The 72,089-nt window shown below is 46.1% G+C and overlaps 1 protein-coding gene across 1 annotated transcript; it reads right to left on the bottom strand.

Annotated features, from left to right (window-relative positions):
- Positions 1–14,870: 14,870 nt before the first annotated feature.
- On the bottom strand, positions 14,871–58,836 carry LOC147668687 (uncharacterized). Its single transcript, XM_086948513.1, is given in 6 exon segments — positions 14,871–15,637; positions 15,806–17,295; positions 18,043–18,137; positions 43,087–43,173; positions 57,678–57,785; positions 57,788–58,836. Coding segments are annotated over 6 exon segments (3,300 nt in total). The 5' UTR covers positions 58,773–58,836; the 3' UTR covers positions 14,871–15,102.
- Positions 58,837–72,089: the final 13,253 nt, after the last annotated feature.

The following is a 72,089-nucleotide window of genomic DNA, read 5'->3' as shown; positions in this document are numbered from 1 at the left end:
CTTCCCAGAACGGAATCAAGCATCCGAGGACCGGACCGGTTTCGAGGTAACACCTCTCATCAGCCCGGCTAGCTTGACTCCAGTGGTGTGGAGTGCCTGGGACCCACTTCTGAGCATCCCCAGCGCACTTATGGCGGCAATTGCAAACAATACAGGTGATGGACAGAATGTGGATCAATGTCACACATTCACCCCAGTCCAAAGATCTGTGCCCAAATCCATCGTTTTTTTGCACTCCACACCACCCTGGGTTAGACAATGGCGATATGCAAATCAGCTCTGACCCTGTGCCCCATGGGAACAGTCCAGTCCGAACTACAAAAGCCATGTCCTTCCCAGAACGGAATCAAGCATCTGAGGACCGGACCGGTTTCGAGGTAACACCTCTCATCAGCCCGGCTAGCTTGACTCCAGTGGTGTGGAGTGCCTGGGACCCACGTCTGAGAATCCCCAGCGCACTTATGGCGGCAATTGCAAACAAAACAGGTGATGGACAGAATGTGGATCAATGTCACACATTCACCCCAGTCCAAAGATCTGGGCCCAAATCCATCGTTTTTTTGCACTCCACACCACCCTGGGTTAGACATTGGCGATATGCAAATCAGCTCTGACCCTGTGCCCCATGGGAACAGTCCAGTCTGAACTACAAACGCCATGTCCTTCCCAGAACGGAATCAAGCATCCGAGGACCGGACCGGTTTCGAGGTAACACCTCTCATCAGCCCGGCTAGCTTGACTCCAGTGGTGTGGAGTGCCTGGGACCCACGTCTGAGCATCCCCAGCGCACTTATGGCGGCAATTGCAAACAAAACAGGTGATGGACAGAATGTGGATCAATGTCACACATTCACCCCAGTCCAAAGATCTGGGCCCAAATCCATCGTTTTTTTGCACTCCACACCACCCTGGGTTAGACAATGGTGATATGCAAATCAGCTCTGACCCTGTGCCCCATGGGAACAGTCCAGTCCGAACTACAAAAGCCATGTCCTTCCCAGAACGGAATCAAGCATCCGAGGACCGGACCGGTTTCGAGGTAACACCTCTCATCAGCCCGGCTAGCTTGACTCCAGTGGTGTGGAGTGCCTGGGACCCACTTCTGAGCATCCCCAGCGCACTTATGGCGGCAATTGCAAACAATACAGGTGATGGACAGAATGTGGATCAATGTCACACATTCACCCCAGTCCAAAGATCTGGGCCCAAATCCATCGTTTTTTTGCACTCCACACCACCCTGGGTTAGACAATGGCGATATGCAAATCAGCTCTGACCCTGTGCCCCATGGGAACAGTCCAATCCGAACTACAAAAGCCATGTCCTTCCCAGAACGGAATCAAGCATCCGAGGACCGGACCGGTTTCGAGGTAACACCTCTCATCAGCCCGGCTAGCTTGACTCCAGTGGTGTGGAGTGCCTGGGACCCACGTCTGAGCATCCCCAGCGCACTTATGGCGGCAATTGCAAACAAAACAGGTGATGGACAGAATGTGGATCAATGTCACACATTCACCCCAGTCCAAAGATCTGGGCCCAAATCCATCGTTTTTTTGCACTCCACACCACCCTGGGGTAGACAATGGCGATATGCAAATCAGCTCTGACCCTGTGCCCCATGGGAACAGTCCAGTCCGAACTACAAAAGCCATGTCCTTCCCAGAACGGAATCAAGCATCCGAGGACCGGACCGGTTTCGAGGTAACACCTCTCATCAGCCCGGCTAGCTTGACTCCAGTGGTGTGGAGTGCCTGGGACCCACGTCTGAGCATCCCCAGCGCACTTATGGCGGCAATTGCAAACAAAACAGGTGATGGACAGAATGTGGATCAATGTCACACATTCACCTCAGTCCAAAGATCTGGGCCCAAATCCATCGTTTTTTTGCACTCCACACCACCCTGGGTTAGACAATGGCGATATGCAAATCAGCTCTGACCCTGTGCCCCATGGGAACAGTCCAGTCCGAACTACAAAAGCCATGTCCTTCCCAGAACGGAATCAAGCATCCGAGGACCGGACCGGTTTCGAGGTAACACCTCTCATCAGCCCGGCTAGCTTGACTCCAGTGGTGTGGAGTGCCTGGGACCCATGTCTGAGCATCCCCAGCGCACTTATGGCGGCAATTGCAAACAAAACAGGTGATGGACAGAGTGTGGATCAATGTCACACATTCACCCCAGTCCAAAGATCTGGGCCCAAATCCATCGTTTTTTTGCACTCCACACCACCCTGGGTTAGACAATGGCGATATGCAAATCAGCTCTGACCCTGTGCCCCATGGGAACTGTCCAGTCCGAACTACAAAAGCCATGTCCTTCCCAGAACGGAATCAAGCATCCAAGGACCGGACCGGTTTCGAGGTAACACCTCTCATCAGCCCGGCTAGCTTGACTCCAGTGGTGTGGAGTGCCTGGGACCCACGTCTGAGCATCCCCAGCGCACTTATGGCGGCAATTGCAAACAAAACAGGTGATGGACAGAATGTGGATCAATGTCACACATTCACCCCAGTCCAAAGATCTGGGCCCAAATCCATCGTTTTTTTGCACTCCACACCACCCTGGGTTAGACAATGGCGATATGCAAATCAGCTCTGACCCTGTGCCCCATGGGAACAGTCCAGTCCAGTCCGAACTACAAAAGCCATGTCCTTCCCAGAACGGAATCAAGCATCCGAGGACCGGACCGGTTTCGAGGTAACACCTCTCATCAGCCCGGCTAGCTTGACTCCAGTGGTGTGGAGTGCCTGGGACCCACTTCTGAGCATCCCCAGCGCACTTATGGCGGCAATTGCAAACAATACAGGTGATGGACAGAATGTGGATCAATGTCACACATTCACCCCAGTCCAAAGATCTGTGCCCAAATCCATCGTTTTTTTGCACTCCACACCACCCTGGGTTAGACAATGGCGATATGCAAATCAGCTCTGACCCTGTGCCCCATGGGAACAGTCCAGTCCGAACTACAAAAGCCATGTCCTTCCCAGAACGGAATCAAGCATCTGAGGACCGGACCGGTTTCGAGGTAACACCTCTCATCAGCCCGGCTAGCTTGACTCCAGTGGTGTGGAGTGCCTGGGACCCACGTCTGAGAATCCCCAGCGCACTTATGGCGGCAATTGCAAACAAAACAGGTGATGGACAGAATGTGGATCAATGTCACACATTCACCCCAGTCCAAAGATCTGGGCCCAAATCCATCGTTTTTTTGCACTCCACACCACCCTGGGTTAGACATTGGCGATATGCAAATCAGCTCTGACCCTGTGCCCCATGGGAACAGTCCAGTCTGAACTACAAACGCCATGTCCTTCCCAGAACGGAATCAAGCATCCGAGGACCGGACCGGTTTCGAGGTAACACCTCTCATCAGCCCGGCTAGCTTGACTCCAGTGGTGTGGAGTGCCTGGGACCCACGTCTGAGCATCCCCAGCGCACTTATGGCGGCAATTGCAAACAAAACAGGTGATGGACAGAATGTGGATCAATGTCACACATTCACCCCAGTCCAAAGATCTGGGCCCAAATCCATCGTTTTTTTGCACTCCACACCACCCTGGGTTAGACAATGGTGATATGCAAATCAGCTCTGACCCTGTGCCCCATGGGAACAGTCCAGTCCGAACTACAAAAGCCATGTCCTTCCCAGAACGGAATCAAGCATCCGAGGACCGGACCGGTTTCGAGGTAACACCTCTCATCAGCCCGGCTAGCTTGACTCCAGTGGTGTGGAGTGCCTGGGACCCACTTCTGAGCATCCCCAGCGCACTTATGGCGGCAATTGCAAACAATACAGGTGATGGACAGAATGTGGATCAATGTCACACATTCACCCCAGTCCAAAGATCTGGGCCCAAATCCATCGTTTTTTTGCACTCCACACCACCCTGGGTTAGACAATGGCGATATGCAAATCAGCTCTGACCCTGTGCCCCATGGGAACAGTCCAATCCGAACTACAAAAGCCATGTCCTTCCCAGAACGGAATCAAGCATCCGAGGACCGGACCGGTTTCGAGGTAACACCTCTCATCAGCCCGGCTAGCTTGACTCCAGTGGTGTGGAGTGCCTGGGACCCACGTCTGAGCATCCCCAGCGCACTTATGGCGGCAATTGCAAACAAAACAGGTGATGGACAGAATGTGGATCAATGTCACACATTCACCCCAGTCCAAAGATCTGGGCCCAAATCCATCGTTTTTTTGCACTCCACACCACCCTGGGGTAGACAATGGCGATATGCAAATCAGCTCTGACCCTGTGCCCCATGGGAACAGTCCAGTCCGAACTACAAAAGCCATGTCCTTCCCAGAACGGAATCAAGCATCCGAGGACCGGACCGGTTTCGAGGTAACACCTCTCATCAGCCCGGCTAGCTTGACTCCAGTGGTGTGGAGTGCCTGGGACCCACGTCTGAGCATCCCCAGCGCACTTATGGCGGCAATTGCAAACAAAACAGGTGATGGACAGAATGTGGATCAATGTCACACATTCACCTCAGTCCAAAGATCTGGGCCCAAATCCATCGTTTTTTTGCACTCCACACCACCCTGGGTTAGACAATGGCGATATGCAAATCAGCTCTGACCCTGTGCCCCATGGGAACAGTCCAGTCCGAACTACAAAAGCCATGTCCTTCCCAGAACGGAATCAAGCATCCGAGGACCGGACCGGTTTCGAGGTAACACCTCTCATCAGCCCGGCTAGCTTGACTCCAGTGGTGTGGAGTGCCTGGGACCCATGTCTGAGCATCCCCAGCGCACTTATGGCGGCAATTGCAAACAAAACAGGTGATGGACAGAGTGTGGATCAATGTCACACATTCACCCCAGTCCAAAGATCTGGGCCCAAATCCATCGTTTTTTTGCACTCCACACCACCCTGGGTTAGACAATGGCGATATGCAAATCAGCTCTGACCCTGTGCCCCATGGGAACTGTCCAGTCCGAACTACAAAAGCCATGTCCTTCCCAGAACGGAATCAAGCATCCAAGGACCGGACCGGTTTCGAGGTAACACCTCTCATCAGCCCGGCTAGCTTGACTCCAGTGGTGTGGAGTGCCTGGGACCCACGTCTGAGCATCCCCAGCGCACTTATGGCGGCAATTGCAAACAAAACAGGTGATGGACAGAATGTGGATCAATGTCACACATTCACCCCAGTCCAAAGATCTGGGCCCAAATCCATCGTTTTTTTGCACTCCACACCACCCTGGGTTAGACAATGGTGATATGCAAATCAGCTCTGACCCTGTGCCCCATGGGAACAGTCCAGTCCGAACTACAAAAGCCATGTCCTTCCCAGAACGGAATCAAGCATCCGAGGACCGGACCGGTTTCGAGGTAACACCTCTCATCAGCCCGGCTAGCTTGACTCCAGTGGTGTGGAGTGCCTGGGACCCACGTCTGAGCATCCCCAGCGCACTTATGGCGGCAATTGCAAACAAAACAGGTGATGGACAGAATGTGGCTCAATGTTACAAATTCACCCCAGTCCAAAGATCTGGGCCCAAATCCATCGTTTTTTTGCACTCCACACCACCCTGGGTTAGACAATGGTGATATGCAAATCAGCTCTGACCCTGTGCCCCATGGGAACAGTCCAGTCCGAACTACAAAAGCCATGTCCTTCCCAGAACGGAATCAAGCATCCGAGGACCGGACCAGTTTCGAGGTAACACCTCTCATCAGCAGGGCTAGCTTGACTCCAGTGGTGTGGAGTGCCTGGGACCCACGTCTGAGCATCCCCAGCGCACTTATGGCGGCAATTGCAAACAAAACAGGTGATGGACAGAATGTGGATCAATGTCACACATTCACCCCAGTCCATAGATCTGGGCCCAAATCCATCGTTTTTTTGCACTCCACACCACCCTGGGTTAGACAATGGCGATATGCAAATCAGCTCTGACCCTGTGCCCCATGGGAACAGTCCAGTCCGAACTACAAAAGCCATGTCCTTCCCAGAACGGAATCAAGCATCTGAGGACCGGACCGGTTTCGAGGTAACACCTCTCATCAGCCCGGCTAGCTTGACTCCAGTGGTGTGGAGTGCCTGGGACCCACGTCTGAGAATCCCCAGCGCACTTATGGCGGCAATTGCAAACAAAACAGGTGATGGACAGAATGTGGATCAATGTCACACATTCACCCCAGTCCAAAGATCTGGGCCCAAATCCATCGTTTTTTTGCACTCCACACCACCCTGGGTTAGACATTGGCGATATGCAAATCAGCTCTGACCCTGTGCCCCATGGGAACAGTCCAGTCCGAACTACAAACGCCATGTCCTTCCCAGAACGGAATCAAGCATCCGAGGACCGGACCGGTTTCGAGGTAACACCTCTCATCAGCCCGGCTAGCTTGACTCCAGTGGTGTGGAGTGCCTGGGACCCACGTCTGAGCATCCCCAGCGCACTTATGGCGGCAATTGCAAACAAAACAGGTGATGGACAGAATGTGGATCAATGTCACACATTCACCCCAGTCCAAAGATCTGGGCCCAAATCCATCGTTTTTTTGCACTCCACACCACCCTGGGTTAGACAATGGTGATAAGCAAATCAGCTCTGACCCTGTGCCCCATGGGAACAGTCCAGTCCGAACTACAAAAGCCATGTCCTTCCCAGAACGGAATCAAGCATCCGAGGACCGGACCGGTTTCGAGGTAACACCTCTCATCAGCCCGGCTAGCTTGACTCCAGTGGTGTGGAGTGCCTGGGACCCACGTCTGAGCATCCCCAGCGCACTTATGGCGGCAATTGCAAACAAAACAGGTGATGGACAGAATGTGGATCAATGTCACACATTCACCCCAGTCCAAAGATCTGGGCCCAAATCCATCGTTTTTTTGCACTCCACACCACCCTGGGGTAGACAATGGCGATATGCAAATCAGCTCTGACCCTGTGCCCCAAGGGAACAGTCCAGTCCGAACTACAAAAGCCATGTCCTTCCCAGAACGGAATCAAGCATCCGAGGACCGGACCGGTTTCGAGGTAACACCTCTCATCAGCCCGGCTAGCTTGACTCCAGTGGTGTGGAGTGCCTGGGACCCACGTCTGAGCATCCCCAGCGCACTTATGGCGGCAATTGCAAACAAAACAGGTGATGGACAGAATGTGGATCAATGTCACACATTCACCCCAGTCCAAAGATCTGGGCCCAAATCCATCGTTTTTTTGCACTCCACACCACCCTGGGTTAGACAATGGCGATATGCAAATCAGCTCTGACCCTGTGCCCCATGGGAACAGTCCAGTCCGAACTACAAAAGCCATGTCCTTCCCAGAACGGAATCAAGCATCCGAGGACCGGACCGGTTTCGAGGTAACACCTCTCATCAGCCCGGCTAGCTTGACTCCAGTGGTGTGGAGTGCCTGGGACCCATGTCTGAGCATCCCCAGCGCACTTATGGCGGCAATTGCAAACAAAACAGGTGATGGACAGAATGTGGATCAATGTCACACATTCACCCCAGTCCAAAGATCTGGGCCCAAATCCATCGTTTTTTTGCACTCCACACCACCCTGGGTTAGACAATGGCGATATGCAAATCAGCTCTGACCCTGTGCCCCATGGGAACAGTCCAGTCCGAACTACAAAAGCCATGTCCTTCCCAGAACGGAATCAAGCATCCAAGGACCGGACCGGTTTCGAGGTAACACCTCTCATCAGCCCGGCTAGCTTGACTCCAGTGGTGTGGAGTGCCTGGGACCCACGTCTGAGCATCCCCAGCGCACTTATGGCGGCAATTGCAAACAAAATAGGTGATGGACAGAATGTGGATCAATGTCACACATTCACCCCAGTCCAAAGATCTGGGCCCAAATCCATCGTTTTTTTGCACTCCACACCACCCTGGGTTAGACAATGGCGATATGCAAATCAGCTCTGACCCTGTGCCCCATGGGAACAGTCCAGTCCGAACTACAAAAGCCATGTCCTTCCCAGAACGGAATCAAGCATCCGAGGACCGGACCGGTTTCGAGGTAACACCTCTCATCAGCCCGGCTAGCTTGACTCCAGTGGTGTGGAGTGCCTGGGACCCACGTCTGAGCATCCCCAGCGCACTTATGGCGGCAATTGCAAACAAAACAGGTGATGGACAGAATGTGGCTCAATGTTACAAATTCACCCCAGTCCAAAGATCTGGGCCCAAATCCATCGTTTTTTTGCACTCCACACCACCCTGGGTTAGACAATGGTGATATGCAAATCAGCTCTGACCCTGTGCCCCATGGGAACAGTCCAGTCCGAACTACAAAAGCCATGTCCTTCCCAGAACGGAATCAAGCATCTGAGGACCGGACCCGTTTCGAGGTAACACCTCTCATCAGCCCGGCTAGCTTGACTCCAGTGGTGTGGAGTGCCTGGGACCCACGTCTGAGCATCCCCAGCGCACTTATGGCGGCAATTGCAAACAAAACAGGTGATGGACAGAATGTGGATCAATGTCACACATTCACCCCAGTCCAAAGATCTGGGCCCAAATCCATCGTTTTTTTGCACTCCACACCACCCTGGGTTAGACAATGGCGATATGCAAATCAGCTCTGACACTGTGCCCCATGGGAACAGTCCAGTCCGAACTACAAAAGCCATGTCCTTCCCAGAACGGAATCAAGCATCCGAGGACCGGACCGGTTTCGAGGTAACACCTCTCATCAGCCCGGCTAGCTTGATTCCAGTGGTGTGGAGTGCCTGGGACCCACGTCTGAGCATCCCCAGCGCACTTATGGCGGCAATTGCAAACAAAACAGGTGATGGACAGAATGTGGATCAATGTCACACATTCACCCCAGTCCAAAGATCTGGGCCCAAATCCATCGTTTTTTTTGCACTCCACACCACCCTGGGTTAGACAATGGCGATATGCAAATCAGTTCTGACCCTGTGCCCCATTGGAACAGTCCAGTCTGAACTACAAAAGCCATGTCCTTCCCAGAACGGAATCAAGCATCCGAGGACCGGACCGGTTTCGAGGTAACACCTCTCATCAGCCCGGCTAGCTTGACTCCAGTGGTGTGGAGTGCCTGGGACCCACGTCTGAGTATCCCCAGCGCACGTATGGCGGCAATTGCAAACAAAACAGGTGATAGACAGAATGTGGATCAATGTCACACATTCACCCCAGTCCAAAGATCTGGGCCCAAATCCATCGTTTTTTTGCACTCCACACCACCCTGGGTTAGACAATGGCGATATGCAAATCAGCTCTGACCCTGTGCCCCATGGGAACAGTCCAGTCCGAACTACAAAAGCCGTGTCCTTCCCAGAACGGAATCAAGCATCCGAGGACCGGACCGGTTTCGAGGTAACACCTCTCATCAGCCCGGCTAGCTTGACTCCAGTGGTGTGGAGTGCCTGGGACCCACGTCTGAGCATCCCCAGCGCACTTATGGCGGCAATTGCAAACAAAACAGGTGATGGACAGAATGTGGATCAATGTCACACATTCACCCCAGTCCAAAGATCTGGGCCCAAATCCATCGTTTTTTGCACTCCACACCACCCTGGGTTAGACAATGGCGATATGCTAATCAGCTCTGACCCTGTGCCCCATGGGAACAGTCCAGTCCGAACTACAAAAGCCATGTCCTTCCCAGAACGGAATCAAGCATCCGAGGACCGGACCGGTTTCGAGGTAACACCTCTCATCAGCCCGGCTAGCTTGACTCCAGTGGTGTGGAGTGCCTGGCACCCACGTCTGAGCATCCCCAGCGCACTTATGGCGGCAATTGCAAACAAAACAGGTGATGGACAGAATGTGGATCAATGTCACACATTCACCCCAGTCCAAAGATCTGGGCCCAAATCCATTGTTTTTTTGCACTCCACACCACCCTGGGTTAGACAATGGCGATATGCAAATCAGCTCTGACCCTGTGCCCCATGGGAACAGTCCAGTCCGAACTACAAAAGCCATGTCCTTCCCAGAACGGAATCAAGCCTCCGAGGACCGGACCGGTTTCGAGGTAACGCCTCTCATCAGCCCGGCTAGCTTGACTCCAGTGGTGTGGAGTGCCTGGGACCCACGTCTGAGCATCTCCAGCGAACTTAGGGCGGAATATGCAAACACAACAGGTGATGGACCAAATGTGGATCAATACTTAAAACATGCACTGATATGTTAAGTACATTAAAACACATGCAAATCACAGTATAAATCAATTAAAGGTGAGAGAAGGTGTGCGTGTCACCGTAGACAAGCAGAAAAAATGGCCCACTCTGTTAGATTCACTAACAGCACGGCAAGGAAATGCATCTTTGAAAAACAAACAGTCACTCAACAGTACCTCTACGAAAGTCCCAAGTCCCTGCGCCAAGCTGAAATGTTAATGTGCCACAAAACCACAAGATGGCACTGTTGATCGGTTTTGAAAATATCCAAAGTTGCTCCAAATAAACTCCGAATGGGTTCAGAGTTCTGCCAAGGAAAGGTTTGCATGAAGAAATGTTGTCGTTATCGTTCCGGTTGTAATGGTCATCTCTATGGTAACAAAGATGGTGGCAAGTTCAAGAACGTCATGCCGGGTGGTTACCGGCTTCAGCGTGCTCTCAAACATGAACAAAAAACAGGACGTCACAAAAGCTTTGCCAGCTGTGCTGCAAGGAGTGGTGAGTAACGCGTGATAGCGCAAGCTGATTACATTTGAATATTTGAACGTTACGCAAAGAGCACAGCCACATGACAGTTGCTTAACGAAAAAAACCTCACCAGTGCTTAAATGTAAAAGAAAACCACACATCTCTTCCTCAAAGTGCGATGAAACGTGGCATACTTCAGAGCATTTAATTACGTGTTATTCCTGTGCTTCTCACTCCTCTCCGCTTCTCTCTGCCACATCGCACTTCATTAGCACAGTTCCAGTTTAAACACGAGCAGGTAACTTTGCCGTTTATTTTTTTAAGACAGCCAAGACCTCCAACACTGCTGCTATATTTCCCCGATCCTGAAACTCCAAATCCCTCGAGCTTCACAGTAGATAGTCATTCATCAAGACTAAATTAACATCGTGTGAGCAGGGTGTTAATTTCCGCTCCGTTTGCAGAAACAGAGCACAGCTCTCAGACAATAAATCTGCTTTCAGTTTTCACACGCCGGGCAGCATACTGTTACAAACATAAACTGCGGTCAAAAATTCACGAGCATTACATTAGTAAGCATTTTGAAATGGCTTTGTTGATTTATAGGCTGTTAACCAAACATGTAAAGCACAGCAAACCAAACGCTTGACTCATTTGACATATTTCTTCCGATTCGAACAGAGTGACAAAGAGTCGATTGTGCCATCCCACAACACCAAGACTTGTTGATGTTTTCTCCTCACCAGATTTGTACAGAGTCAAATACCGGACATGAAAAGCTTGCAGATCCTAAATAGTGAGGCAGGCCAGAAATGAAAACCACACGTTTTTCCCTAATGAGTACGGGGCTCAAATTTCCATGTCATTCTCTTTTTTTTGAGCAGCAGGGAGCACACTCTAAGCATTAAACACAGTACCCTCTATCCAAACAGCTTGTAGTAAATTACAGCAGACCAATGTTGTTAAGTAAAGTCAGTGAAACAGAAACTGGCACTATCATGAAAGGGCGACCGATGATGTGGTCACTGGTGGGGCCTTTGCAGTGCCAGGTTTCTTCAAATCCAAATGTGCTTGAGGTTCCCTTAGTCCAAAGTCCATAAAAATACACGCAGGTTCATAAATCTCGTCGCCAGTGTTAAAATAAGGATGATCTGTAGTCCATAGATGTATCCAGGATCATAGCTTTATTGTTCACTTAAGATCCTTAGTACAGGATGTTATGTAGACACAAGAAACAGACCCCACCAGGAGCAGTTCCACTGCTCAGCCCCTCATACCAACTCACATCTCCTTACTGTTCAACCCTCCCAACATTCCGATGACATCATCAAGGGCCAAACAGTAGAGCAGGGGCAAGCATAGGGAGGATGCACAAGCTACATTACAACAGACTCCTCCTTCTAGGACCTCCTTTCTGCCAACCCTCTGAATTTGTCACGCTAAAGCTAGCCCATCCTCTTCTCATTTTTTGACTTTTGATATAATTGGAATTCTACCCCCTTGCATCATGACTTATGCACATCGTCACTTCACTCCAGTGCAGAATCCCCTTCCTAGACCAACTTAGCTCTGCAACCCAGACGGCCTAAACTATAATGTGGTGCTGTCGGCATCAAGCATGGTATCCTCCGTTAAGTGGGAGAAGTAGAGAAATGAGCAGGAAGGAGGAATGGGCAGAATGCAGATTCAAAGCATATCAGTTTGTATGTCAATGTTGGGAGAAAATATGTACCAGATAGGGACTCATACATGCATTTGTGAAATAAACATTCGTCCAATGGTTTTTTGGCGCTGTATTACAAATGCACAGTACCCAACTCAGTGGTACACATACTCTGGTGCTTTATTTGCCGTAGGGGTCTTATTTTTAATAACAGCTTAGATTTACTTCTGCTCCCATTCAGCAATCCTGGTATTGCTAACTGTCTTTTGAGTATTCGGTTTATGTGATTGGTGTTTACGAAGTGCTGGTAGTAACTACTGCTGCCTGCCTGATAGGAACTGTAACTATTAAGAGCAATTTGAAGAAATCACATATGTGTGTGAAAGAACAGGAGAGCATATTTCGAAGGTGCACACAAAGACGAATGGAATATCTTAAATTTTTTGACAAAGTTGGTTCATTCGATTTACTTTAAAAATGTAAGAAGGGAAATGTCCCTCCTAAAGGTAAAGAACAGCTTGTCTGAGATGAAGATTATTTTATGGCAGTCATTTTGAACCGCGTTTATTTTTTTCCAGCTTGGTATTTCTCTACCTCCCTGATTAAATGAAGTTGAACATCTCACTATTATAAGCCGGGGCTTTTGCAGTAGCAACATCTTTCAAATACAAGCATGTCAACAAAACAGCTTGTGCCTTTAATATAAAAGTTGTGGTACCCGCACAAACATGTTACTTATTTTCACACTGGCATGGTGTGTAAATCTTGATTCAGCTAACGAAGTTTCAAAAACAGTTTATTACTATTTTTTCTTCTGTGAATGGTGCTAGTGGGGCGAGAGAGTCACACCTTTTCAAGGCTTATTCAAATCAAGAGTCAGGAAGAAAAATATCGCCCTTAGTCTACATTCATTAGCAAGCCATCAAGAGCGCTTCTCCTGTCAGCAGGAAATAAAGACAACTTCACTTGGTATGTCAGTAACTTTCAACAGTTTTACCAAATTTGGAGAAACTGTTTCTAATAACGCTCTTTAATGAAACAACAGAAATCCTTGAAGGATAAATTATTGGAAGAGGTTACCCCAGAAGGACTAAAGCAGGCGAAGAAGAGGCCAAGAATCATAGAGACAACCTCCTGCAGCCGAATGCATGAGAAGAGAAGAAAGCGTGGCCGTGGTTCTCATGTATAATCCATTAGCAAATTGTATTAAAAGGATTATAAAAATAAATTGGAGAATTTTGGAGGTTGGTGAGACGAAGCTATCACTGTACCCCTCGGTTTGAACAGAGGTCAGAACCTCAGGAACCCTCACTACAATGACTGACATACATGGGGCTGTTGGTGTAAGTACATCAGACCATCCGCCCTACTTATGGTAGGCATTCTGACCTACTTGTTTCTCTTCAGTAACATAACAAAAAACTGGTTGTATCAAACAGAAAAAATCTATGAAAAATGACCTAGACTCCCTTGTGGAAAGCTCTCAGGGTATCAAGTACCTGATTTATTGGTTTTACAAAGAGCAAACTCTCACTTAAGGAGTAAAACCAAAATGTCTGTTGGGCAACCGTGTGAAAAATGGCAACAACTCAGCAAACTTTAGATGCTTTTAGAGGAGCTCCTGTTGCTCCTCTGAAGACACAGGGATAGCCAGGTTGGTGGAGATGGCTAAATATGGTGAAAGGTAGTCTAACGGGGTAGTGGAGGTTGTTACGCCTGTTCCTCTGGCAGACCGTGGACCCCTGTCAAACTATAAATGAGCAGGACAGTCTTCAAATGTAACTCAAAATAGAAAAATCACTAAAGATAGGCGGGTTGCATTTAGGGCAACAATGCAACAAAGCTTTACACCAGCCAAACCAACGGCCCACCCACCATCCTTGTTTAGAGTTGGACAGATTGTCAGCCTTTCATCGGAAATCCCATCGAGTCTGTCAATGGAAGACTTCTCGAAGGGCTCGAAGAGAACCCATCAGACATTATTAGATGAAGCAGTGCTATATAAGAACCTTAAATAAAAACAATTTTGTATTTGCCAAATTCATGTTTAAATCCCTGTGGTATTTTTATGGATTATTAACAAGAGGACTGCCAAGATACAGACATATTTTAGCTTTCCTAAATAAATCAGGTATTGATTGGGTAAAAAAGACTGAATTAAGTTCCCAACACAGCTGTGAATCCCAGAACTCAGTATTACTGGTAGCATTTCTCTCTTCATTAACACAAAAGGAGAGGTAGTACCATCAAGCAAAGAACCGCTTCTCATTCTGAGAGAAGGCACACTGGTGAGAATAGTCCCCTCTGATACCACCTGCACCAGACTCCCAGCTGAAAGCAGTCATGCTATCGAGATTTGACCCCTCTATTACCAAATAGACTAGGCTTCTTGCTGACATCACAAATTATCTTTAAAGTTTAGGGAATAAATCGCATCTAAGATCGCCTTATATACACTCAGCAGTCAAATACCATGAATTCAAATACATTTGTTGTTTTATTACCTCTAAAAACATAAATTTCTTATTAACATGTAACATCTAGTCATCATTGTGTACATTTCATAGCATCATGATTGTTCTTGCTGTATCATAATTTAGTTCATATTAATGTTAAAGCAAATCCTGGTACACACCTCTGTAGAGTGGTTTTTAAAGGCTCTTGGATGTCCATACATGGGTGGTGTTTGGTTATGTATCATTAATACAGATCTATAAAGTATTGGGTTTCAAATGTATTATGCCACTAATGGCCGTGCAAACCACTTGTTCCTAAATATAAATTCTCCAGTTTAGAACTTGTTGCTGTTAACGTGAAAGTAAAGTGAGTTTGACCCTGGAGCAAGTTATGTATACGGATGGGTGTGCTGAAGAGCAGTCTTGTTGCTGTTCCTCACTGGCTGAGTGGTGTGGTTTTTTTCCCCCGTGTGTGTTCGCTGGTGCCTCCGGAGGGCTGATAACTGACTGAATTTCTTCATACATTCACTGCACTGGAATGGTTTTTCCCCTGTGTGTGTTCGCTGATGACTCCTGAGAGTTGAGGAATGACTAAAACTACTTCCACATTCATTGCAATGGTATGGTTTTTCCCCAGTATGTGTTCGCTGATGACTCCTGAGATTTGAGGAATCACTAAAACGACTTCCACATTCATTGCAATGGAATGGTTTTTCCCCTGTGTGTGTTCGCTGATGACTCCTGAGAGTTGAGGAATGACTAAAACTACTTCCACATTCACTGCACTGGAATGGTTTTTCCCCTGTGTGTGTTCGCTGATGACTTCTGAGATTTGAGGAATAACTAAAATGACTTCCACATTCATTGCAATGGAATGGTTTTTCCCCTGTGTGTGTTCGATTATGTTTTTGTAGGTCTGATGGCCTACTACAGCTCTTTCCACATTCATTGCACTGGAATGGCTTTTCCCGTTTGTGTGTTTGCTGATGACTCCTGAGAGTTGAGGAATCACTAAAACTACTTCCACATTCATAGCAATGGTATGGTTTTTCCCCAGTATGTGTTCGCTGATGTGTTTGGAGTTGTGATAACAGACTGAAGCTCTTCAAACATTCACTGCAATGGAATGGCTTTTCCCCAGTGTGTGTTCGCTGATGACTCCTGAGATTTGAGGAATTACTAAAACTACTTCCACATTCACTGCACTGGAATGGTTTTTCCCCTGTGTGTGTTCGCTGATGACTCCGGAGATTTGAGGAATCACTAAAACGACTTCCACATTCATTGCAATGGAATGGTTTTTCCCCTGTGTGTGTTCGCTGATGACTCCTGAGATTTGAGGAATCACTAAAACTACTTCCACATTCATAGCACTGGAATGGTTTTTCCCCAGTGTGTGTTCGATTATGTTTTTGTAGGTCTGATGACCTACTAAAGCTCTTTCCACATTCATTGCACTGGAATGGCTTTTCCCGTTTGTGTGTTTGCTGATGACTCCTGAGAGTTGAGGAATGACTAAAACTACTTCCACATTCACTGCACTGGAATGGTTTTTCCCCTGTGTGTGTTCGCTGATGACTCCTAAGATTGGAGTATTGACTAAAACTACTTCCACATTCACTGCACTGGAATGGTTTTTCCCCTGTGTGTGTTCGCTGATGACTCCTGAGATTTGAGGAATCACTAAAACTTCTTCCACATTCAGAGCACTGGAATGGTTTTTCCCCTGTGTGTGTTCGCTGATGTGATTGGAGAGTTGATAACTGACTAAAGCTCTTCATACATTCAATGCACTGGAATGGTTTTTTCCCAGTGTGTGTTCGATTATGTTTTTGTAGGTCTGATGACCTAGTAAAGCTCTTTCCACATTCGTTGCACTGGAATGGCTTTTCCCGTTTGTGTGTTTGCTGATGACTCCTGAGAGTTGAGGAATGACTAAAACTACTTCCACATTCACTGCACTGGAATGGTTTTTCCCCTGTGTGTGTTCGCTGATGACTTCTGAGATTTGAGGAATAACTAAAATGACTTCCACATTCATTGCAATGGAATGGTTTTTCCCCTGTGTGTGTTCGCTGATGACTCCTGAGATTTGAGGAATGACTAAAACTACTTCCACATTCATTGCAATGGTATGGTTTTTCCCCAGTATGTGTTCGCTGATGTGATTGGAGATGTGATAACAGACTGAAGCTCTTTATACATTCACTGCACTGAAATGGCTTTTCCCCTGTGTGTGTTCGCTGATAACTCCTGAGTGTTGAGGAATCACTAAAACTACTTCCACATTCACTGCACTTGAATGGTTTTTCCCCTGTGTGTGTTCGTTTATGTACTTGGAGGTCTAATAACTGACTGAATTTCTTCAAACATTCAGTGCAATGGTACGGTTTTTCCCCAGTGTGTGTTCGCTGAGGTGTTTGGAGTTGTGATAACAGACTGAAGTTCTTCGCACATTCATTGTATAATTTTTCCCCTGTGTGTGTTCGCTGATTATCTTTTAGGTGTGTTAACTGACTAAAGTTCTTCATACATTCATTGCAATTGCACGTTGCTTCTCCTGTGTGTGTTTGCTGATGGTTCTTTAGTAGCGATGACAAACTAAAGCTCTTGCTGCTTGTGTATGATTTTTCTTTCTTGGTTAGTGTCTCTGGGTTGGGTTTATATTTGTCTGCATCCCATGAGTGCGTTTCCTGAGGAGCTAACATGGTTGATAAAGCACTTGTGTTATTCTCACATTCCCGGTGTGTGTGTGGTATTTCGGATGGTTGATTTCAGATTTCACAATGAAATACAAGACTCACCAACTACATATATTATTATTTTGGCAAGTAAAGCTTCTTTGTAGGTTGGTATGTCTTTAGATTGCATAATAGTTTTGTGTGTTACGGGTAAAGATTAGTCTTCCTTCTGGTCGATGCAAATTAGCACAGTCTGTTGTAGATCAAAGGCCCTCTCTTTCCATTACCCTTCAGTTGTCTGGCTCCACTCCCTTGTGTTTTTCTCGTGCTCATGTGGTTTGGCCAGAAAGAGGTTATAATACTCTTAGCACGCTGAATGGTGGTCTGCCATCATTACAGGAAGCTGAGCAATGCTGTATCCACCTCATAATGAACACATGATCAAAGCTGGTGGTGGAGGCCTGTTTATACAGGAGGTGGTTTGTCAGTGTTGTTGTCTTAATTTTCTAGAGGTCATTTCTTAGTCCTGTTGCGTGCATCCACTGATATGCTCTTGACTGCTTCTTCCAAGATCTATCGGTTTATATTCAGGGTCCTCAGTCTCTGACTGTGCAGATCTTTTCCTGAATATTGGAGCTCATTTTTTACCACTTTTTTCAGAATTGCACGATTACTGTCATTATTCACGATCCTTTGTGCATTCAAGGCAGGTTTCCTATTGGATGTAAAGAGATTTAAAATCACTAAATGGAAATGTAAGAGAATGTGAATACCCAATATTTAACTAGTTGTAAAAGATATCTCTTCATTACCATTATGAAAGTTACCAAGAGATATTTCACCATACACAGATATTTAAGTAAATCTTTCATTGAAGATGTCACTCTTACTTACTTCAGAAAAGGAGGTGATTTTCCAGTGTTCACAGAGTAACTTAGTACAGAAAGAGCACACACGGAGCGCCCTCTTGCTAGAGGTACAGCGTTAGGAAGATGCAACATGGCCAAGATTTCATTTAAACCAGAAGAGATTGTGGAAAAAGAGATGGGTCAGGATGTGCTGCTGTCACTTCAGTTTCAGGAATTGTATAACAACGGTAACCCTTTCAAGAACCATATCACAAACAAAACTCTTCAGGAAGCATATAATAAAGGTAACGCTCCAGGAAGTATATAACAAATGAAGCTCCATTCACTCTCTTCTTGACAATACTTTCCTGTTCACACTCGAGCAGCTGAAGTTCCAACTCCTGTCTTTTCTTTTCTGTTTGTTAAGTTATCTTTGCCACATTCCTAGGGATGGATCAAGCATTGGTGGGAAGATTACAGCATTGATTATAGAGATTCCATCACACCCAGTAATATACCTGTGATATCTCTGCTGTCAATACATGTCTGCTTTTTGTCTTTTTCTACCTTACCATGGCATCTGACTTAATGTTTTCCGTGTGGTGCCAGCATGCTACTCTGTGGGTGGATGGAGCGTTGGCAGAGTGGGATAAGATGTCAGTTGCAGGTGTGGGCAGCATTTACAACTTTGGGTATTCCTTGAAATCAGCTTCACCTTACTCCCTGTTCATCGCCTTCCGTACTCCCTTATGTCAGTGTACTCGCTCAGCAGGGTTCACTCACAGCTAAAGCAGAGGAGAGGAGTGACTCGATGCACACAACAGACATCAGGTAATGATCTGATAGACAAACAGCCATGCTTGGCAGTACCAGGATCACAAGCATCATTAAAGAGGCTCGCCCGGGACATACAAACGGAGAAAGTGCACAGGTAGCTACTAATGAGGTACAAACAGAGGAGGCGAACATGTAGGTACATGCTCCTTTTTCGGTCTGTTTCAGGCCTTTACTGGGCTGGGTATTGGTGTGCACTATATCTTATTCCTGCGGCTGATAGAAGCACTTGCTGCAGGGGTGTTACCACTTTGACCCTTTACAAGAAGAGAGCAGAGTCTTAGATAGCACAACACCTGGAGACTGCCTGCCTCGAGGGGAAGGTGAGGGTCCGGGTGTGAGACAATATCAGCAAGGGACATAAATGGATCCTATGAAACACAGCCGCAGAGAGGCAAAATCGTCAGCCTAGATGGAGAAGAACTGGGTCTTCCACTGTTTCCGGATCAGTAAGTGATATTGACTCTATCTAAGGTTAGGAGGCATAGAATTCCATGGGGTCAGAGCTAAGACATGGAAGGAGCAACCTCCTGTTCTGGCTCTGCTGTGACGAGGGATGAGGGCCTTGTTTAGATTGGCAGAGTGTAGTGTTCTGGAGGGCTTGTAAAATTGCATCCAGGCAGCTAGGCTGGGTTCTCCTTGCTTGCATGGATTTTGTGGGAGATGGATAGGGCTTTGAACTTTGAAAGCTTTCCAATAGGTCGCCAATGGAAATTGCTCAAAAGTTGGGAAGAAGAGCTGAATCGGTTCAGAACAGATTTCTTTGAGCCCAAATAGAGATATTTGCAAAAGTCCAGGAGCAAAATGACAAGGGATTGTACAATCAGTTGGCAGGATTGCCAGGAAAAGTGTCCTATAATTGGATTGAGGTTCCTTAGGGTGCCAAAACAGTTCCCCTGCTAGAATCTTGACTTCGGTTTCAAAGGATGAAGAGCTATCCATCCATACCCCAAGGTTTTCTACCACCAATTTATGTTCGACGGGAACATAGTATTTCTGGCCATCATTGATCACTCCAAAGATGGGTATGCCTGCCCAGCAGGAGTTAGGTTTTAAACAGTTGTTGTGCATCCATGCCACCACCGCTGTTAGACAGTTTCTATATTTGAAACAACCGCTGGTCAACTCTGCTGACAGGGAAATAATTAGCTGAGTGTCGTCTGCATACAACACTGGTGAGATTTCAAGGGAATAAACTACCTTTACCAGAGGTCTGATGTGAATATTAAAAAGGGTAGGACTGAGCTCCAAACCCTGGGAGATGCCAGGAGCCAGTCCTCTTTGTGATGAGATGAAAGGGGGGTATAACTTGCAAGGACCACTCCTTTGAAAAGGTGGTAAAGCAGGTCAGACCTGTGCTCTGTACCCCCAGGTCAGTGAGGCGAGTTAATATTATTGCAGGTGAGACAGTGTCGAAGGCCACACTTAAATCTAGGAGTATCAGAGCCTGGGATTTGCCGGCATCTGTAGTACTGCAAAGGGATTTGGTAACTGTTAAAAAAGCAGTTTCGGTGTTGTATGATCCAAATCCATTTTGGGAACAATCTAATATTTGATATTGTTCTAATATTTTGGTTAGGAGATTGTTTACATGTTTCTCCTCATCCTTGGAAAGAAATGACAGAAGAGAAATGGGTCAATAGTTTTCTGGCTGAGTGGCATTTAGTGAAGGATCACTGTGCGTGTTTCCATATTGATACTTCTTCTGTGCTCAGCGTGAGTTTGGCTAATTCTAGAAATATGGATGTGACGCTCTCCTGAAATGTCAAAATATAATCAGGTTTAAATGGGTCATCTGGAGATCGAGATTTCACTTGACGCATTAAGGTGGAAATAGAATCTGCGTCATGTAGAGCCAATTGGTCTAAGGGAGCCCATTGCGAGTGGTAGGCCCCTGTGTCAAGAGAGAAAGGTTTGACTGTTTCCTCACCCCTGTTAAAGTAAAGATAAAGATCATTGACCAAGCTTGCTGCAGTGGCTGTTAGAAGCTTCCGCTAATCCGGGAGTGGAGGTGGGTTTAATCAGGTTGTTCAGAATAGAGCAGATTTCCATGCTTTGGTGGAAGTCTCCGCTCGTTCTACATTGAAGTCTAATAGAGGCACACTCCTTTCAATAAACCTTGAAAAGTCAGAAGGGTCTAGTTTATGCCACTACTTTCTCATTGTGGGGTTACCGGTAATGTTTTTTCAATGCTAGGTTTATCAATAGTCATAGGCACCAAATAATGGTTTGACCAGGTCACTGGAATAGGGGGAGCAGTTTGAAGGGTGGCCAGGTTGGATAAACAGGGTCCCGCTGATGGCCGGCCTCATAGTTGAATGTTTTACTAACTGAGCTAATTGAAAGTGGCCAGGTCATTAGTAAAGTCCTGGATTTCTTTATTGTTGAAAGATTTAAGTCTCCAAATATGCTCAAGTTGGACAATTGAAGTGAGTGCACTCTATTAGAGATTCCCTGGGGACGCATTGGAGCAGAGACGTGGCACTGAATACAGTCCCCAGGCTCCACCGCATGCCGCATCACTCTTCCTGCGCCCGGAGGCGCTTAAAGGCAGCAGTGAGGTCCCACTGTGGGAGACACATCAGAGCAGAGCCATGGCACTGACTAGAGCCTTAAGGCACCACCACACGATGCATCACTCTTCCCGCGCCCAGAGGTGCTGAAAGGCAGCAGCGAGGTCCCACTGTGGGGGGCCGCATCGGAGCAGAGCCAGGGCACGGACTACAGCTGCTTAAAGGCAGCAGCGTGGTACCTCTGCATGGGCCAAGGGCAGACCCATCCATGCCCGTCGGAGCCCAGAGGAGGCTGGGCCCCCCCTCTAACTTCTACACTCCCCCGCTTCAGGCCCACCATGGGCAAGAAAAAGCTGAGAGCAACAGAGGAGGTAACTGTTACCTCTTTAAATACCTTTCTTGCCAAGGCAACTTCAGCATTAGAAGAATAAATCGCACTCACAGAAATGAGAATTTCGTTAGGGTTAGGGACAGGGCAGTCATCTAATCTAGTTGTTTCTCCAACTAAGGCGGGGTGTAACAAAACTATATGGGGTTTTTCTTCCAGAATTACCGGCAGTCCCTGTACCAACCCCCGAAAAATTCCTAGCCTGCCTCTACATTTAGTGGGAAACCAACTGATGCTACCTCCGTAAATGGTAAATGAAAAAGAGGTTATGAGTCACTGCCCTCCAAGTGTCCTGCCAAAAAAGATCAGAAAGGTTTCTATGCCAGCGAGTTCCACATGTATGAATAGCCAGCAACTTTCAGAGATTACGGGCCCGATTCACCGAATGAACTTAGGACTCAATCCTAAATTTACTACTATTTTGGTATTCACTGAATGCACTTACTACTTTTGGTATTCACAGGAGTTAGGATTTTGTCTTAAGTCTGTCTTAAGTCAGTCTTAAGTCTGTTTTAAGACAAACTTAAGACAAAATCCTAACTTCTGTGAATAACAAAATAGTAGTAAGTTTAGGATTGAGTCTTAAGTTCATTCTGTGAATCGGGCCCTGTATTTTCCTCATATTGGTGTGATCTTCTTGATAACTTTAAACAACTTTTGCAACCAATCTATGCCCGTTTAGATTCTACAGATAGCACCTACAGTCATCCCCTCTGATGTCTGTAAAACTCTTAAAAAATTATAATTGTGAAACTCATAATTTGCGTTTTAATTGTGAAAACATGACCCTTGGTCGTGAGTTAGCTAAATCGCCCTCTACATCTATTGGTCATCCTTGTGTTTAAAATCAGTTGGCCCCCAGCAGGGATCCTACAGGTCCAGACCATGTAGATTTGGTCCCTAGGTGTTGCTCACCACAGGTGACCATACAGAGTCTATGGGTAAGGGGCAATCACATGACTTATCACGACCACAGGTTAAGGTTAATCCCCCGTCTACTCAGGCCCATAGCAGACCAAATCAACAATACATGGACTTCCGTCCTGCAGCTTGTCAGTATGTTCAAATTTTAGTCAATGTGCCTTTACTACGTCCCAATCTTAAAAATTCTTCACTTCAGCTGATGGCCAAGACTCAACACTGGATGACTCAAAACTCTAATGAAGGTCATCTCATCCAAAATCATTTGATAATGGCCAAAAGAACGCAGTGATATAGGTCTGATGTAAAACTAACCAATAATGGCTGGTTATTTTAAACTTTATTTATTTATTCGTTATTTGTAGAGCGCAACACTCATCCCTAGGGATATCAAGGTGCTTATACCAGTGCTGGTAATTCTGCGGGGCTGACGTTAAAGCGGGTACATTAGAGTTTGTGAAAAAGGTATGTTTTTAATTTTTTCCGGAACTGGAGGTAGTTGGCGGTGTGTCTTAGGTCCTGAGGAAGCTCAATCCATTTCTTGGCTGCTAGATAGGAGAATGAGCGACCTCCTGTCCTTACTTAATATATGCGTCTTGTTCTGGCGAGGGCTGATTGGAGAGATCGAAGATTTCTTGTGGGGACATGAAATTCGATTTTCTCCTGGAGTATTGAGGGGCCAGTTTTATAAAGAGCTCTGCGAGCATGGCTAAGCAGTTTAAAAACTGCTCTCTGACGCATTGGTAGGCAGTGCAATTTTTTCACACAGCCTGAAGCAGACTCAAGCTTTCCTTTGTTGCAGACAAGTTTTGCCGCTGCGTTCTGCAGTACTTAAAGGCGTGTGAATAAATGCTCATTCATGCCAACAAATAAGGCGTTGCCATAATCCAAGAGACTGACCAGCAGAGCTTGTGTGATCGAACGTCTGCAGTCCAGTGGAATCCAAGGGAATAGTCTAGCTAAAAGCTTCAAGATGGCGAAGCCTTTGCCACAAGGAGATCGCACATGATCCTTCATGGTCAGGGCGTCGTCCATGAGGACGCCCAGGTTTATAGCGTGTTGTTTTGGGATGGGGGCCATACCTAGAGTGGGTGGCCACCACGTAGCGTCCCACACTTGTTTGGCGCCGCCGAACAGAAGAATTTCGGATTTGCCGGCGTTCAGCTTCAGGCAGTGCGTATGCATCCACTGTGCCATTTCAGAGAGACAGTTATGCAGTTTAGATTTGGTGATGTATGGTTTTTCGTCCAATGCCACCATCAGTTGCGTATCATCCGCATAGTAGCAGATGCCAATGCCCCACTTCCTTCCAATTTTAGCTAAAGATGACAAATAGACATTAAAAAGGGTGGGGCTTAATGAGGCCCCTTGGGGGACACCGCCACTGATGGGGCTGGGTTTAGAATGGAATTGGCCCATGTGTACTGCTTGGGTGCGGTTGCTCAAAAATGAGTATAGCCAGCTTAGGACAGTAGAGTAGACGTTCAGCAGGCAGTTATGGGAGACGGCATCGAACGCTGCCGACAGGTCAAGCTGTATAGCGCAAATCACCAATCGGTTTCTAAGCGCTTGCTTAGGTGACCTGTCCTGGTATTCCCCTGTGAGAAAACCCCGGCAGGGTATCCGCAAGGTGAAAGCCAGGCATCCCGCCGCGAGGGGCCGTTGTAGAGATTAAGCAAGCTATTGCCCAGAGTCACAGAGTGTGAACCTGTGAATCAAGTAGGCACCGGAGCGAGAATTGTCGAGTCCATGGACATTTTAGGACTCAAGACTCCGCCGAGCCGGGAATTGAACCCTGGTCCCGGGCTGACCTCTGCTTCCAGGTCTGCCTCCTCTAACCACTGAGCTACACTTCTCCACCATAAGCCTGCCCAGGTGGCTTTTGATGCCCTTGCCCTATCAAATAGGTACTCATTGTTGGAAGATATGGAGGCATGTGATTGACTGATCTTTCCACTAACTTATCCAAAAAGGGGGGGAGAAGGAGGGCACATCTAGGTTCAACCTCCTAAGTTTTAAAGTATAGTACAGAAAATCACATATGGTGGATCGTGGGAACCTAGTCAGTGAGAAAAATTACAGGTTATCCCCAAACTTTGGGTTCGCCTCACCAGAAAAGAAAACGTATTTTCTTGAGTCCCCTCACTCACCCAGGGTATTGTTGTTGAGGATACGGTGGAGGTCCATAGAAGAAGGGTGGGTTGTGAAAAGGGGGTTGGTAGGCGGGCCAGCCATATCCTCCATGGCCTCTATTCCGCATTCTACCTCTGAAGTTTGGGTGACCCCTTGGGTTCTTCTGTCCCCCTGTGCTGTTATCCGAATCGTTGGGCTAGTTTTTAAACCATCTGTGTCCGTGTTATATCCTGGGTTCCTCCCTGTGAGCTGGTAGTCATCTCTGGTGTATGGGTAGGCCTTCTTGCGACTTAAGTTTTTCCCATCTTTTTTAAATTCTTAAATATTTTTATCTTTGAGTGATAGTTCAAACTCTGTCATCGTTTCCAACAGAGTCTACTGGCCCCTCCACCCTGGCAGACCATGGGGCATATAATTGCTAACAAAAAAGTATGTCTCTTTCCCAAAATAACCGGGAATAAAAATAAATGTTATATGTTGCATGTTATGTCAGTGAATGTAAGTGTACAGTCAAAACAAGTGCATGGAAGATATGCTTTTAACAGAATCCTTTGAACAGGAACACCAGGAACAGACACAGACGGAATGCAATCCCCTGTTTGTGATTATATTTTCTTTATTTTAGGAGCACAAGAAAGAACACACACTATTGCTTTGTGCATATTATATAGGCACTAACCTCCCTATTGTCGAAAATAACGTGGCCTGCCCTGTAGGGCAGGCAATATGTATTAACCTACAAACTATTTTTCTCTCCCTATCACAGATACTGCGGGTACAACGTTAACCGTATGTATAATTAAGAGACACACACACTAGGTATGTTCTGTACTTATTTAAAGTCATTTTTGGTTCATTTACAGGAGTGGCATACATGGGGCTGGCCCCCATGCTGTCCTGAAGAAGAGGTGTGGGGGACACCTTGAAACATGGCGACAGGACATTAGGGACTATGACCACATAACAGTTATACTTCCTTTGTCTAACCCCCTTTTTTAACATACCAACTAGAAGCAGGAATAAATAATTGAGCTCACTAGCTAGGTATTTTTAAATAGCACTAATCACCACTCCACCATACACTGCATCACACATAGTTTCACAAAACCAGTGCTCCTACGTATCCTTCGCAAGTCGCAGCACGCCCCAAGCAGTAGATGCTCGGGATGGCCCCACTGGGTGAGTGAAGATACTCAAGAAAATACATTTTCTTTTCTGGTAAGGCGAACCCAAAGTTTGGGGATACCCTGTAATTTTTCTCACTGGCTAGGTTCCCATGATCCACCATACGTGGATTTCTGTACTGATCTTTCCACTAAATCATTTGCCTCCTCAGTCTGTTCTTTATAACTATTATCAAATGTTTTCTGGTTTGGTACCCGTGGAGAGGGTTCAGTTGGACGTTTTAGATTCACAAAGCAGTATTACATCCTTACCAATTGACCCTACATCATCCATCTCACCAGTACCGACAGCGATTTGGTCGCAGGAGTCCCTAAGTGATATAAAGATTCTCTAGGAATATAGCGGGCTATGAAAACAAAAAGGATAATCAAAATTGGTATAAAGTGTTCACTGATATTATCTGCCTTCAGGAAAATTGGGCAGAGCAGTCGGTCTATGTAAATGGCTACAGCTCCTTTGATACGCCAGCAGTTCTATCAGCAGCAGGTAGATCTAAGGGGGGCTTACTCAGAATTATAGCAAACACGATCACCCTAGGTAAGGTGACCTTTATCAGTGACTCGACCCATTTTCATGTTATCGTCGCAGAAGGTTCTGGGAAAATTAATTTGTTACACATTCATTTTTATAATAATAATTTTAAGAATTATACACAGGTGACAGATTAGTTTTATTTGGGCTGGAGATTTTCATGTGTACTGTAGCCCCAATTCGGACCAATGTATTTGTGGGGTAACTGACACTAATAATTTGTTGCTAGTCCATTTTATGCATCATAACTACGGAAGCATTTCAAACATTTTTTCATTAACTTGTGTCTAGTTATAATAAACCTGTATCACCGCATGACTGGTCAACCCCTCCTCACCTTTCATCGTACAGGAGTTACCTCGACATCTGATTTTACAATTATTCAGACTAATTTTAAGAGATGTATTAAGTCCTCCATAGACGAGTTGACAGAGTTCAGTGATCATGCTTTCCTTCTTTTTTTTGTTCTGTTTGGCCTCTTTCTGCTAAGTCAAGCTCTATATTTACCACAACGATTCTGAATAGGAAAAATGGATGTACTCTTAATTGAGAGAAAATTAACCCTATTTCCTTCCTCCCAAAGGTTGTAAAGGAGGTGTTACCTGACATTGAATCCTGCTTAGACACCAACACTGATAGTCATCAAGTAGTAACAGCATTTAGTAAAATTTTAATATCTATAAATTCTAATCTTTTACATCCAGCTACAAGAAACACTCCATCGGTGATAAGGGGGTTTGAGACAAATTGGTCAAAGGCATCCAAAGATCTTCGCACTGCTCTTAAAACAAGTCCCAGAAACAAAGATATGATAAGGAAGCTACGAGCTGACTGTAAGACAGCAAGGGTGGTGAGAAAAAAGGAGTTACGGGATGAAGCATGGGTAACTTTGTGTGAGGCTTCGAGGAGTAAAGATAGCATCGTATTTTGGAGGTGGTAAATGCCCCTTTTCTGCAGTCTCAGGGCGGCCCCTCTCTTGATATTCGTATAGATCAATCGACCTGGGTGTCTCTCTTCCAGGGCATTTTTTATGTAGAGATGGATAGCCCTACAAAAAAACCTTAGGACTTGATGACTGACCATCTGGGGATGGAATTCTCATTAGAGGAAATTGAGCTTGTACTCTCTCAATCGCCTGCCCTAAAGGCAGCAGGGTCAGATGGGGTTCCTCTGGATATTTTCTTTGTTCATAAAAATGTATGGGCTCCACCCTTGACCCAAGTTTTTAATACTGTTTCCAAAGTGCGACCCCCGGTATCTTAGAACAAATCTGTGATTATCCCCATAAATAAGAAGGGGGATCCCTTGAATCCTGCAAATTACCGCCCAATCTCCCTGCTGGATAGCGCTGCCAAACTAATGGGGAGATTGCCCCTAAATAGACTGGGGGAGTGGACATTTGTTATATAATGTTTTAGCTGAGACACAATACAGGTTTAGAAAGGGGAGGGGTACAATCAACCACAGACAAAATTCACCCTTACTGCAGCAAAATATGTTTGTGCAAAAAAGGGCCAGTTTTAAATGGCTTTTGTGACTTGTCCGCTGCCTTCGACTGCGTAAACCACTCAAAATTGTGGGTTCTTTTGGAGTCGAAGGGAGTAAACAACTCCATGATTCTTTTTACTATGGAGACTTATAGAGAGGATGGGACAGTAGTCAGGTTTGGTAAACAGGAGGAATGTTCGGAAATATTTAAAAGTAAAAAGGGGGTGCGACGGGGGTGTGTCCTTGCCCTCTTTCTTTTTTTCCTTGAACACCAATAAATGTAATGAACTTTTGACCGCGCATGGCAGAGATGTTCCCTCAGCAGGAGGCTTATGGCGGTCTGCTCTCTTCTAAGCAGATGATGCGGTTTTGATGGACAGGACACCTCTGGCCCTACAGCGCTTGATTGGCTCTTATTCAACTTTCAAGGCGGAACTGGGCCTGCTTGTTAACAAATCAAAAACCTTTATTATGATAGTGGGACTGGGAAGGAAAAAGTATTTTTCATTCCATCTAGATGGGTGTTCTCTGGAACGGGTAGAGTCCTTTATTAGGTTGAGCCTGAGCCAGCGTGCAGACGCTGCTCTGCGGAGATCTGTGGTAGTTCCGTACGGTTCGAAGAGAAGCTTCGCTCTTGTTGCCATTTATATCCTCCCATCGATACAACTAATGTCCGGCATTTACATTCCGGTGTTGAAGAAAATTGGGCTTCTCCGAGGAACAAGGGTCTCCAGCTAATTAATTCTAAAACTATATTGGGTGGACCACTATTTAAGAGTTTTAAAATGGCACGTAGAATTAACTGGATAGGCAACTCTCGGGTCCCGGAAGGTTTTTGCAGTCAAGTGTCTCACACAAGTAATGGGGGCAATCTAAAGCCAACTGTAAGTGGCCCTGGTTTCTTGGCAATACCAGGGGTTTGTGTTAATGTTGAGGCTTCTTTAGGTATGATTAACAACCATATCCCACCTACTCCATTACCTAACCTTGAGATAGTCCAACCCAATAACGTACCAAGGGAACCCTGTCCTACCAATGTACCAATGGAGTCCCGTGTAGCTCTTAAAATAGTTTCATGGAATATAGCGGGGCTTGTAAGCAAACTTGCTACCACTGAATGGATCTCATTCATTGATGAGCTAGATATTATGTTCCTACAAGAAACATGGGCAGTGGACCAGGTATTCTGTGAGGGTTTCATTAACTTCTCCAAACCAGCAGTACAGGGTGAGAGGGGTAGACCAAAGGGGGCTTTACTGATCTGGGTTAAACAGCTGCATTCTTACCGACTAAAGGAGATTGCTATTGACTGTCGGGACATTCTCATTGTCAAAATTATCGCATGACAACTCCCCGGATATTGTACTGATTAATGTTTATTCTAGGGGTCTGCAAGGCGGCAAGCCATCTTATTATTATTATTATTATTATTAATTGTGTTTTGTTAAGCGCAAACAACCCGGAGGCCTCGTAGCGCTGAGTATAGTCTGACTAATGTGAGCTGAAAAGACCAGGATTAGATAAAAAGAAGAGTTTTCAGTTCCTTCCGGAATTTCAGAAGGTTAAGTTCGCTGCGAAGGGTAGCAGGCAAGGAGTTCCAAGCCTTGGCGGCGTTCCAAGATAAAGAGCGCCCACCCCACCTGGTACGTTTGATTTTGTTCATTGTAGCCAGGAACGCTGTGCTAGATCGCAGTGATCCATGGGGGAGGTAGGGGGTCGCTAAAGAACAGATCATTGCTGGTGCGGTCTTCCACATGGCCTTGTGCATAATGCACATAGATTTGAACAATACTCTGGCCTTGATGGGAAGCCAGTGAAGTTTCTTCAGAGCCGCTGTGCCTGATTCCCGCCGGTTAAGGCCCAGCAAAAGGCGGGCTGCCGCATTTTGGGTAACCTGGAGCTTCCTTGTTGTAGAGGCAGGAGCCCCGAGGTATAAGGAGTTCCCGTAGTCCAGGCGGGACAAGATAATAGCTTGCTCCATTATTCTACGGGCTTGAGAAGGGAGGAGTGGCAGCACTTTGCTAAGCATGCGCATAAGGCCAAAGCAAGTGGCGGAAAAAATGGTTGCTTGCTGTGTGAAGTTTAAATTTGCGTCCAGCCAAATGCCCAAGCTCTTTATTTGGGTTTTAGGTTGGGGCGGGATGCCCATGCATGGGGGCCAGTCCGGCAGAGGGCTGGGAATAATTGAATTGCCCAGAATCATGAGCTCCGTTTTCTCGCCGTTGAGCTTCAGGTGCGAGGTGGCCATCCACTGGGTGACCGCTACCAGGCAATTACTGAGATTGGGGGGGGGGGGGTATTGGACTGATTCATGGGTACGACCAATTGTGTATTGTCGGCATAGGTCACATCTGAAACGATAGATCATTTAGATCTTTTTTAACGCATCACAGAGGCAAAAGTAATATTATAATTGCAGGAGAATTTAATTGTACTTATGAACCGTTGTGAAGACTTGAATTTTAGTTTTGAGGAGAACGAACAGTGGTCAATTCCACCACTGGAACTACATCCTATAAAAAAATGGACCAGGGCAGCCCTCCAATTAAAAGCCTTCTGCTGGGAACACGGGCTACGAGCAGCAAATGGCCGTATAAAGTCTGACAAAGAAGGGATTCCGACATTTAACGATGGCCATCGCTCTAGTCGTATAGACTGTTTTATTATAAACAAGGAAATGTGGCCAGATCTGTTAGACATGATGGTGGTAGCCCAGCCCGAGAGTGATCACAACCCACTCTGTTACCATGCGGGCTATTGGCCCTAATTGTAGAGAAGGCATGCCCATTTGTGCAGACTTTGTAGACGGCCTCTTAACTAATGATACCAGACGCTTTAAATGGTGCAAGGTTGTACTTGATCCTGAGAAACTCCTAGTCATGAGTAATCTAGTAGCAAATACCACTGCTACTCTACAGACAGAGGCTGAATTTGGGTTAGCTAAGGACAGGATTACCCAGACCCACGAGCTTCTTTTTAAACAATTGTTAAAACCAAAAAAAGACCTGCTTCATCCACTACCAAGGTGGCACCTTGGTATAATTCTATTTCTCGCTCTGCCTATAAGTCCTTGGCAAACAAAACAGGTGATGGACCGAATGTGGATCAATGTCACACATTCAACCCAGTCAAAAGATCTGGGCCCAAATCCATCGTTTTTTTGCACTCCACACAACCCTGGGTTAGACAATGGCGATATGCAAATCAGCTCTGACCCTGTGCCCCATGGGAACAGTCCAGTCCGAACTACAAAAGCCATGTCCTTCCCAGAACGGAATCAAGCATCCGCTATAAGTCCTTGGCAGCTGCAATTAGGAGTAAGGATCAGGCCTCTATAAAAGGAAAAAGGCAAAAGGCAGGCATATAAGACAGCCAAAACCAAAGCAAAACGAGATTGGGGTGAGGCACATGGGGCTGAACTCCTCGAGGCCTGCTCGGGGAGGGACATGACACGTTTTTGGCGCCTGGTCAAATGGGGGAGTGGGAATACTTGCAAAGCTCCCTTTAATCATGTGGAACCGGATCAATGGATTAGCCAATATAGAGGCCAATTTGCAAATGACCCGGGGGTCCAGGACTCCTTTGAAGTGTCAGTGTCTGTGCATTCTCCTCCCCTTAATATTACCAATAAGGAAGTAGAAGCAGCCCTTCTACAAGTTCCAAAAGGGAGGGCTCCAGGTATTGACTGCATCCCTGCAGACCTTTTTGTACAAGACCAGGCACTATGGGCAACGTATATGCAATGAATGCCATTGATAAAGGAGCAGAGATTCCCACTTCCTGGGCAGGGGCAGTTATCCTTCCTATTTATAAAAAGGGGGATCCTTCCCTACCAGGAAATTACAGGCATTTAAGCCTGATTGATTGCATTCAGAAGGTTGTGGCAAGAGTGGTCTTAGGTAGAATGCAGTCATGGATGGATGACTTTCACATCCTATCAGATTTACAAGCAGGCTTTAGACGATGTATTAGCACAGTGGATCAGGTGCTAAGGTTTATCCTTATTTATCAGCGCACCGTCACCCTGGGGAGAGGGTCTATTTATGCAGCGTTCGTGGACCTTAGGTCTGCATTTGACCTAGTTCCGCGCTCTAAATTGTGGCAAAATATTTTTACGCTGGGTATGCCACCGGAAATCTTGGCCTTTGTTGTCAAATTGTAGACTTACAACTTTGCCCAGGTTAGATGGGACAAGGCAAGTCACACCACTGAAAAATGTGTGGTTGAAAAGGTGGAAAGACAGGGGTGCGTCCTCGCACCCACCCTATTTTCTATTTACATCAATGGGGTACTGAATTATTTTGAAAACTGTCCTACTGATGCCCCGTGCTTAGGTGGAAAAAAGATCCCGTAGCTCCTCTACTTCATATTTATAATGCTAAAATTAGCGCTTCAATCGTGTATGGTTCGGAGCTTTGGGCGTATGTGAATTTGGACACCCTTGCGGTGGCACAAAATATTTTTTTACATTTATTAACGGGGCTGCTGCAATCAACTCCCCTGATTCCCTTGTATATGGACTTGGGGTGCCATTCTATTCGGGATATCGCCCGCTATAGATTAGTATCATATTGGAGAAGACTCTGGGTGACTCCCGAATTAGCCATCTATGCATCGCTGTGTTAGAAATTCGAGAAATGGATGTGAATAACAAAATTGAGTGGTTCATGTGTATTAAAAATGTTCATTATGAGATGGGTTTGGCCCGGCTACGGACTTCCCCTGCGGGCAGTCCTTTCCCTAGCAAATCCGAGCTAAAAGCAGCATACTGGCCTTTATTCTATTCTAGGCAGTTTGCTTCTTCCAGCAGTCCAACTTTGTCTAGCACCTTTCTACAAATTAAATCCAAACCCTCCTATGAATTGTATTGGTATCTAATTACTTCAACCCGTGACAGAAAACTTTTCCACCAGTTTAGAGTGGGAACACTGGCCACCAAGGATTTTACCTCTATGTGGTCTAACTTGTACACTAACTGTAGCAACTGTCCTTTCTGCCCGGGCAGGGTTGAAACTGTGGCCCATATTTTATTTGCTTGCCCAGCTTATCAAACCCCGAGAAGTTATAGGCTGAAACCTGTGTGTCTACTAATGGGGACCGGGGGCCACGGTGAGGCTTACAGATTACTTCAAACCGCAGTGGACGGCCCATTAGTGATTGCAACAGCCAAGTTCTGGGGCTGGGTCTGGGTGATTCGCTGGTCTATAGGGAGGAATAGATAAACATCCATCATGTACATTTTATTGATTGTTTTTGTATATGTCTTTTTCTCTCTTTTTATGACTGACTGATGCTCTTTTTAAAAAAAGGATATAGCTCTCTGGCCCGTTATTTGGGCGTGTTTCTTTATCGTGTATTGAATTATTTATTGCTTTAACTTTGTGTACTTGAGAGATATTCACAATCATGCTCTTGTGACAGTGTAATGTTACTGTTCAATTCATCCCCAGTGTTTGTAACGTGATAACTTTTGTGATTTTCTTTTAATCGAAATAAAGTTTATATATTGGTAAATTGATATATGAGAATATGTGTCAGTGGTGCAATTAAACTAGACAGCTTATTAATTATTCATTAGATTTTTTTTAACGCTGTATGTATTGGGTTTTTCAGATGCACATCACGGTACATAGCAAAGTAAATAGTGAAAAATACCATGCAACTTTATACACCAGACCAAATACAGTGTGGCATAAGTCATATGTCAAAGCGAAAATTAAAAGAACAGATGTTTCTAATCTTCCTGTGTTTTTGGGTTATTCCTTATCATAGCTGCCAAGGTTTCAGATTGCTTTGAGTGACATTTCAATGACACTTTCTGGCCAGCATAATTAAGCGAAGAAGCAGAGGAAAGCATATAAATATCAGAAATTACACCCATCAGGTCAACAAGAAACTAAAAAGTTAAGTGCTGCAAAGCACCAGAAATGAAAGGGCACTAAAATATCTAAAACACTCCTAAAACAATTAATAAGCAATAGCTGCGTCACCTATGGTTTCACCATTACTTTTCGCCATGAATGCCACAGTGTAAAACTGTTTCTGTGATATCGACTGATGGAGCTAAATCTGTTTGTCTATTTCTGCATTACACATGCAGCACCAATGGTGTAATTCATAAGGATCTATGTGGACTGCTGTCATTTCTGTCTCGAATCAGAAGGCCCGCTGGACGTGAGAGGAGCTCTCTGAACTGGTGGATGTCACCAGCTTCAAAGTACTAGTGTTGCCAGGCGACAGCAACAGTTCTAGGGGCCTGGGCCGGTAGGAAATTGAACTAGGGACATGTTGCCACAGCCTCGGATACCTGCTGGAGGACGGGACGGTGTTCTACGGGCACAAAAAGACAAGGAGCTCAAAACAACGTTACACCCTCAGAAAAGCTACGGGCTACGTAGCACATTGAAGATGTGGTCCCTCTTCCTGCCCCAGCGGACAACAGGTCTCATGGGATTTGTAGTCTTTTTACCATGCAGCTACAGGGGTTTGAAGTCCCGCGCTGTGGGACATAGTCCAGGGCAATATAGCGTGTAGAAGATATGGTCCCTCATACTCCCCCAGCAGACAACAGGTCTCCTGATATTTGTAGTCCCTTTACCAGGCAGCTGCAGTGGTGTGGCATCCAGCGCTGCATTTGAGAGTCTGGCACTATATAGCATGTGGCCCCTGCTACATCAGCAGACAGACAGGTCTCCTGGGACTTATAGTTCCTTTAGCAGGCAGTCTGTTGACAGTGCGAGTGGCTTTTAGTTGAAGATTAAAGCTTGGCACAATGGGGTGCTCTCCAGATCAGATCAAATAGGGTTTTTCGGGTGGTCAGTCCTAGCTCCGATCCTGTGCTTTCCGGTCTCCTCGGATTCCGTACTCTTGCATGGACACATACTGACTGGGTTGTTACTACTTTGTCCCTTTACCATAGGAGAGCAGAGCCTCAGACAGCACAGTCCCTAGAGACCGCCCGTCCCTAGGGTCGAAAGCCAGGCTAAGGTGTCAAGCACAGGAAATACATGCCTATAAGAAACACTTTGCTTCGGGGCGTTCCCACCCCTGGTCCGAGGGTTCATTTGGTATCAGTCCACTCTCTCAAACTCAGATGCCTTTTTCAGCACCGTAAGTACTACAGCTGCCAACAGGCCTCCTTCCGGTCATGCTGATTCTCTCTTTTCCTACAATGTAGGGTACAGAGTTGGTATACATAACACCCTACTAAGAGTCTTTTCAGACACTGGAAGCCTCAATCTTATTAAAGTCAGCATTACTCCTCCACTACTGTGACTTATAGTCATAATGCTGTCCTTGTTGATCAGAAATAAAGACTTGATAATAATTCTGTGTTTGTCGGAAGACTGAGGACGTTATCCTGACAATAAATGCATACATTAAATAATGGTATACTCTAATCGTACGCTGAGACAGTATGCAATGATTAATGATACACGATATAAGTTTAAGACTCTTACATTGATTCAGCACAAGTATTGTCAATTAAATTATCCTATAAGAAACAGGTATAGGATTTCTCTTTTAGCAGAGTTTACATTTTTTCCCTAGAAGTCGAGTAGGAATTCATTTTTAAGATTCAAAGACCTTTTTAATGATACAAATTAACAAAATGAAACTGTTCCATTTAATAGAACTTGTATTGCTACTCTAAAGAGGTAGTGGATATTCTGGGATTGCGCAAAATATATTATTGTTTAAGTCAATTGCTTTATGGAAAAATATTAAATATGAAAGGCTATATATTAAACAGAGACAAATCCTGTGAGAAAACTTTTAGTGTCATATTTTACTAAGAAAATAATCAAATTAAATGTGCACAGGTTTAAAAGAATATCATTTAAGTGATCAATAAAATCGTGTGGAAATTTATTGTAAATTTATACTATATATTTGCGATGTCATTCTTATTTACAACTGTTTGATATCTTTTCATGTTCTCTTTTTTGAGTGTTAATTGACGTTTTAATTATAAAACGTTTTGTTTGTGTATGTATTATGGTCTTGAAGATACAGTCTTATGTGAAGCAAGGGGAAACATGATAACTGTTTGTCTATCTGTCTTTTTTTGGATTGAAGATATTGTTTATGATAACCCAATAATCATGTAAACAATATTGTTGTGTTGCATAAATTAGGTAATATATGTCTTTCTATTTTTTTGATTGAAGATTGTTCTAATTAAATATATGTACTTTCAGAACGCTATATATTACATTTTCTCTGAAAATTGGGCCCTGGAGCATGTAAATAAAATAAAATGTACTCCCAAAAATATTTTAGAACCTTCTTTTAGGCTCTCATAGTAGATGTAATACTGTTTGAAACAAGACGGTGGGGTTATACTTGCTGGGTTTGTTGAAGTACATGCAGGTCACTGGCTCTCCCAGTCTGGTTCTTTTATTTCCCTAAATAGACCATTTTAAGATTGAAATGTTAAAGACACAATATATTAGAGCGGCGGTTCTACACCTTTTTAATTCTAAGGCCCCCACTGAATCATTACTGCAATCCCGTCATTATTGCAATCCAGGGACCCTCGGCCTAAGCTATTTTCTTTTACTCCGACCTCAAAACAATACTCAACAAGCAGCCGCATTGGCATGGCCAATAGGTGTAGCCTTTGGAACCATATAAGTGTTTAGGCAGAGCTATTGGCTTTGCCACCTTATAAGTGTTTAGCCAGAGCTATTGGCTTTGCCACCTTATAAGTGTTTAGCCAGAGCTATTGGCTTTGCTACCTTATTAAGTGTTTAGTCAGAGCTATTGGCTTTGCCATCTTATAAGTGTTTAGCCAGAGCTAGTGGCTTTGCCACCTTATAAGTGTTTAGCCAGAGCTATTGGCTTTGCCACCTTATAAGTGTTTAGCCAGAGCTATCAGCTTTGTCACCTTATAAGTGTTTAGCCAGAGCTATTGGCTTTGCCACCTTATAAAAGTGTTTAGCCAGAGCTATCAGCTTTGTCACCTTATAAGTGTTTAGTCAGAGCTATTGGCTTTGCCACCTTATAAGTGTTTAGCCAGAGCTATCGGCTTTGCCAATTTATTTTCAGCTCTGTTGTAGAGCAGCGTGGCTCCTATGCAGCATGATGAGAAGTTATGCTAAAAAAGTGCTATAAGCATTTTTGTTATCTTATATATAACCAATAAAACATTATGTACAACTGAACGACCCTCCTAACCCAGATTTATGGGGCGGTGCGGGAACAAACAAAACTGATCCTTTATGCTCTGCCCCATTTCCAGTTTGAAATCTCGGAACAGGAGGCAGTTACCAGCAGGGCCGGACTGGGAACCAGAACCGGCCCTGGCAAAGTGATCGGCCGGCCTCCTCCGGGAGGACGGGGGGCGGGGCGGGGTGCGACCGCGCTCTGTGCCAGGGCCGGTTTTCGGCCGTTTTTGTTACAGGGCCGTTTTGCGATAACGGGGGTTTGCCCGGTGCCTGCAAGGGCCAGTCCGGGCCTGGTTACCAGACCTGGTAAATCCCTCACCCCCGGGCAATATTATTTACTATGTGTGATAAATATTCCACCCTATTCTGCACAACGTGAGGTCGGCACAAAAAAACCTGCTGGAGAATATTTCTATATTTGTCTCTTGATAACATTTAACTAAGATTATAAATGCAGTCTCTTTAGATACAATTTAGCACGTTATAGAGAAAATAGGAACTACTAATGTTTGCCTGGTTCTTAATTTATTGTGCAAAACATATTTATCCACCCCCTGAATACTTGCGTGTGCTCGGCTACTTCCACTGCACACTTAATGCTCATACGGTAATTCTAGGCAGCACTTGCAATATACAAAAGGACCGGTTGCCTCAACAAAGGGCAATTAGGAGAAGCTGCATTTCAACGTCATATTCTATGTTTGAAAGAAGCGCAGAAAAAACCCTGAAATATCAGAACACTTGCCTGGATGCGAGAACATTAAACGTAATAGACAACAGACTACAGCAAGTATTGCGAGACTTTGTGCAGTGCAAATGCTTGTTTAATGCCAACTGGTGAAAATATGCTGGGGAAAACAAAGCAAACAAGCAAGACACTAATAACCAGGAAAAAGTCGTAACTGTAAGTAAGGGCTAGTGGGGTAGTAGAGTTGTAGAGGGGTAAATGTGTATAAGAGTAGAAGAGGGGTAAAGGGGTTAAGGGTAATAAGAGTGTTATTTGTGGTTTAGAGGTGTAGTACAAGGTTAGTTGGTTATTAGACTGTTAGAAAGGAAGAAGAGGGGTATTAACTGAGTAGTGTTGTAAAAGTTTAGTGAGGTATTAGAGGGGTGTTAGAGGGTTAGAGGTGTAGCTAGATAGATGGATAGAAGGGCAGAGGGTTATAGGGGTTGAAGAGGGTTGTAGTGTTAATAGAGGGATAGTAGAGGGTTAGTATAGGGCTAAAATGGTGAAAGAGGGCAAGATGGACTTATGTTTAGAAAAGGGCTAGTAGAAGAGTATTAGAGGGTTAGAGTGGTAGTAGATGGGTATAAGTGTAGAAGAGTAGTAGGCGTCTAGAACAGGAGTAGTAGGCTAAAATAGGTGTAGAGGGATAGAAGATGGGTAGAGAGGTATAAGAGTGGTAGAGGTGTAGAAGATGGAAAGAAGAGGGCCAGTAGAGGGGTACTGGTGTAGAGTGGTAGACTGTTACCTGAGGGGTATAGTAGTATTAGAGTCGTAGAAGAAGGTTAGTTCAGGGTTAGTAGCGGGATCTCAAAGGTGAACAAGGTCATTTGATGTTTATTAGAGAGTAGGATATGTTTGGAAAGGTAGTGGTGGATTAAAGATGGTAAATAGTGTATCTTCACACATGGTATACATTGCATTAAATATACATGTTTAAAAGCATTTAGCTAAAGCGCGTTCAGTTACAGACCCTTAAAAAAAGCCCCTGAATAACTATAGTGGCGCAGTCAGCAGTGGCAATTAGTATAGCTCCCAACGAGTTCAATTAAAGAAAATGTTGTTTCCCTTAGTAGGTAGGTATTTCCTTAAATGAGAATAAAAAAATGCAACGTGCAATGGCAGTCCAGCGTTAATAAAGTAAAATATGTGACAAAGTAGATTAAAAGCGACATTTTGTAAACAGTCCATCTGAATAGTTGTACATTATTAGGCAAAGCTGATGTAGTAATATCTTAGGACGTGGCTGCCGGGGTTATAAATGGTGTATTTCACTGTTCTGTCTTTTTTCGCTCATATTTGAAATACATGTGAAATGCATCTGCAGCGCCATCTTGAAAAGTCTCTTTTTGTGCACATAAAAAACTGCTTTTAATGCGGAAATAAAGCGGCAGCTGCAGTATTAAAAATGCCTTTTCATGTCTGCGCATTTCCGTTCTTTACTGCGTTAAATAAAGGGGTGGAGTCCGTGGAATCCCCACAGTGAACGCGTTTGTAAGGTGGGAGGAGGGCGCGGTCTGTTTCTGAAGCTCGGATGGAAGGGGCGGTGTCTGTCGCTGGCTCCATGGCAGAGTGGAGGTGAGTTTGGTGGGGTGGGGGGCGGTGTCTGTCGCTGGCTCCATGGCAGAGTGGAGGTGGGTTTGGGGGGGTGGGTGGGTGGTGTCTGTCGGTGGCTCCATGGCAGAGTGGAGGTGGGTTTAGGGGGGGCTCCATGGCAGAGTGGGAGGTGGGTTTGGGGGGTGGGGGGAGGTGTCTGTCGCTGGCTCCATGGCAAAGTGGAGGTGGGTTTGGGGGGTGGGTGGGCGGTGTCTGTCGCTGGCTCCATGGCAGAGTGGAGGTGGGCTTGGGGGGCTCCATGGCAGAGTGGAGGTGGGTTTGGGGGGGTGGGGGGCGGTGTCTGTCGCTGGCTCCATGGGAGAGTGGAGGTGGGTTTGGGGGGGCTCCATGGCAGAGTGGAGGTGGGTTTGGGGTGGTAGGGGTCGGTGTCTGGCGCTGGCTCCATGGCAGAGTGGAGGTGGTTTTGGGGGTGCTCCATGGCAGAGTTGAGGTGGGTTTGGGGGGTAGGGGCGGTGTTTGCTGCTGGCTCCACGGCAGAGTGGAGGTGGGTTTGGGGGGCTCCATGGCAGGGTGGAGGTGGGTTTGGGGGGGCTCCACGGCAGAGTGGAGGTGGGTTTGGGGGGGGGGGGTTGGCGGTATCTGTCGCTGGCTCTGTGGCGGAGTGGGAGGTGGGAGGGGGGCTCGGGTCTGTTTCTGTAGCTCGGATGGAAGGGGGCGGTGTCTGTCGCTGGCTCCATGGCAGAGTGGAGGTGGGTTTGGGGGGCTCCATGGCAGAGTGGAGGTGGGTTTGGGGGGGTGGGGGGCGGTGTCTGTCGCTGGCTCCATGGGAGAGTGGAGGTGGGTTTGGGGGGGTGGGGGGGTGGGTGGTGTCTGTCGCTGGCTCCATGGCAGAGTGGAGGTGGGTTTGGGGGTGTGGGGGGCGGTGTCTGTTGCTGGCTCCATGGCAGAGTGGGAGGTGGGTTTAGGAGGGCTCCATGGCAGAGTGGAGGTGAGTTTGGTGGGGTGGGGGGCAGTGTCTGTCGCTGGCTCCATGGCAGAGTGGAGGTGAGTTTGGTGGGGTGGGGGGCGGTGTCTGTCGCTGGCTCCATGGCAGAGTGGAGGTGGGTTTGGGGGGGTGGGTGGGTGGTGTCTGTCGCTGGCTCCATGGCAGAGTGGAGGTGGGTTTAGGGGGGGCTCCATGGCAGAGTGGGAGGTGGGTTTGGGGGGTGGGGGGAGGTGTCTGTCGCTGGTTCCATGGCAAAGTGGAGGTGGGTTTGGGGGGGTGGGTGGGCGGTGTCTGTCGCTGGCTCCATGGCAGAGTGGAGGTGTGTTTGGGGGGGCTCCATGGCAGAGTGGAGGTGGGTTTAGGGGTGGTGGGTGGGCAATGTCTGTCGCTGGCTCAATGGCAGAGTGGAGGTGGGTTTGGGGGTGGTGGGTGGGCGGTGTCTGTCGCTGGCTCCATGGCAGGTGGGAGGTGTGTTTGGGGGGGCTCCATGGCAGAGTAGAGGTGGGTTTGGGGGGGCTCCATGGCAGAGTAGAGGTGGGTTTGGGGGATAGGGGCGGTGTTTGTTGCTGGCTCCATGGCAGAGAGGGAGGTGGGTTTGGGGGATAGGGGCGGTGTTTGTTGCTGGCTCCATGGCAGAGAGGGAGGTGGGTTTGGGGGGGGCTCCATGGCAGAGTAGAGGTGGGTTTGGGGGGGCTGCATGGCAGAGTGGAGGTGGGTTTAGGGGGGTGGGGGCATTTTGCCAGCATTATTCTTTCGCAGAGCTGAGGGGGGGCGACACTTGGCGTGCATATCGAGACTGGGGCAGAAGAGAATAAACTGAGCCCTGAGTGGAAACCCCCTGGGGTTCCGATGCAAACGGGGTTTGTGGAAAACATTTGTAAATCTGTGTAAACATTTATTATCGTGAAAAGCGTAACCTTAGAAACGAAGCATCGTAAATACAGCGGGGCTCATATATGAAGGCCGCGCGCTGCCGGAGCGTCACTTTCCCATGTTAAAAGTGACGCACCGGCGGCGCAAGCCCTTCATAAATAAGTCCCTGTATCCCTCCGCACGGTGTACATTGCAGTAAATATGCAGGTTGAAAATCCTTCAGCTAAAGCGCGTTCACTCTCAGACCCTTGAAAATAAAGGGCCCGAAGCCCTGTAGAGGCGCAGACAGCGGCGGGAATAGGATCCTTCAGGTTGTGTCAATGACCGACGTTTGCTTATTTCCATTAATACTTGAGTATTTTTGACGTGAGAAAAAAATAAGGCAACATGCAATGCCATGCTAAGGTGAATAAAGTAAACAAGTGACAGGATTCTGTGAAATATTGAGGAAAAGTACTTACACGATGTTACAAATGTCCGATGGGACTCTCGTCACGATTGTACGGTGTAACAGGTGTGAAAGGCGTCCAAAGGTGTTCTTTCTGTACCTTTGTAAAGAATACATGTGTTACCGTAAATAACAAATATTATGTTATGAGGCTCTAGCTTTAACTCAGATGTTGGTGGTTGAAAACGCAAAAACGCAGGGTTTTGTATAAATACGGGCTTTGTGCAAAGCAGTATACATTCTGTGCAACCGGTATTTAAAAGGCAACTTTTGGCTTGTAAATGTTGTATATTAAACCTGACATGGTTTGCACGGGATTTGTAATAGAGTAAATTAGCATGTTGAACTGCATTGCGCAGCTAAGCGTCCCGTTCAACACCGGTTATAAAAAAAAAGCCCATACATAACTATAGGTGCGCTGGCGGCAGCGTGCATTTACCAATAGGTATAAATAGCGCCATCTTGGGTTAGATTTGCGCAATTGTACACGTGGCGTTGATGTCTCGATGTAAATAAAAACCAGGCGCATCAAAGAACCGACAGGTATTGGGAAGGTAGGGGGGGAGGGGGCGGTGTCTGTTGCTGTCTCCATCGGTGCAATGTGTGGGGGCACTTTGCAGGCTTTGCACTTTGCAGAGCTGAGAGGTGCGAGAGACAGAGACTTGCCATGTATCGGCGAGGTCTCAGGAGGAGGCAGGAAGGACGAGACAGACCCGTGAGGGGCAAAAGAAGGCTGTTTCCCCCACAGTCGAAATCCCATTATATTGGCAAATTACAACTTTGAAATATAACCTAGTAAATATATTTTTTTCCAACGTTATGTATTGTATTAACTGTGCATGTGTAAAAGCACTTTGCAAAATCACGTTCAGTTAAGCACCGTTTCAAATGAAGCCCCTGGATATTTAGCGTTGCGCCAGCAGTATAAATAATGCTCTCGTTTACTAATTATAAGAAACAAGTTTCGTTTGTTAGCTTTAATAGGACATTTTAGCTTCACGGGATAAAAATGCAAAGAAACCTCTTATGGAGGTCAAACTCCAAATAAGTAAACATTTAAATTACGGACAGAAAAATGTAGCTACTGTACTTACACAGCAAAAACTCGTCCGATGGTGGCTTGTATCGATTCTTCACAGTAACAGGCGCAGAAGTGTTGTCAAACGAAGTTATTTCAGTACCTGTTAACGAAAATAAAATAAGTGATGTTATAAGGGGCAACCTTTGACACATATGTTGGCGGTTTCGATGAGAAAAAAGCACGGGGTTTATGTAAATAGTGGTTTGGTGCAAAGCATTTTAAAAGCAGGGCAAACATGTTGTTACTGTAAACCTTTCTCTTGCAAATATGTTAAATAAACCATGGCATGGTTGTCACCATATATTGTCGATTAAATGTGCATGTTTACATGCATTTCTCAGATAAGCGTCCCGTCCCATAACCAAGCCCCAGAATAACTTTAGGGCGCAGCCAGCATCGTAAATTGTTCCCTTTTGTAACCGTAATGTACATTTTCCGCTTGGTTTTCCTTAACAGGTAAACTCTTTTTTACATGTGAAATGTACGAATCTAAAATCAACGCCGCCCACGAGTAGCTGAGCTCCAACTCACATTATTCCGGTAAAAATGAGGCTGATCTACTCACACCAGAAAATCAAGTGTGGCTCGTACACGTTTAACGATTTGCCACGGGAACAGGCTGAGATAAAGTGTTTTCAAACAAAGTTATTTCCGTGCCTAAAAAAAAGTGCATAACATTAATACAAGTCATACAAACAAGGCAACATTGCAACACTAGGTACATTTAAAGCGCTTCGATACACTTACCACAACACAAAGATTGAAACCAGCACAGCGCCTCAATATGCCTCTGGGCGCTTCAGAGGAACTGTTGTGAGCCGAGGATTGTGGGGAGTTTAAATAAGGGAAATGTTACAAGAAGCAGGTGCTTTGATTGGAAGAAAGAGTGAAGTGCCCCCTGGCAACTAATGTCCCGATCAGCTCGGGCAGATGTGGCGCGAATGTGGCATGAGCGGAAACATTAACAGTTCGGTGTCACTCTGCAAACATGGCAGAGGCTGATCCCGGGCATGGGGCATCCTTTCAAGGGTATAATATGTAAATATAGAGGGCGCCAGGAACCCACAGGCGGCGAGGTGGATGCAAGTGAAATGCAGATGTGTGCAGTGAGAATGTGTCTAGGCGCTTTGTATGGACGGATCGCGCTGCGGGATCTCGGAATCTGTGTTAAAATAATGTCTGCTGTCTGAGTGTGTTGTGTCAGGCGGTGTGAGCCCTAAAAGAAATATGAATCCGAGGGTTTCTGTTTTTTTCCAGAGGTGCAAATACTATGTGAAAAATATCCCTGTAATAATTGTAGATAAACACATAAAACGTATGTAATCGCAAATAATGTTATAACTAAAATAAATTGTATGTGATTTAAGTAAACAAAACAAACATGATTGTGGTGCAAAGAGGAATAACTTGAGAGAGAAGCAGTGACGTCTCTTGGGCAGTGCACCCCTATCTGTGGCTTCCAGAGGCCCCCATAGTCCCAGGAGTTCACCCCTCTCTATGGCTTCCAGAGGCCCCCATAGTCCCAGGCGTGCATCCCTCTCTATGGCTTCCAGCGGCCCCCATAGTCCCAGGCTCTGCTCTGCTCCTAACAGGGCACTGCAGGCGAGGACTCGGGACATGTGGACAGAGCGTGTGCTCGCAACGCGCCTGGGCGCAGTCCTGCAGCGCTGCTGCCCACACTCCACTGGAGGCCATCCTGTCTCCTGAGTGGTGCCCAGTGGCACGGATGACACATGGCACTGTGGACTGATCGCTCTTTCTGCACAGTGCAGGCTTCACAGCTGAGCTGTCTGTCCTGGTCTGCTTCTAAGCGCTGTGCAGTTGATGACAGGTGTACACAGGCGCACTGTGCACAGGTGCAGGCTTCAGAGCGGAGCTGCCAGTCCTGGTTTGCTTCTAAGCGCTGTACAGTTGATGACAGGTGTACACAGGTGCACTGTGCACAGTTGCAGGCTTCAGAGCTGAGCTGTGCGTGCTGGTCTGCTTCTAAGCGCTGTACGGGTGATGATAGGTGTGCACAGGCGCACGTGGCAGTGATTGCTGTGGCTTCTGGAGCAGGTCCCCTGAGGGGGTGGGGGGGGCACCCCCTGTACAGAAAGAAGAGAGGAGACTGGGTAAGACCGGGTCCCCTCCTCCCCTCCCAGCTGACCCGCCCGCTCAATGCTGGCCCCCTGGCAGGTCTGTGTCTGAGGGGCCTCAAAGTGACCCTGAAAGGGCCATCAGTCCCGCATGGCGCGAAGACGGCGCCTCCGATGGCCCTGCTGCGCCGGGAGCTCGGGATTCACACCTCATTGTGAAGACTCTGCCCCCTCCCCCCCCCACACTGTGACCATCGGTCACATCAGGATACTTTGATGTCACGCAGACTGACGGACGCCACCTGGGACAGAAAACAAGCATTGGCATTGCCAATAGGTCTCGCCTTTGGGCCCTTTTAAGCCAAGCCTCTTTATGTGGACACCGATCTGCATGAGCGGAGCCGCGCTCGGCTGTGAAGGGAGAATTGTCCCTTTGAGATTCCGTCTCTAGGAAGGCGGCATCCTATTCCCCTAGTGAGAGTGAACAGAATGGCGGCGCCCATGCGAACAGAATGATAAAGACAAGAACGGATTGATAGCATGATGCTGCTACCCGTCTGTTACCACAACACAGAGCAGCAAGGCGCTTTAGAGCAGCGAGGCGCTTTAGAGCAGCGAGGCGCTTTTCAATCAGTGGGAAGGAGGAGCCATAAATATAGTGCGGTTTGATATAATTTTCTATAGAAAAAGACGTCTGAAGCCTTTCTCCTCGTGGGCTTCCTACCCTCAGCCTGCTTTGGTTGTAGCACGAGCCATGTTTCCATTCTCATGATATTGTCAACTGCGCAGGGGTTATCAGTCCGGCGACAGGCACAGAGGGCTGCAGCCGGCCCGTTCCTCTGCCAGCAACAACGCAAGGAGGGATGAACGAGAGGGCATTTAAGAAACAAAACAAGCATTTGCAATGCAATAGGTCTCGCATTATTAAAGTTTGAGCTATTGGCATTGCTAAGAATGCCTCACCAATAGCTCAAACTTTAATAATGTCAGACCTATTGCATTGCAAATGCTTGTTCTTTCCATGCTGGTATCCCCAGGATGTGATCCTCTGCTTCCTCATGGAGCCTGTTTTTACAAACAAGGTGACACGAAGTGCATGTGTCTGAGCACGGACTCGGAGAGTTTGAAGTGTCTGTTCCCGCCGGGATTTCAACCCCGCAGAAGCATCTTAAAAAAAAAACAGACATTCAGCCCCCCCCCAGGCCTGACTTGACTTCGAGACTCTTGACTCCACCCTTCGCCTCACACACACTCCCCTTCAGCCCCAGCCTGACTCGACTTCGAGACTCTTGACTCTACCCTCCGCCTCACACACACTCCTCTTCAGCCCCAGCCTGACTCGACTTCGAGACTCTTGACTCCACCCTTCGCCTCACACACACTCCCCTTCAGCCCCAGCCTGACTTGACTTCGAGACTCTTGACTCCACCCTTCGCCTCACACACACTCCCCTTCAGCCCCAGGCCTGACTTGACTTCGAGACTCTTGACTCCACCCTCCGCCTCACACACACTCCCCTTCAGCCCCAGGCCTGACTCGACTTCGAACTCTTGACTCCACCCTCCGCCTCACACACACTCCCCTTCCGCCCCAGGCCTGACTCGACTTCGAGACTCTTGACTCCCCCTCCGCCTCACACACACTCCCCTTCAGCCCCAGGCCTGACTCGACTTCGAGACTCTTGACTCCCCCCTTTGCCTCACACACACTCCCCTTCAGCCCCAGGCCTGACTCGACTTCGAGACTCTTGACTCCACCCTTCGCCTCACACACACTCCCCTTCAGCCCCAGGCCTGACTGGACTTCGAGACTCTTGACTCCACCCTTCGCCTCACACACACTCCCCTTCAGCCCCAGGCCTGACTTGACTTCGAGACTCTTGACTCCACCCTCCGCCTCACACACACTCCCCTTCAGCCCCAGGCCTGACTCGACTTCGAACTCTTGACTCCACCCTCCGCCTCACACACACTCCCCTTCCGCCCCAGGCCTGACTCGACTTCGAGACTCTTGACTCTACCCTCCGCCTCACACACACTCCTCTTCAGCCCCAGCCTGACTCGACTTCGAGACTCTTGACTCCACCCTTCGCCTCACACACACTCCCCTTCAGCCCCAGCCTGACTTGACTTCGAGACTCTTGACTCCACCCTTCGCCTCACACACACTCCCCTTCAGCCCCAGGCCTGACTTGACTTCGAGACTCTTGACTCCACCCTCCGCCTCACACACACTCCCCTTCAGCCCCAGGCCTGACTCGACTTCGAACTCTTGACTCCACCCTCCGCCTCACACACACTCCCCTTCCGCCCCAGGCCTGACTCGACTTCGAGACTCTTGACTCCACCCTTCGCCTCACACACACTTCCCTTCAGCCCCAGCCTGACTTGACTTTGAGACTCTTGACTCCACCCTCCGCCTCACACACACTCCCCTTCAGCCCCAGGCCTGACTCGACTTCGAGACTCTTGACTCCACCCTTCGCCTCACACACACTCCCCTTCAGCCCCAGGCCTGACTGGACTTCGAGACTCTTGACTCCACCCTTCGCCTCACACACACTCCCCTTCAGCCCCAGGCCTGACTTGACTTCGAGACTCTTGACTCCACCCTCCGCCTCACACACACTCCCCTTCCGCCACAGGCCTGACTCGACTTCGAGACTCTTGAATCCCCCCTTCGCTTCACACACACTCCCCTTCAGCCCCAGGCCTGACTCGACTTCGAGACTCTTGACTCCACCCTCCGCCTCACACACACTCCCCTTCAGCCCCAGGCCTGACTCGACTTCGAGACTCTTGACTCCACCCTTCGCCTCACACACTCCCCTTCAGCCCCAGGCCTGATTCGACTTTGAGACTCTTGACTCCACCCTCCGCCTCACACACACTCCCCTTCAGCCCCAGGCCTGACTCGACTTCGAGACTCTTGACTCCACCCTTCGCCTCACTCACGCTCCCCTTCAGCCCCAGGCCTGACTTGACTTCGAGACTCTTGACTCCACCCTCCGCCTCACACACACTCCCCTCAAGGCAGAAGAAAGCCACAGTAGGGGCGGGTATTCCCTACAAAACAGACTTTTGGGCTTAGAAAGCTAACTTTAAAGCAATGAAATAGCCCATCTGCTGCTGATATCCTTGTGCGGACTGCATGTGTGAAACCGGAGCGGGGCAACAAAGACACTCATCCTTCCGAAGTCGATCAAATGTGCATCGCTGCCCTTTATCTGGGAGCTCTGCCCCCTCTCCCTCCCTTTCACCTTCCTCTGCTGTGACCACAGACCACCGAGGGGCCCTTGGATGAAGGCGGCGGGGGAGGGGTTGCAGTTCCCGATCAGTCAAAGAACCAGGTCTTGAAGTCCCTCCTTTACGCGAGCAGGGATGGGGAGCATCTGATGTACACAGGGAGCTCGTTCCAGGTATGTAGGAGAAAGCTCTGCCGCCAGTTCGGTTTCTGCGGATGTGGGGGACCTCTGCCAGGGTGAGGTCTGCGGAGCAGAGGTTCCTCTTGGGGTGTTGTTGGGGCCTGGCCATATGGGTGGGGGCCATTTGGAGGCCTGGTACAAGCAGGGTCTGACCATGTGGCTCGGGGTCAAGGCAAGGGGCTATTTTGAAGCCAGGCAGTGTGCTTTGTGCCATAGGCCTGCACCCAGTCTGCCTTGCTTTCACCCATTATGCCCAGGCGTACTCAGTGGTGCATGAAACAAGCAACTCTCTCTGTGTGGTCTCTCTTCTATTAATGTAAACATCTATTTTTGATTAGAAATAATTGCAATTTTTATTTTTAGTCTTTCAGTTTTTGGGAGTGTTGTAATAATAATAAATGCCTAGTTGCAAATATTAATTGAAGCATACTCTCTCGTTGAGGTATTTGGGTCCGATGTTGTTGAGGGATTTGTAGGTGTGGGTGAGGAGTTTCAAAGTGACCCTCTTCTCTACGGGGAGCTAGTGGAGGTCTCGTATGTGTTGGGTAATGTGTTTGTGTTGTGGAGTCCTGAAGACGAGTCTGGAAGCGGCATGGCCTGGAGTCTGTGTGGTAGAGCTCTGTTGATTCCAGCGAATAGGGTGTTGTGGTAGTCCAGTCTGCTGGTTATGAGTGTATGGGTGACATTCTTTCTGCAGTCAGGGGGATTCATTTGAAGGATTTGATGGCATTGACCTGGCGGTTCATGGAGAGAGAGAGGACTGGAGGATGATGCTGAGGTTCCGTGCATGGTCAGTGGAAGTGGGAGGGTTCCCGAGGGCGGAAGGCCACCAGGTGTTGTCCCAGGCAGAGTAGCAGGTTCCGAGGATGATGATCTCGGTCTTCTCTGAGTTGAGCTTCAGGCAGCTGTCCTTCATCCAGGTCGCCACGTTCTTCATTCCTTCCTGGAAACAGAGTCTGGTGTCTTCGGGACTCTTAGTGAGTGAGAGGATGAGCTGGGTGTCGTCGATGTAGGATACATTGCTGAGCCCATGCTGTCTGACGATGGCGGCGAGAGGGGCCGTGTAGATGTTGAAGAGTGTAGGGCTGAGTGATGAGCCTTGGGGTACTCTGCAGTTGATATCGGTGGGTTCAGAGAGGGGGCAGTCTGATCCTCTGGGTTCTACCGGAGAGAAAGGATCGGATCCAGTCGAAGGCAGTTCTTTGTAACCCTGCGTCGTGAAGTCTGGCTGCAAGAGTATGATGAGAAGTGGTGTTGAAGGTTGCAGAAAGGTCTAGAAGGATGAGGGGCGTGGTGTGTCCCTTTTTGAGAAGCATGCAGATGTCATCAGTGGCAGCGACGAGAGAGGTCTCGGTGTTGTGGTTGCTGTGTAATCCAGACTGGGAGGCTTTTAGGATGGAGTTCTCTTCGATGAAGGTGGTCAGCTGAGTCGCTCTGTGACTTTGGCCGCAAAGGGGAGGAGAGAGATGGGCTGGTAGTTTTTCAGGTCCGTTGGGTCGGCTGTGGGTTTCTTGAGGAGGGGTTTTACCTCCGCCCGCTGCCAGTTGTCTGGGAAGATGCCAGACCTGAAGGAGGCATTAGATGGTCAGTCCCAGTTCGGGTGCAATGGCGGCAACAACCATGTGGAATATGTGTGGTGGGCAGGGCTCCATTGGGACTCCTGAGTGGGTTTTCCTCATAAGAGCTGAGCTTGTCGCAGAGTTGCTGGGAAGGTGTGACCTGAGTGGCTTCGCTGGGGGGTTTTGTGAACTGTTAAATGACGTTGAAGAGATGCTTGTCATTGGTCGCGCTGGTCTGGACATACAGGTAGATTCATCAAAGACCCGTTTTGCGAGTCTTTAATAGCGATTCATAAGGAATCGCTATTACAGACTCGCAAAACGGGATTCATGTAGGAATTGCAAAATAAGTTGCGATTCCTACACATTCCTTATTTGCGATTAGCAAATTGCTAATCACAAATAAAGGCCCATAGGAATGAATGGGGAGTATTCCTTATTTGCGATTAGCAATTAGCTAATCGCAAATAAGATAGCGATTTCAAGGGTGCCACGGGTGTCCAAAGGACACCCTGTAGCACCCCTGAAATGCAAATTTACACAGGTGTTGCGCACACACATGCCCAAAGGACATGTGTGTGTGTAACATGCAACAGAAAAAAATGCACTAAAGTGGTTTTTTCTAGTTTTTTCGCTATTTACCACGAAGTCTGACTTCGTGGTAAATAGCGACCAAATATTGCGAATTCGCAATTTCAAATTGATTAATGAATTGCATTTAAGGAATCTCTAATAGAGATTCCTTAAATCCAATTCCTCGAAAATATGCGATTTCTCAGAATCTGGCCCTTTGCGAGCGCAATTTAGCTTGATGAATCTACCTGTTTGTTTCTTAAAAAGGTCTGTTTGGTGTCCCTTATGCACTGGTGGTATTCCTTCAGGGCGCTCCTGTGGTCGTTCCGTGCTTCCGTGATTTCTGGTTTCGCCAGGTTTTCTCTAGGAGTCTGCAAGAGCATCTGGCTTCCTGTAGGTCAGTGGCGGCCTTCAGCGGGCGTTGTTTGGTGGGGTGTCGGAGGGGTGCTAGTTTGTCAGCACAGCAGGAGATCCAGCGGTGACGTTCTGTGGCTGAGGAGTTGGTGTCGGTCATGGCTCTGGGGGTTCAAGGAGGAGGGTGGTGATGAGGAGTTCCTCTGTGACCTCGCTCCAGTTTCTTCATGGCGGTCGCGGGGAAGCTTGGGTGCGGTGGTGGTCTTCAAGGTGAAATGGACGCAGTAGTGGTCCGTCCAGAGAGGCTGGGTGCTGTGGCTGAAACAAATGTTTGTTCCTCCCACGAAGATAGGTTCGAGGGTGTGTTCAGCTCTGTCTGTGGGCGTATTGACCAGCTGCTTCAGTTCGAGGTTGGCGAGATTGTCGAGGGGATTGATGGAGTCGGGGTCGTCGTGGTTGTCCAGGTGGAAGTTCAGGTCCCTGAGTAGAATGTAGTCTGTGGAGGTGATAGCGTGGGGAGCGGCAAACTAGGCGATGGTGGTTGTGGCCTGGGTTGGGGTGCCCCGGTGGTCTGTAAATGAGGGTGCTGGGTAGCGTGGTCCTGGGGCTGGGTTGGATCTGGAAGATGAGGTGTTCTGAGTGGGGGTCACTCGTGCTGGATGTGGAGAGGGTGAGGGGGGTCTTATGTGCGATGGCGAGTCCTCCTCCTGGGCAATGGGGGTGGTCCTTTCTCTGGATCTTGTAGCCGTAGGGGATGGCCTTGGCGATGTCTGGGCCGGAGGGGGCATTAGTCCATGTTTCTGTGAAGAAGGCGACGTCGGGCGAGAGGGTGTTGATCTGGTCCCATATCTCTACAGCGTGTGTGTGCAGGGAGCACACGTTGAGGAGGATGCATGTCAGGGAGTTAGTGGTGCATGCATGCGGCGGGCCTTTGGCGTAGGTGGGGGTATTGTTGAAGGTGAAGGATGTGCGACAGGCTCTGCACAAGAACTCTCCATAGGTGGTGTTCGATGAGGATCTAACGCCGTCGGTTTGTCTTCCGGGATTGGGTGCGTTGAGGGAGGTAGAGTCATACTAGTGGGACCTGTGAGAGCCAGGGTTCCTGGTGCTGTTCACGATCGGGTCGTGGACAGGCACAGATGGGCTTGCGTTAGCAGTGCTAGCTGCACGCATTGGTCTCCATTAAGTATGGGAGGGGGGCGGAAGCCGAGGTATGGAGGCAAGTGAGGAACACCTGAGTTGCAGGACCGGGTAGCCGACGCGAACCCTGGACGTAGATGGCTCTGTACTAGCTCGGGCGGCAGAGAGGCGGAGCTGCTGCTGGGAAGAGTGCTGGCCTGGACCGTAGGTCAAGGCTTTACACGCGCTCCCCTGCAGCGGTGTCCATTAAGTATGGGAGGGGGCGGGAGGCGAGGTAGGGAGGCGGGAGCGGGCCGCGTCGGGTGGTGGGTCCGCAGGGGCAGCAGTGGCGGGAACGAGTGACCAGTAAACACAGAGGGGGAAATAAAAGTACAATAACACCAGGCAACACGATTATAAAATAACACTAACACAAGGAAAAGGCGGAGAATAGAGCAGAAAGTGAAGATAGAAATTAAATTAAACTGAACAGCAGGCAAGTGAGGAACCGGGCAGTCGGTGCAAACCCTGGACGTAGATGGCTCTGTACCGGCGTGGGGTGGCTGAGAGGCGGAGCTGCTGCTGGGTAGAGTGCTGGCCTGGACCAGAGGTCAAGGCTTTACACGCGCTCCCCACAGCGGTCTCCAATAAATAGAAAAAGGCTTTTTTTATTCATTTTTAATCTTTTTTTTCCAATGAAATCACTTAGTTTAACATGCTTTTGGATCATTATAGTATATGTATTATTTATGAAAAGTGTTCGATAAAATGTATTATATGCATTTGTTTCCCCCGTACCTTCTTGCCTCCCAGTAGATTTCTCATAGTCCCCTAGTACACCAGCAATTATTTCCTTTCCTTTTTATTTAAAAGTTTTTTTCTTCATGTTTGAAATTTTCCCTTTACACCCGGCTAGCCATAGGCGCTTGCCACACATCGGCATTCAGCATAACATGTTTAAGGATTGTCATGAATCATTTTCTCCTGGACACTCTCCCTGCCATAGCCTTACACCAGCATTAATTTTTTAAGGATTATTCCATTTCCCCTGCACTCCCCTGCCTGTCATAGGTGTCTCCCCTTTGATGCACATAAAGCAAACAGTTACATTTGTATGTGGATATCCTGGTTGAAATATTATATATGGTGATAGTGTGGTTTGACTTTCGAATGGAAACGATACACTGTTGTTGTTCATTATTTCTGAGAAGATAACTTCACTAAATTATATTGTCTGTACTATGAATAATCAAACTGCAAAAATGCCCAGTTGCACTAAATGTTGTTTTTGCTTTTAGCCTAATGCACAACAGATAACAGCCACTTTACCTACAGCACAAATTGACTTGAACGCAACATGCGAGTCATTCTCTCTTCTGCTTGTGCAGCAAAGTGCAAACTGACAGAACTTGAAGACAGCCCCAAAGAGAGGTGCTGCCTAAAAAGGGGCCCAGGCGGGAGAGAAAAAAAACACAGTGCCTGTGCCACCACTGGCGTGACGACAAACACCTTTTTAGGAAACGTGGTGTGGCACTCCTACATCAATGCCACCACCCGAACCTAAGCCCAAGGCCAGGTCTCCCAGCTAGGCAGCCACTGCCATCATGGCGACAAGCAGTGTGTCTGAATTGGATTTGTGTCAGCGGTAAACTAGTACCCAGTCGCCGCAGGAAAGTGAACAACTAGAGAGGCAGCCAGCTAGACGTCTTTCTGAAGTACGAGGAGAACAGGAGCTTGAGCTTCCTGATGAGCATGATGTACCTCTTCTTGAACCATTAGATTTCTGATCTCCAGCCAAAAAGAAAAGAAAAGTTACTCCATCATCTTCTCCAAATTACAACCACCCCCCCCCCGGTCTGATGATCGGGTCTGATTGGACCCCGAGTCCAAAACCTGCCATGAGAGACAAGGGAAAAATAAAGTTTTTGAAAGCCTTAGAATAATGGATGGGGATGAGGAGGAAGAGCCAGTCATAGTCGAGGAAGCTGGCTCGGAGGACACCTACATTACCTGTCCAATGCAACCTGTTCCGAGGGATGTGGCACTGGTTCCAATACCAGCCCCAGCTTCCATATTTGTAAGGAGACTGCTGAGACCTGCATCCACCACTACCTTAAAGTAATTGCTGTAGAGGAGCAGTCAACTTTTGTTTAATTCATAATCAAATATTGAAAAAGGTTCACAATTTTCAGTTTTGCTTCTTCATTCGTACATCCTTTATTAATTTTATTATTATTTAATTTTGTAAAAACATTTGCAGACTCCTTGAGTAGGCCTCGCAGAGCCCCAGGGGTCCTTGGACCACAGGTTAAAGACCACTGCATCGAAGAACAAATTAGGGAGGGACTATACATATTAAACAGAATCAAACTGCTATCCACAAAATTAAAGCTAGTCGACTAAGTGCATTTAATTAAATTAGGACTTTCCATCATAGACACTGGGAACACCTGGATTTTCTTGTGAGACTGGAGACTACCATCATGCGATTTTAAAACTGCTTAAAGGAACAAGCATGAACAATTGGTTTGTAATGGAAAGTTTTGAAAGTGGAAGCCAAATCCAATTTGCTGCTCTCACAATGTTCTTTCCTTGGAAAGGTTTAGGAAGTCATGGCAGGCCTAGAGGAATGACCTCATGAAACAGGTTCTATCAATTCTAGATTGTTTCATGGACCACGTAATCCATCTGGAAAGAGTAGCAGAGGATAGAGGACAATGAAGTTTCCTTAAGTAAATACGAACTTAAGAATCAAGCACTCAGAGACCCAATGTTCCAGCTTACTGCTCTTTAAGTCATCAAGCTACACAGAGATTTGGTTGCTCGGGAAAGGCAGGATAATCCACTGGTGTTAAAAAACGTTTTGTACAGCTGGAAATTGCGAACAGAATTCCAGGAGATCACTGCCTAACCAAAACATCAAAAGGATTTCTGTCTGAAACACTAACTCATGGTCAGTTTTGCTGACAGACCCATCGGCGAGAGATCAGGATTCTCAAGCCAGGGATTTAACTCAAGAAAGACTATGTTACCACATCATAACATTTGATATTTTGGTAAAGGAGGTCTACTTAACCTTATTCATTTTTTAATAGTCAAATTACTGTATGCTTCCCCACAGGTTTCTCATCAATAAAGTGTGGTGTATACAACAGTCGATCTATGTGTGTTCACCATTCTGTAAGACTTACATGGAGGCGCTAGGTATTTAAGATATTTGCCACAATAGTGACAGAGCCACAGCGTTTATTTGAGTGTGTCAGTTTGACTGAATTGTAACTTGTCATTGTGATCTGTAACATTTTAATAACAATACATTATTAGTGAATCCTTATGCCCTTCTTTCTGCAGCTTCTGCGTCTCATAATGATTGCGACAAATAGATAGAATCCCAGGTATAAGGTGGAAACTATGATGCCGCAGTTGGCAGCAAGTGCTTTACATAAGTCTTTATGAAGAGGAAGAAGGCTGCACACTGCTTTTACACATCATTTGATGCAACAGCACAGCCTTGGAGAACGTCACACTGGTTTTAGACAACACCCTACACGATTTTGCACAAACTTCCAACCAAGGTCTCTAAGGAAGAATCTCCACTTTCAACAGTTTTACACATTTGGAGAAACTGTTCGAATAAGGCTCTTTAATGAAACAGAAATCCTTGAAGGATAAATTGGTGGAAGAGGTTATCCCAGAAGGACTAAAGCAGGCGAAGAAGAGGCCAAGAATCATAGAGGCAACCTCCTGATCCCTAATGCATGAGTAAGAGATGAAAGCATGGCCGTGGTTCTCATGTATAATCCATCAGCAAATTGTATTAAACGGATTATAAAAATAAATTGGAGAATTTTGGAGGTTGGTGAGAAGAAGCTATTACTGAACCCCTCTGAACAGAGGTCAGAACCTCAGGAACCCTCACTACAATGACCGACATACCTGGGGCAGTTGGTGTAAGTACATCAGACCGTCTGCCCTACTTATGGTAGGCATTCTGACCTACTTGTTTCTCTTCAGGAACACTATGAAAAGACTGGTTGTCTCAAACAGAAAAAAATCTAAGAAAAATGAACTAGACTCCCTTGTAGAAAGCTCTCAGTGTATCAAGTACATTATTTATTGGTTTTACAAAAAGCAAACTCACTTTAGGAGTAAAACCAAAAAGTCTTTTGTGCAACCGTGTGAAAAATGGCAGACACTCACCAAACTTTAGGTGCTTTTAGAGGAGCTCCTGTTGCTCCTCTGAAGACACAGGGATGGCCAGGTTGGTGGGGATCGCTAAATATGGTGCATGGTAGTCCCACCTGGTAGAGGAAGTTGTTACGCCTGTTCCTCTGGCAGACCGTGGACCCCTGTTAAACTATAAATGAGCACGAAAGTCTTCAAATGTAACTCAAAATAGAAAAATCACCAAAGAAAGGGGGATTGGATTCAGGGCACTCTATCAAAAAATGCAACAAAGCGTTACACCAGCCAAACCAACGGCCCACCCACCAGCCTTGTTTAGAGTCTTCAGATGAAGAAAGGGCTCGAAGAAAACCCATCAGACATTATTAGATAAAGCAGCGCTATAGAACAACATTAAAAAAAGACAATTTTGTATTTGACAAATTCATGTTTAAATCCCTGTGGTATTTTTATGGATTATTAACAAGAGGTCTGCCAAGATAGACATATTTTAGCTTTCCTAAATAAATCAGGTATTGATTGGGTAAAAAAGACTGAATTTAGTTCCCAAAACAGCCGTGAATCCCAGATCTCAGTATTACTGGTAGCACTTCTCTCTTCATTAACACAGAAGGAGAGGTAGAACCATCTCAAGCAAAGAACCGCTTCTCACTCAGAGAAGGCACACTGGTGAGAATAGTCCCCTCTGATACCACCTGCACCAGACTCCCAGCTGAAAGCAGTCATGCTATCGAGATTTGACCCCTCTATTACCAAATAAACAAGGCTTCTTGCTGACATCACAAATTATCTTTAAAGTTTAGGGAATAAATCACATCTAAGATCGCCTTATATACCCTCAGCAGTCAAATACCATGAATTCAAATAAATTTGTTTTTTTATTACATGTCTAACAACATAAATTTCTTATTAACATGTAACATCTAGTCATCATTGTGTACATTTCATAGCTTCATGATTGTTCTTGCTGTATCATAATTAAGTTCATGTTAATGTTAACGTAAATCCTGGTACACCTCTGTAGTGAGGTTTTTAAAGGCTCTAGGATGTCCATACATGGGTGTTGTTTTCGGGTGTTTTGTTATGTATCATTAATACAGATCTATAAAGTACTGGGTTTCAAATGTATTATGCCACTAATGGAAGTATAAACCCCTTGTTCCTAAATATAGATATAAATATAGATTCTCCAGTTTAGAACTTGTTGCTGTTAACGTGAAAGTAAAGTAAGTTTGACCCTGGAGCAAACCCCTGTAGTGTGTTATGTATAAGGATGGGTGTGCTGAAGAGCAGTCTTGTTGCTGTTCCTCACTGGCTGGGTGGTGAGGGTTTTTCCCCGTGTGGGTTCTCTGGTTGCTCCGGAGGGTTGCCAACCCACTGAAGCTCTTCACACATTCAGTGCAATGGTATGGTTTTTTCCCGTGTGTGTTCGCTGGTGGTTCCGTAGGGTTGATAACAGACTGAAGCTCTTTATACATTCACTGCACTGGAATGGCTTTCCCCCAGTGTGTGTTCGCAGATGACTCCTGAGATTTGAGGAATGACTAAAACTACTTCCACATTCACTGCACTTGAATGGTTTTTCCCCCGTGTGTGTTCGCTGGTGGCTCTGGAGGGTTGATAACTGACTGAATTTCTTCATACATTCACTGCACTGGAATGGTTTTTCCCCAGTATGTGTTCGCTGATGTCTTTGGAGATGTGATAACCGACTGAAGCTCTTTACACATTCACTGCACTGGAATGGCTTTTCCCCTGTGTGTGTTCGCTTATGATTCCTGAGTGTTGAGGAATGACTAAAACTACTTCCACATTCATTGCAATGGTATGGTTTTTCCCCAGTATGTGTTCGCTGATGTGATTGGAGATGTGATAACAGACTGAAGCTCTTTACACATTCACTGCACTGGAATGGCTTTTCCCTTGTGTGTGTTCGCTGATGAATCTTGAGTTTTGAGGAATCACTAAAACTACTTCCACATTCACTGCACTTGAATGGTTTTTCCCCTGTGTGTGTTTGTTTATGTACTTGGAGGTCTAATAACTGACTGAATTTCTTCACACATTCAGTGCAATGGTACGGTTTTTCCCCAGTGTGTGTTTGCTGATGTCTTTGGAGTTGTGATAACTGACTGAAGTTCTTCACACATTCATTGCAATGGTATGATTTTTCCCCTGTCTGTGTTCGCTGATTATCTTTTAGGAGTGTTAACTGATTAAAGTTCTTCATACATTCATTGCAATTGCACATTGCTTCTCCTGTGTGTGTTTGCTTATGGTTCTTTAGTAGCGATGACAAACTAAAGCTCTTGCTGCATGTGTATGATTTTTCTTTCTTGGTTAGTGTCTCTGGGTCGGGTTTATAATTGTCTGCATCCCATGAGTGCGTTTCCTGAGGAGCTAACATGGTTGATAAAGCACTTGTGTTATTCTCACATTACCGGTGTTTGTGTGGTATTTTGGGATGGTTGATTTCAGATTTCACAATGAAATACAAGACTCACCAGCTACATATATTATTATTTTGACAAGTAAAGCTTCTTTGTAGGTGGGTATGTCTTGAGATTGCATAGTAGTTTTGTGTGTTACGGGTAAAGATTAGTCTTCCTTCTGGTCGATGCAAATTAGCACAGTCTGTTGTAGATCAAAGACCCTCTCTTTCTATTACCCTTCAGTTGTCTGGCTCCACTCCCTTGTGTTTTTCTCTTGTTCCAGTGGTTTGGCCAGAAAGAGTTTATAATACACCTAGCACGCTGAATGGTGGTCTGCCATCATTACAGGAAGCAGTGCAATGCTGTATCCACCTCATACCGAACACATGATCAAAGTGGGTGGTGCAGGACTGTTTATACAGGAGGTGGTTTGTCAGTGTTGTTGCCTTAATTTTCTAGAGGTCATTTCTTCGTCTTGTGGTGAGGAGGTGCACAGCTCAGACTCTTGCATCCACTGATATGCTCTTGACTGCTTCTTCCAGGATCTATCAGTTTATGTTCAGGGTCCTCAGTCTCGGACTGTGCAGATCTTTTCCTTAATATTGGAGCTCATTTTTTCTAACCACTTTTTTCAGAATTGCACGATTACTGTCATTATTCACGATCATTTGGGCATTCAAGGCTGGTTTCCTATTGGATATGAAGAGATTTAAAATCACTAAATGGAAATGTAAGAGAAAAAGAATACACAATATTTAACTAGTTGTATACGATATCTCTTCTTTACCATTTATGAAAGTTACCAAGAGATATTTCACCATACACAGATATTTAACTAAATCTTCCATTGAACATGTCACTCTTACTTACTTCAGAAAATGAGGTGATTTTCCAGTGTTCATAGAGTAACTTAGTACAGAAAGAGCACACACGGAGTGCCCTCTTGATAGAGGTACAGCTTTAGGATGATGCAACATGGCCAAGATTTTATTTAAACAAGAAGGGATTGTGGAAAAAGATGGATCAGGATGTGCTGCTGTCACTTCAGTTTCAGGAAGTGTATAACAACAGTAACCCTTTTAAGAACTATATGACAAAGAAAACTCTTCAGGAAGTATATAATAAAGGTATTTGTTATATTCTCACTTCATGGTATTTCCCTTTTAATGCTTCCTTGTACATATTTCCCTTTTAATAGAACCTTTGTCTCATGTTGCACATGCACACCATTCAGGTAGTTCCATTTAGAATTGTTATGATCTAAAAATGTTATACTGAATCTGGGAGTTTGGAAGATTGGAAGTACTGTGCTGCAGCTGAATAAAACTTGGATTTATCTACATTTCCTTGGATTTCTATGGATTTATTACAAAATTGGCGACGAGGGTGACCAGTACCTACTACTCTACATTAGCAGCACAGGTGTGGTACAAAACTGGAACTTTGGGACGTTTTGGAGCTATTTGCTGCATTTACCCATTTTTCCAGAAGCTTTTGGATTGACTTATTCTCCAAAAGTACTTGGATTTATTCAACAGAAATACTTGGATTTTCCTTCAAAAAACTATCATTGGATGTGCAACCTGGACTTTGGCTTGTAAATATAGTGGAAAAGATTCAAGAAAGAATTCGTTTTCTATTCGTCTGTGTGGATTCACTGAAAGAATTGCAAAGTTCCTGATATATTTCTTTTACAAATGCGCTGACTTTTGAGGATTTTGTACATTTTAAACGAAAACCTTACTTTTGGGAGTGTTTTCCTTCAAACGCGAAGTATTCAGTTACAACGTGCATGCGCCGACGAGGAACCTGTATCCAAGGTATCCAAACAAAGCCACACGCATGCGCTGTATCCATGGTGAGGAAGGAAGCTACACGCAACGCATGACGTAATGCGTATTGCGTCGGTAGCCGCCATCTTTGTTTACTTCTATCTCAAGCGTTACGAAGGAAAAGTTTTGTTCCTCAATGGAAGGTAAACAGCGCTGCGAACGGACTTTGTTTTCTTCACTGAAGGTAAAGATACTTTGACAAAACAATACTCTGCATCTGGTACCGCTACCAAACATCGTATGTTTGTTTACAACATTACGGAAGGTACTTTTGAAACGCACTTGTCGGAAATTGATTACAACACGCGTAGAAAGTGATTTTAACAACGAGATCACTACACAAGAAGCATTACCACGTATTGCAAGTCTTAATCCTACGCTGACTCTTTTTCTATTTCGCTGATGTACACAGCTTGTGTACTCATTAGTATATATTATTGAGTTATAGTTATTTACTCTTATTGCATTATTACCATTTATACTGCTTATTTTGCAATTATTTTCACTGTTATTGTTTAACATGCAGTTCGATCCTCCGTCAAAATTTTTACAAAACAAAGGTGATCCTCCCATCCCATGGAATAGATGGAAGGAAGAGTTTATGACATATTTAAAAGCTATTGATGGGGAAAGGATGGGGAATGAAAGGAAGAAAAATATTTTCTTACATTGCCTGGGATCTGAAGGGCAAGCCATTTTCAGAAATTTACCACCCATTCCTGGTGATAATGGGGTTTTTGATGAAGCCATGCTTCGTGTTGAAACACGTTTTAAACCCACCACTAGCCTAGCTTTAAATCGTTATAAGTTTTATACCAGAACGCAAAAAGAAAATGAATCGTTTGATGACTTTCTGACAGGTTTGAGAGCTTTAGTCATGCCATGTAATTTTGGTGATATGACAGATGAAATGCTTAGAGATAATATAATTGTAAATGTTAAATGTAAGAAAACACAAGAACAGTTGTGGATTGTAGGAAATCCAACGCTGTTGGAGTGTATTTCTACTGCTAAAGCTTTTGAGCAGTCTAACAAATGGATGAAAACGATAGAAGAGGCAAGTAGTAAGAGTGGTAAGAGTGACAAGTTAACTGAAGAAGTATGTGCTATGAACAATTTTGGAAGAAGTCCCCAAAATCATAAGTTTGGACCACGTAACCGCATTATTTGTTTTAGATGTGGGAGTTACAATCATGTTGCTACGTTCAAATTTTGTCCTGCTTTGGGCAAGGAGTGCAACAAATGTGGAAAAATAGGTCATTTTTCCAACTCTTGTAGAGAAGACAAAAAGAAGAGTGGGGATAAAGGAAATTATTTTAAGAAAAAGGAAGTTTCTTGTGTGAGAGATGAAACAGACTATGATTCAAGTCTGGTTAGATATGAACATACTGTGTCTGATGAATCAAACAGAGTAAGTGGGATGATTGTGTCCATTATTAGCATAAGTTTACTTGAGGAGGATTATTTGGAGTCCCCAAAATGTGTTGTCAGGTTTAAAGGAGTAGAGTTAGAGTTGATGGCTGATTCTGGGTCTCCCTGGACTATCATAACTGAAAAGTATTTTGATGAGAAGTACAGGAACATAATTTCTAAAGGTGAATTGTGTCCTCCTGACATAATGGCAAAAGGTTTCAATGAATCAAGTATTGATTTTATAGGATACATTGCATCTATGATTTATTTTAAAGATCAATCTGCATATATTAAACTGTATGTGGCTGTGAAGGGAGTGAATGTGTTGGGGTGGCGGGATCAATTCAGACTTCACATTACATTGAATCCACGCAACAAAGATCCTGTCATGGTGTCTTATGATGGTGATATGTCAGAGGATAAAGTCAGATCTGTTGAAGAAAGTAATGTTTGGAAGACTCTTTCTGACGAATTTCCTAGTGTGTTTTCGGACAAATTGGGTAGATTAAGTGGGTTCACCCATGTTATCAAGCTTAAACAACGAGCTATACCTGTGGTGCAAAAACTTAGGCCTGTGCCACTTAATGTCAGAGAAGAATTAAGTGATGCGTTGAATGACATGTTAAAGAATGATGTCATAGAAGAAATAGAGTCATCCGAGTGGGTTTCGCCAATGGTTTTGGCACGCAAACCTGATAAATCTTTGAGATTGTGCATAGATTTGAGGGCACTCAATGCCAACATAGTGGTAGACTGCCATCCTTTGCCAAATATCAACGAGGTAGTGAGTATGCTAGGAGGTGGTATGATATTTTCCACGTTAGATTTGAGATCGGCATATCATCAGGTGGTGTTAGCTGAGGAGTCACGCCATCTCACGGCTTTTATCACACCTCAGGGTTTGTATCAGTTCAAACGGATGCCGTTCGGTTTGGCATCAGCAGCCTCCGTTTTTCAGAGGTCTATGTACCATATATTTAAGGACATGAGTGAGTACGTGAAGTGTTTCCAAGACGATATCTTGGTTTTCTCCAAAGATGACGAAATGCACATGGAGCATTTGAGGAATGTGTGCAAGATGCTAGATAAATTTGGTCTTACCATTAAGAGTAAGAAATGTAAGTTGTTTCAAAAAACCATAGAATATTTGGGACACACTATCTCTGGTAAGGGTGTTGCTCCAAAAAGATCCCTAGTGGATGCTATCTTAAAGGCTCCTGCACCAGATTGTAAGGATAAGTTGTTATCGTTCCTAGGACTGTGCGAATATTACAGTAAGTTTATTGCAAATTTTGCTACAAAGATGGAACCATTAAGGGAGTTGACAAGGAAGGAGGTGGAATTTTTGTGGGGTTCAAAACAGCAGGAAGCTTTCGAAAGTGTCAAACTCGACATGGTGTCAGCACCAACTTTAAGGCCATTTTGTTTGAATAAAATTTGCATTTTGACAGTGGATGCCAGTCTTTATGGTTTAGGTTGTGTGCTTTCTCAACGTTCTGGAAAGGAAGATTGGAATGTTGCGTTTGCGTCCAGATCATTGAATCAAACTGAGAGACGGTATGCGGTCATAGAGAAAGAATTGTTGGGATGTGTATGGGGTGTGGAGCATTTCCGTAATTACATCTGGGGTGCAAGATTCCTCATACGCACTGATCACAAGCCGTTGGTGAGCATTTTGTCACCTGGTGGAGGTTTAAATGCTACAGCTCGCATTGCAAGATTGATGTCACGTTTACAAGAATATAGTTTCGATATTGAATATGTGCCGGGGAAGTTAAATGTTACTGCAGACTGTTTGTCTAGGTTGCCCTGTACTAGTTCTGAGATTGATGAAGATACAGAAGTAGTAACCAGCATTTCTGAAATGTTTCCAGAAAAATACAAAGTCATATCGGAGGATATGTGGAAGAGAAACATGGATGAGGATGATTTGCTGTGTAAGGTCAGAGACTATGTGAGGTTGGGATGGCCTTCCAAAGAACGTGTTCCTTCTGAGATCACGCCTTTCTACAACGTTGCTGAGGAATTGGCCATTGAGGGAGATCTTCTGTTCAGAGCTGGTAAATGTATTCCACCTGTGGCTATCAGAAGTGTGATTTTACAAATGAGTCATGAGTGCCATATGGGAATGTCTTCTATGAAAAGACTTATTAGGTCCAATTTCTGGTGGCCAGGGGTTGATATAGTAGTGGATAGATTTGTCAGAGAATGTCCCGAATGCATTGAGAGTGATAAATCGTGTAAGTGTGATCCAGCACCTTTAGTTCCTGTAAAGTGGCCAGATCATCCGTGGCAAAAACTAGGAATTGACATAGCTGGCCCTTTCAATTTTTTACCACAAGAATGTAGATTTGCCATTGTTGCTGTAGATTATCACTCAAAGTGGCCAGAGGTCAAACTTGTGCCTCATCCAAATACTGAAAGTGTTATTCTGTTTTTAAAGGAGATCTTTTCCAGAGAAGGTTTTCCGGAGTGTATTGTATCCGATAATGGGGTACAGTTCAAGTCCTCTCTCATGTTGGAGTTCTTGAGCACGTATGGCATCAAGCACTGTACCACAGCTCTCTATGAACCACAAGGTAATGGTCTTGTGGAGAGGTATAATAGAGTCCTCAAGGAAGATCTGGTTTGGGCTCGCAAATCAGGAGGATTGTGGAAAGATAAGTTGAGAGAAAAATTATGGTTATACCGTATTACACCTCATGCCACTACTGAAGTCTCTCCTTTCCGTTTGCTGAAAGGTAGAGACCCTGTTTCAGGATTATGTCCTTGGTGGTTCAAGAAAAGTAGTAGTCAACAAATGAATGATGTGAACATTAAGGATGTGGCTAAAAAAGTGGAGCTCAAACAAGACAAGTACAAATGTAATTATGATTCTAGGATGAAAGTTAGACAACCAGCTTTCATGGTTGGTGATGTTGTCAGGATTCGTAAACCAGGGTTTGTTGCCAAAGGAGAGAACAAATTTGGTAAGCCAATGAAAGTTATGCGTGTCTATCATAATAGCGTTGTTACCCAGGATGGAAAAAGATGGAATGTCAGAAGAGTTTCCAAATGTGTACCATAGTTTATATTGGTTGATTCTTTACATATGCTTCTTTATTTTTGAATGCGTTTCCTTTTCTTTAAGGGGGGAAATGTGTTATATTCTCACTTCATGGTATTTCCCTTTTAATGCTTCCTTGTACATATTTCCCTTTTAATAGAACCTTTGTCTCATGTTGCACATGCACACCATTCAGGTAGTTCCATTTAGAATTGTTATGATCTAAAAATGTTATACTGAATCTGGGAGTTTGGAAAATTGGAAGTACTGTGCTGCAGCTGAATAAAACTTGGATTTATCTACATTTCCTTGGATTTCTATGGATTTATTACAGTATTGCTCCAGGAAGTATATAAGAAATGAAGCTCCATTCACACTCTTCTTGACAATACTTTCCTGTTCACACTGGAGCAGCTGACTCCTGTCTTTTCTTTTCTGTTTGTTTAGTTATCTTTAGTTATCTTTGCCACTTTAATGGGGTTGGTTCAAGCATTTGTGGGAAGATTACAGCATTCATTATAGAGATTCCATCACAACCTGTAATATACCTGCAATATCTCTGCAGTCAATACATGTCTGCTTTTTGTCTCTTTCTACCTTGCCATGGCATCTGACTTAATGTTTTCTGTTTGGTGCTAGCATGCAACTCTGTAGGTGGATGGAGCATTGGCAGAGTGGGACAAGATGTCAGTGGCAGGTGTGTGCAGCATTTACACCTTTGGGCATTTCTTGAAATCAGCTTCACCTTACTCCCTGTTCATCGCCTTCCATACTCCCTTATGTCTGCATACTCGCTCCACAGGGTTCATTCACAGCTAAAGCAGAGGAGTGACTCGATGCACACAGCAGACATCAGGTAATGATCTGATAGACAAACGGCCATGCTTGGCAGTACCAGGATCACAAGCGTCATTAAAGAGGCTCGCCAGGGACATACAAACGGAGGAAGTGCACAGGGAGCTACTAATGAGGTACAAACAGAGGAGGCGAACCTGTAGGTATATGCTCCTTTTTCGGTCTCTTTCAGACCTTTACTGGGCTGGGCATTGGTGTGCGCTCTATCTTATTCCTGCGGCTGATAGAGGCACTTGCTGCAGGGGTGTTACCACTTTGATCCTTTACAAGAGGAGAGCAGAGCCTTAGATAGCACAACACCTGGAGACTGCCTGCCTTGAGGGGGAGGGGGGGGTTCCAGGTGTCAGACAATATCAGCAAGGGACATAAATGGATCCTATGAAACAAGCGGCAGAGAGGTGAAATCGTCAGCCTAGATGGAGAAGATTTGGGTCTTCCACTGTTTCTGGATCAGTAAGTGATATTGACTCTTTCTAAGGTTAGGAGGCATAGAATTCCATCGGGTCGGAGCAAGACATGGAAGGAGAAACCTCCCATTCTGGCTCTGCTGTGACGAGGTATGTGGGCCTTGTTTAGATTGGCGGAGCGTAGCGTTCTGGAGGGCTTGTAAAATTGCATCCAGGCAGCTAGGCTGGGTTCTCCTTGCTTGCATAGGATTTTGTGGGAGATGGATAGAGCTTTGAAAGCTTTTCAATAGTTCAAAGGTTGGGAAGCAGAGCTAAATCTGTTCAGAACAGATTTCTTTAGAGCCCAAATAGAGATATTTGCAAAGGTCCAGGAGCAAAATGACAAGGGATTGTACAATCAGTTGGCGGGATTGCCAGGAAAAGTGTCCTAATATTGGTTTGAGGTTCCTTAGGGTGCCAAAACAGTGACCTACTAGAATCTGGACACCGGTTTCAAAGGATGAAGAGCTATCCATCCATACCCCAAGGTTTTCTACCACCACTTTATGTTCGACGGGTACATAGTATTTCTGGACATCATTGATCACTCCAAAATGGATATGCCTGCCCAGCAGGAGTTGTTGTGCATCCATGCCGCCATCGCTGTTACAGTTTTTAAATTTGATACAACCGCTGGTCAACTCTGCTGACAAGGAAATAATTAGCTGAGTGTCGTCTGCATACAACACTGGTGAGATTCCAAAGGAATTAACTACCTTTACCAGAGGTCTGATGTGAATATTAAAAAGGGTAGGACTGAGCTCCAAACCCTGGGAGATGCCAGGAGCCAGTCCTCTGTGTGATGAGACAAAAGGGGGGTATAACTTTAAAAGACCACTCCTTTAAAAAGGAGGTAAACCAGGCCAGACCTTTGCCCTGTACCCTCAGGTCAGTGAGGCGAGTTAATATTATTGCATGTGCGACAGTGTCGAAGGCCGCACTTAAATCGAGTATCAGAGCCCGGGATTTGCCTGCATATGCAGTACTGCAAAGGGATTCAGTAACTGTTAAAAGAGCAGTTTCGGTGCTGTATGATCTAAATCCATTTTGGGAACAATCTAATATTTTATATTGTTCAAATATTATGGTTAGGGGATTTTTTACATGTTTCTCCACAACCTCGGACAGAAATGACAGAAGAGAAATGGGTCAATAGTTCTCTGGCCGAGTGCCATTTAGCGAAGGCTTTTTAGGTCGAGCTGGTAAGCATCCGTAGGATGCAGTCCAGATCGACAACTACAGTTATCGACTTCGGGGGAATGACGGACAAGAGGGTGCCACGCGCTGTTCCGCTGGATTTGACCTCGTGCACGCGCACGTCGGCTCCTGTCTACATTTGCAGCAATTCAGCCGTGCATGTACACGTACACACACACACACACACACACACACACACACACACACATACGCACACACACTCACACGCACACACGCACGCCTGCGTATATAGAACTGGGAAGCGCTGCAGGGAAAGCGCTGTACGTGATAACCACATCGCTCCTGGCCCGAGGTTCTTATGGTGTGTGAACTTACCCCCCAACTTCACCGCCGTGTCCGAGTCCATCAACATTGCCATTAGAAGCACCGCCAGCAGCCCGGGAACCTCGGGACACCATTGCCTGCTCCACCTACGTCACCTCCGTGCCGCGCTGTGGTTGGCTCAAAGTTTCAGCCATTCCCGCCGCGGCATCAGATGGCTGCGCCGGGATTGGCTGCAGCTCTCCAGGACTTCAGTGACATCAGCCTCTCCTCCCGAGATTGATGCAGTGCAGGCGTTCTGCTTGTTCTGTTTGCACTCCGGCGGCACCTACAGATACCTTGTCAAGTTCGACTAATGCGATTTTTCTTCTCTTTTGTTTATAAACAAAGAAAGCATTGGTTAAAAGGCAAAGATTTTGTATAACTGCGCGTTATTTGTCTAAAAGCAACATACAGCTAAAGGTATATCTTTGGTAAAAGCTGAGCCACTTCATGTCCGCTAAAGACCCGATTTAATACACGCCCGTTTTCTAAAATTAAACACGGCTCGGCGAGGCGTCAGGTGCATGATTTATAGGATATTTAATAAGACTGGGAATGGTGAAAAAAACGATCGTGGATTCTCGATGACGTGACTTCTAGCCCGTGCATTTGAAGAGCAGGAAAGACGCTTTCATGGTGGTCTGTGAGTGCCCTGTGCTCGGGAGGTCTGTGGATGTGTGGTTACTAGTGAGTCGGGTAAAACAACAACCAGCGCTCTCTCAAGTGGAACAATTCTCAGAGATGAAAAACAAATGCTTTGAAAACACAAGATTCATTCTGATTAAATACGTTTATTTTAAAGCCGACAGTGATATTTAGAAATATTTTGGTACATTTCTCAATTTTGGTTCTTTTGGTAAAGCATCTAGAAAGCACCGCAGTGTGCGCAATGCACCTCTGAGAACGAAGCTATGTACAATGGAGACGTGGCCACACGGGTTCTGGTCCGTCGTCCGAACACTGGATGTTTCCTGTGCTCTTCGGGGGGGCACGCCCCACCCCCTCAAGACTGGGAAGTTTGTGTGGTCTCTGTTTCAGACCGGACAGTTTGCAAGCTCTTGGTAACTGCCCACAAAACGAATATCTAGGTGTGCAGTTGCGTGTGGCGTCCGGACAGTGTGTCTGCCCTCTGTGTATAGCATTCTGACTCAGTACCAGGACAGTTTATGTGCCATACACTTGCTTGTGGCCACAGCACGCCGAAACTCGTGTGCACTTTCAGTGTGGCCTCTGTACACGGACAGTTTGTGCACACACTGTCCATGTACTGTGTGTGGCTTTCGAACCAGTGACACTGCGTGTCTCCTGTGGGTGATTTCCTACCCTGGCCAATTTGTGTGATCTGCAAGAACGATAGCGGGAACCCTGTGTGTGTGACATCCGAAACAGAGGGGTTTGTGTGTTTTGTGTTTGCCACCCAAACTAGACTCTGTGTGCTGCAGCACAATCAACGCTGTCTGTGTGTACTCCGTATGTGACATTCAAACTCAAAGCAATTCCTGCACTCTCTGTATATGGCATCTGAACTTCGATAATGTGCGTGCCCTCTGTGTGTGGCATCCCAGCTTCAGGAAGTTTGCGCGCGCTGTGTGTGGCCACTGTATTCTGTGGTGCAGCATCACATTGGTAGATCGCCCCTGGATTATGCACGGACTCCTGTTGATCCGGGGGCAGGTTGTATTTTTTCCCAGGACTAGTACGGATTTGGTAACGCCTGAACGCCTCTCGATGCTTATTTTTTAGGGGCAGTTTTGTATAGTGTTCCCTCACCTCCACCCCCCCCCCCGTTTTTGCTTTAATATACAGTCACCTTTCTTCCCTCATCGTCGTACCCCTCCCCCAGCTGCATGCTTCCAGGACAAGAGACGCAGTAGATCTTGGATTTTGGCAGCACATTAATCATGTGCATCAGATGATGGCTTAGCGCGATAAGCTGAAAAACAGGTACGTGTGTGCTTGTGTAGGGTCTGGACATTGTTGATATTTCATTTCCACTAGTGGAAGGTGTTGACAAAGTTATTGGAATTTGAAATTGTTACTAGCCACATTATAAGTTTTCCTCAGCATCTGTCATCTAGAAATTGTTATTTCAAATGTGACGTAATCCAGCACTGCTTTTCAAGTGCTAGTGCTGTCCCGTTTAAAGCACAATAACTGTGCTAAAAAGTGCCAGGCGTTACATTAACGGACTTGTGCCATGGAAGTATAGCGAGCGAGCTTCTAACTGCTGCATTGCCAAGTTAAAGGTACAGGGCTGGCTTTAGGGGTGTGCCTGCACTGATTTTGATGTGGGCGCTGTCTTTAATAAAGCATTTGCAATGCAATAGCTCTTGCATTTACGCAAGTTTAAGCTATTGGCATTGTAAATAACAATATATTTTATTTATGTTTTTAAAACGGAAACAAAAATAAAAGGCATTGTCATTTGCAATGTCAGTAGCTCAAACTCACGTAAATGCGAGACCTATTGCATTGCAAATGCTTGTTTAGAAGAGGGATAACCTTAGCGTGTTTCCATGATATTGATACTTCTTCTGTGCTCAGCAAGAGTTTGGCTAATTCTAGAAATATGGGTGTGACTCTCTACTGAAATTTCAAAATATAATCAGGTTTAAATGGGTCATCTGGAGATCGAGATTTGACTTGACGCATTAAGGTGGAAATAGAATCTGCATCATGTAGAGCCAATTGGTCCAAGGTAGCCCATTGCGAGTGGTAGGTCCCTGTGTCAAGAGAGACCGGTTTGACTGTTTCCTCACCCCTGTTAAAGTAAAGATAAAGATCATTGACCAAGCTTGCTGCAGTGGCTGTTAGAAGCTTCCGCTTATCCAGGAGTGGAGGTGGGTTTAATCAGGTTGTTCACAATAGAGCAGATTTCCATGCTTTAGTGGAAGTCTCCGTCCGTTCTATATTGGAGTCTAATAGAGGCACACTCCTTTCGATAAACCTTGAAAAGGCAGAAGGGTCCAGTTTATGCCACAACTTTCTCATTGTGGGGTTACCTGCAATGTTTCTTTCAAGGCTAGGTGTATCAATGGTCATAGGCACCAAATAATGGTTTGACCAGGTCACTGGACTAGGGGGAGCAGTTTGAAGGGTGGCCAGGTTGAAAAAACAGGGTCCAGAAGATGGCCGGCCTCATAGCTGAATGTTTTACTAACTGAGCTAATTAGAAAGTGGCCAGGTCATTAGTAAAGTCCTGGATTTCTTTATTGTTGAGTAGATCAAGATGAAGATTCAAGTCTCCAATTATGCTCAAGTTGGACAATTGAAGTGAGTGCAAGGTAGAGCATTCTATTAGAGATTCCCTGGGGATGCATTGGAGCAGGGCCGGGGCACTGACTACAGCCCTAAGGCTCCACCACACGATGCATCACTCTTCACACACCCAGAGGAACTTAAAGGCAGCAGCGAGGTCCTGCTGTGGGGGCCGCATCGGAGCAGAGCCGGGGCACGGACTACAGGCCCCAGGCTCCACCGCACAGAGCATCACTCTTCCGGCACCTGGAGATGCTTAAAGGCAGCAGAGTGGTACTTCTGCGTGGGCCTCGCCCAGGCCAAGGACAGACCCATCCATGCCTGTAGGAGCCCAGAGGAGGCTGGGACCCCCTCTAACTTCTACACTCCCCCGGTACAGGCCCACCATGGGCAAGAAAAAGCTGAGAGCAACAGAGGAGGTAACTGTTACCTCTTTAAATACCTTTTTGGCCAAGGCAACATCGGCATTAGAAAAATAAATCGCACTTACAGAAATGAGAGTTTCGTTATGGTTAGGGACAGGGCAGTCATCTAATCTAGTTGTTTTTCCAACTAAGGGGAGTGTAACAAAACTATATGGGGTTTCTCTTCCAGAATTACCGGCAGTCTCTGTACCAACCCCCGAACATTCCCAGCCTGCCTTTACATTTACTGGGAAACCAACTGACGCTACCTTCGTAAATGGTAAATGAAAAAGAGGTTATGCGATACTGCCCTCCAAGTGTCCTGCCAAAAAGATCAGAAAGGTTTCTATGCCTGCAAGTTCCACATGTATGAATAGCCAACAACTTTCAGAAACTACATTTTCCTCATATTGGTGTGATCTTCTTGATAACTTTAAACCACCTTTGCAACCGATCTATGCCCGTTTAGATTCTACAGATCGCAACTACGGTCATCCTCTCTGATGTCTGAAAAACT

Source organism: Lissotriton vulgaris, unplaced genomic scaffold, assembly GCF_964263255.1.
Source record: "Lissotriton vulgaris unplaced genomic scaffold, aLisVul1.2 SCAFFOLD_2835, whole genome shotgun sequence".
NCBI lineage: Eukaryota > Metazoa > Chordata > Amphibia > Caudata > Salamandridae > Lissotriton > Lissotriton vulgaris.
Note: the sequence above shows the minus strand (reverse complement) of the source record. Positions and strands in the feature narration are given on the sequence as shown.